Raw genomic sequence first — 72089 nt, 5'->3', positions numbered from 1 at the left:
GAAAGTAAATTCTTAATGATGCTGGCTAATGAGATCAAATTCCTGGCGAAAAACTCCGCCCTCAAGTCCACAATGGTGGACATGCAGCATCACGACAATGAAGACACTGTCTACCAAGACCACTCCTGAGGAGGCCACACCATAGTTGGATCAGAGCCATTATCACGAGACACCGAAGACTCACCACCAAGCATATCGGTGAAGCAATTAGGGACTATGTCATAGCTAAGATCATGTGTAGATATTGAGATCAGCTACAACCTATAGTCTCTAAAAGGTGAGAAGGATCGAAGCTTGCTTGGAAGAGCTATGGTGGGAGAGCAAGAGCAAGAAAGAGAGAGAGACCAAATGGGAACTCCAACAGTCACAATGTGTGACCAAGCCTTCCTTTATTCAAATTGTCACTAAAAGAATAAAGAATAAAGTGATGATGACGAGCGCCCGCCACCTACAGTGTGCAGTGGTGGCGGGTATTATCAGTTTAGTAATACATGGGTAGCTAGGCAAAGGCACCTTTACCCCCAACAACCTCCCATTTTGGGCAAATCTGCCCGAGTGAGGAGTGAAAAGAAAAAGAAAAGACAGTACAATGTAGACATATACAATAGGATAAGAAAAAACGTCATCTAATCCAATGCCCATCAATCTCCTGAGGAAGGCAAAGCGCTTAGTAGTGAGGCTTTTCGTGAGCAGATCTATAGGATTTTTGTCAATTGAGATCTTGACAAGGTCAACAGACTTGTCCTTCACGACCCCATGTATGAAGTGATACCTCACCTCAATGTATTTTGTCTTTGCATGGAAGATCGGATTCTTGACTAGCTAAATAGCACTCATAGAATCTGAATGCAGCGTAGGTTTGTCTTCTCATGGAAGGCCAGATTCTTGGCCAATTGAATGGCACTCATAGAATCCGAATGTAGTGTAGGCATAGCATATGTCATACCAAGGTCTGCAATCAAACGGCCTAACTAGATAGCCTCCTTACAAGCCTCTGTGACTGCAATATACTCGGCCTCTATAGTAGAAAGAGCCGTACACTTCTGCGCCCTAGACATACAAGAGATAGCCCCTCCAGCATAAGTGAACACATAGCCAGAAGTGGACTTCCTACTATCTGCAGGTCCTGCATAATCAGAGTCAGTGTACCCCATGACTCTTGTATCCTAGTTGCCATAGCAAAGGCACATATGAATGTACTCCCTCTACGAGAGGTATTATCCCTAATGCCTGTCGTGCTTAATGCGCATACCAAGAATGTGAGAGGCCTGTCCCAAATCCTTCATCTCAAAGCTCTTCTTCAATTGAGATTTAAGAGCATCCAGCTCATCATGAGCTCTCCCTGCTATCAGCATATCATCCACATAAAGTATCAAAATAATCAATGAGCCATCATGGACTGTCTCCGTGTAAAGACACGTATCCATAGCACTCCTACTGTAGCCCTGTGACTGCATAAAGGCATCAAACTTATGATACCACTCCCTAGGTCCTACTTCAAGCCATAAATACTTTTTTTCAACTTGCACTCTAGGTGCTCCCTACCAGGTTCTGCAAAGCCCTTAGGTTGCTCCATGTAAATCTCATCATGCAAATCCCCATGCAAGAATGTAGTCTTGACATACATTTGATACATGTCCAAGTCAAGCTGCGCGACTAAGGCTAAAAGAAAGCGTAGAGTGGTCAGCTTGACTACAAGAGAAAAGAATTCATCAAAGTCAACTCCATGCTCCTGCTTAAAACCCTTAGCAACAAGTCTTGTCTTATAAGCCGGCTTGGGGTGCTCAAGGGTACTTTTCAGCTTGTACACCCATTTGCATGGCAAAGCCTTCTTGCCGTTAGGCAATGCAACCAAATCCCAAGTCATATTCTTATGCAGGGAGTCCATCTTAAATTGCATAGCCCTCTCCTAGGAGTGATTGTTACCCCTGCACATAGCCTCATCATAGGTGAGAAGCGCTCCTACATCTGTAACCAAGACATAATGCATCGAGGACTCAAATCTATCAAGTGGACGTCTAGCTCTAGTAGACCGTCTCATTGCAAGCTCTACTGCATGTTTAGCATCCTGTCCAAAACCTTGGCCATGTGTACTAACTACTGCTGCAGGCTATCCAATTGGCTATGCAGGAGCACATGGCTCCTCCTAGAATATAACCTTGCGTATCTCTACCACCTTCTCAGACTGTCTATGCATCTTGTCTTCATGGAAGACTACATCATGGGGCTGCGGATGACTTTTTGCACCTGTGGATCCTAGAGGCGGTAACCCATCTCGCCTGCATCTCCATAGCCAAGGAAAATGCATTTGAAACTCTTAGGATCCAACTTAGTCCGCTTGTCCTTAGGCACATGGCAGAATGCCTCGCATCCAAAGACACATAGATGCGCATAAGATGGAGGTTTCCCAATCCATACCTCCTCTACAACCTGAAAATCCAAACCACTAGAAGGTGATCTATTGATGACATGCACAACTGTAATAACTGCCTCAGCCCAAAAGTCCTGTGGTAGGCCTGCATGGCTAAACATACCGCGTACACGCTCTTAGATGTTCTATTCATCTGCTCAGCCAAACCATTCTGGGGTGGGGTATAGGGGGCCGTCAACTAATGCTTAATACCTCTCTCATCACATAGCTGCTCAAAGGCACGTGACACATATTCTCCCCCATTGTCAATCCTAAGGCTTTTCAACCTATGTTTAGTCCGGTTCTCAACCAATGCAAGCTATCTTTGAAACACATGCAAGACATCTAACTTAAGCTGAATGGAATATGCCCAGACTTTACGCAAAAAAATCATCAATGAAAATCACAAAATACTTTGCACCACCCATAGACTGACATGGCATGAACCCATAGACATCCAAATGTACTAATGCCAAGGGCTCACCCGTGCATATCCGACCATACTTCTTATGCGTATTCCTAGTCTGTTTGCCATAAAGACAATGCTAACATGAATCAAAATATGAATAGTCAAGGGACGGTAAGTACTGCAAACCAAAAAGCATTTTCATTCCCTTCAAGGACATATGGCCCAAATGGGTATGCCAAGGAGATACATGTGGGATGGAACCGACTGACAAAACATGATCAACAGAGGACCTATCAACTACTACAGAATAGAGGCTCTCAGCCTTGGCACCTCTAGCAAGCACAAGTTTGCCACAGGTGATCTTCCAGGTAGAATCCCCAGATGAAACATGAAACCCAACATCATCAAGCTGCCCTGTAGACATAAGATTGCGTGTAAGCGCAGGCACATGACGTACATCCTGTAACAGAAAAGTAATGCCAGTAGAGAACTGTAACCGTACATCCCCAATGCCAACAATAGTAAGTGACTTGTCATCACCCAAGTGAACTGAACCAGAGACAATGTGGTAGGAATGGAGCCATTCACGGCATGGTGTAACATGAAACGAAGCACCAGAATCCAAAAGCTAGCACTGCGCATACATGGAGTGAACCTCGGTCAACGGCGTAGCATCACAAGAACTAGTTGCAAGTATGTACTTCCCATCAGAGTCATCAGTCTGCATGACATTTATCTCCTCGAATTCCACAATGAATTTCGCACGAATAATGCTGTGATCAGAGGACTTTTCTTGTACTTTGTCTTTCCCCTTCTCTTTGCGCTTCTCATTGCGTAACTCATGACATTGTGGGCGTATATATCCCTTCTTGCCGTAATGATGACATGTCACATTAGCATTTCTCCCACAAGACTTGCTACGCAACTTACCAAATGACTTAGACCTAGACTTTTGTGAGTCTTTGCCACGTCCATACCCATTGTCATTCTTTCCATTAGCATCTCTATCTCTAACAGTCAAAGCATGTGGCACACAAGAGGCATCCAAGTTCTTACGGTTGATCTCTTCCTAGAAAAGAACACTCTCTACATCAGGCAAGTTCAAAATAGTAGTAGGAGCGCATAAGGCAGTGCTGAGTACATCCCATGACTCACTCAGAGTCCCAAGCAAAAATAATGGAGTAGCCTCATCATTAAAGGTAATGCCCTGTGAAGTCAAGTTCTTAAGAATAGCATGAAACTTGCTCAAATGAGCAAACATTGTCATATTCTCCTTCATGCGTAGATCCATAAGCTGCTTCAGTCAATACATCTGACTTGTCAAACTTTTCTTGTCATAGAGGTTCTTGATCTTATCCCAAAGTTTCCAAGCACTCTGTGCTTCCTCAACCACATTGTAATGCACCTGTTCAGTGAGAGACAAGATGAGGGTGGACTTGCATAACTCATCAAGCTCATCCCATTCGTCATCATCAATCATAGTTTCAAGCTACTCGCCATGCATCCTTAGTTGCTTGATCTGAGATTTCTGCACCAATACTTGTCAAACTTGGCTCTTCTAATAGGCATAATTCATACCATCAAGCTTAGTGATGTTGAAGATAGCACTGTCAATGGAAGAAGATGCCATACTGCAGTCCAAAATGGTGTAGACAATTCGAAACTGCTTGCTGTTTTATGCTATAAACAACCAAAATACCACCAAAACCAAGGCAAAATGATAGCTAATGATGCTACCCACCAAGTACCATCCAAAGTACATAAAATCAAGATGATTCAGCATGAAAATTCCACATCAGTCCATTCATAATTGCTTGCTGTAATAAATTACAGCCAGGTACAATGAGAGCAAACTATAGGCAAAATGAATGCACCAAGTCAACCATTGACTGTCAAAGCATAACCAGCATCAAGCAAGCATAAATCAGCATGTGACAATCATATGGACATCGAGCAAACACCCAAGCATATCAAATAAATTTGTCAGTAAGTCGGCACACCCCCTATGCAATAGGGCAAAGTGTACACAACACTGGCAAGACCTGATACAAAGAGGTGTATGCTTAGGGAGTGCAAAGCCCAAATCAACCCAAGTACATCTGTGAGAACTACAGCATATCAACCATGCAACATCCAAGTGAAGATCCCAGTCTTAAGTATCTAAATGCTCAAGTAGCATAAACCGCCTGTGTCAATCATATCAAGACGCTCCCACTGGCACAAAAGCGGTAAATATCAAGCAAAGAAGCTCAACAAGGGCATATGAAAGTATCAGTGCCTAAAGATCCAAGATCAAGCATCAATAAGACCTCATGAGTATATAGGCCGTGTAGCATCCGTACATAGCATCCATAGACATCAAGTACATCCAAACTGTAACTCTAGTAAGCCAAGAAATAGCCAAAGTAAGCTCCAGGCAATGCCAAAGCAAGGCTCAGTAGCTTCCAACTCCAAACAATGTAACAGGCATGTGGTAGTGGCATAGGCCAAGCATGGCAAGACCGATCAAACATAAGTAAAGTACATGCCATAAGTACATCAGAGATGAAGATCCAAATGCTATGTGAAGCAAGCTCAAACTTAACAAATGATTCGAGAGCAAATCCAAGCTCTATGTGATGCCAGGAGGCATAGTCATAATGGATTCCATGAGATTTTACGATGGATTCTGTAAAATTTATTTGTTGATCGGGGCTCATACATAAGGTGGATTCCTTGTGCGAGAAGTTGATGGGGATGTCTATCCTTCTTGAGCGTTTTATTAATAAATGTGCATGTGGGTGATTCCATAGAATTCATATTAATTATTTAAGCTTTTACGAGTTTAGAGTGTGCACTCGAATTAAATTAAGGTTAAGATAGTGTTCCAATCTATTTTAATTATTTGTAGTAGCTGAAGACTACTAGGTATTCACTATTGTTTGTTTATTTTATTTATAAACAATTGTGAATACTTCACTTGATGTGTAGAGAAGGTAGCGGTGGCTTTAGGTAGCATGGACATTAGTATAAGTCCAAGCATAAATTTCATAATTTATGATTAGTTATCTTAAGTATGATATATAATATTATGTATTTATATGATATTGTATTATTAAAATTATTACTCTGTTTGTAAGTTATAAGTTTAAACTTTTTTAGTAATAATTAGATCATTATCCTTAGTACTATTAACTTATTTGTTTTAATATAGATTATTTTAGAATATGAGATTGAAGATATGCTTTTATTGAAATAAGCTTTCTTTATGGAATACCTTGCTATTTTATTAATGTGGTTAAGTTTTAGAAGGTTTTTTTGCTTTCTTTATGAAAGCAACATGATCGCGCACAAAACAGGAGAATAGGGTGAAATTTGAGTTTTTCGATTTGTTCCTCATTCAGAATCAAAATTCAAAGCTTCAAGAGTTGTTTGGGGGGTTTTTGCACGCTCTGGACGCGATGGTGATTCCAAAATGTCAAGATGTAACACACAAAATTTTCTACGACAACTGCAACATGTTACACAATACTTCTCGACTCTTAAAACTTTGTATTTCAATTGATATTTGTACTTTCTTTGTAATTATATGTAAGATATGAATGCAAAGATCCATGTAAAACTATAATATATAGTTTAGGATGGCAAACCATGGCTTTTGCCTTGGGGGAGGTTGGGCCCAATCATGCGTTTTTCTCTTGTCTTTCTCAATCTATTGAGTTATTCAAATCCTCTTATGTATTATAATGTTGTTTGTATTTAATAGTTGAGATGTTTGATTTGTAAGATTTTTCCACTAAGTTCTATTATGTGTGTCATAAAGTTGTTTATGATTGAGATTTGATTGGATTTGCTAGGGCTTCCGCTTCATAACACTATGTCGATCCTCAAGAATCACTACATCAATGTATACATCCAAGACATAGCCCGAATGCAATAGGCATATCCAAACATAAGTAAAAGAGCTTTAGCCCAGAATATTCCAGCAGCAAATAAACATCCAAAACTGAGCAAACATCCAAGCTCAAAACCATAGACAAACCATAGGCATACTTTTCCATATGTATAGTGCATAATCAGGCATCAAATGACTATGTAGCATGAGCATAAAGTATAATGACAGAGGGCTACCCTGTTTTGGGCTGCATATGGACTGTGTAAAACAGCCAATGACTGAGTAAATTCAGCCCCAAAAGCATCTCACATCATATGTATAGATTCCCCTAGCATTCAGGGCGCATTCGAGACGAACTGAGTAACCAATGTTAGTGCCAACCAAGCATAAACATAAAGTGCTAATGTAACACTGTTTGTGGCTGCCTGTGGACTATGGAAAATAGTCATGGAATGAGGTAAATGATTCCTCAAATCAATACCAATGATAACCACCAATGTTGACCATCAAGGAGGTATTTCCAAGTGCCAAATGAAGTGTTTTCAAGCTGCCAATGAGTTCCAAGGGAGGGCTGAAGTAAAAAAACGAATTTTTTTGCAGGTCTTCAAACTAGCCCAAATTGATCTAGGGTCTATGGAAGGGTTGGGCAAGGTCAAGGCAAGGTTGGGGGAGTAGTCAAGGACCCCGAAGAGCTCCCTCTTGAAGAGCAAAGTCACCGATAGAGAGTAGGCATCGCAAGAAGTAAGAGGACATGGCTGCCTTGCTTCACAAAACCTATGGATTGAAGTAAAATAACAAAAGAGAGCTTCAATACCTCTAAAGGAATCCCCTGAGGGTGCCCAAATGGGCTGGATAGGTGCTCGGCAAGACGGGTAGGTGCGAGAGCTCGGGAGAGTCAGCTATGGCTACCGAGAAGGAGACCCAATGAGTGTAGGTAATCAATAGGAAGCTGACGTCACGAACCAAGCTCGAGTAGTCATGAATCCATGCTCTGATATGAGTTGAAAGGTGAGAAGGATCGAAGCTTGCTTGGAAGAGCTATGGCAGGAGAGCAAGAGCAAGAAAGAGAGAGAGAGACCAAATGGGAACTCCTACAGTCACAATGTGTGGCCGGGTCTTCCTTTATTCAAAATTTCACTAAAAGAATAAAGAATAAAGTGACGGTGAGACGGGCGCTCGCCACCTGCAGTGTGTAGTGGCAGGTAGTGTCAGTGTAGTAATACACGGGCTGCTAGGCAAAGGCGCCTTTATCCCCAACAGTCTCCACCCAATTTTTGTACATGGTTCTATCGAATCTGGCTCTCTTTTTCTATTCTATTCTATTCTTTTCTAGCGATGGGACAACATAACACATGTTTCAACCCTAGTATAGTCCCATTGTATAGTTATTCTCAACATGGTTTCATAGGCCACCCACTTATTTTTAATATTATCTTTACCTTATTGATGAGATGATATTAGACATGGATGTACTTTGGATTTTGTCTCATAGGCTACATTGGCCTTATGTAGATGTTAATCTCTCTCTCTCTCTCTCTCTCTCTCTCTCTCTCTCTCTCTCTCTCTCTCTCATGTATCAATGTGTGTCTCTAATTTGTGCTACATGCAAAAGTGGCATACATTCTCATGTCTTTTTGTGGAGAATCTGATTTGTGGAGCCCCAAAGGCGATAATTGTGTAAAAGTTGTCAAGACAATTGTAAACATGTGAGTATAGAGGTGCATGTATATATGTATGTACATATAACACATTAAGACTGAGGGGGAGAGGGGTATGGCTAGTGTATGAAGTGTATAAGAGAGATGTCGTGATGCAAATTCTGCAAGAAAGTTGTGAGCAAAGCAAGTAGATCATTAAAGAAGGCATCTAGGTGTGTGTGTGTATGTGATGTTGTCAAATGAAGTACCATACCATGGTGTGCAAAGGGTGCAATCTATGTCCAATGGTTACACTTTGATGTGTTTGAAGTGTGATGCCATATTGTGTGAAGCACACCCCCTCATTTTTGGTGAGCAATGGGAACTAGGCGCATGGTAGTAAGGCTACTTACCTTTGCTCACAAAAAATTGTAAACTTTGCAATGATGCCCATCGTGCAAAGCACGGTTAGCAAGTTTGGGCAGAAACATTGGCCAAGCTAGGTGATTATAAGTCTTTTGGTAATGTCAAGTAGCTTGAAGATAGAGTGTAGGTAAAGAGTATTGACATGTTTGGTGGCCAAGAATAGAAATTGCCAAAGTAGAGATCACCATCAAGCTACTTGAAGTATTATAGAGATTTCCACTATTATATGACTATGGGCTACAAGCAATGAGCTTATGGAAAGCCACTTGGGAGACAAATGATCATCACTAAATTTTTATCAGTAAGCTATATTTTCATCAAGAGGATGGTGTAAGGGATGTGACTAGACTACCTAAAGTATGATAGAGATTGCTACAACTATTTTTAGACTATGAGTTGTAGGTAATGAGCTTATGGAAAGCCACTTATGATACAAATTACCATCACTAATTTTTTGTCACAAAGCTAGAATATGTGGCACTATAGGGTGGATCAAATAGCATGAACTACAAGGTGACTTTGTTTTCTCTACCATAACTCATGTGGTTGTTTCTCTTGCTAGGAAAAACTTGCTCAAACTAAAAAATGCCACTTCCTTTGCGTCAAAACATTCATCCCTTGCATTATGAGACCTCTTTTAAAGAATTGACTAAACATCCACTCATCATGAATTGAACAAGGCCAGATCTCTAGCACATTGACCTATTCAAACAAAAGGAAAAAGCAAGGGCATGAAATGAGTTGCAAAGGCAACATGTATATTTTGAATGAGGTCAGTGATTTTGTGGCTTTATTTGGGGCTAGAGGTTGATGACGCCATGGAACAAGATCTTGAAGCATCATGGCCGTAACTCCATTGCCCTTTTGCCACATTAACTACTTAGCAAGCAATGTGATGTATTGGCTAGTTGGCTACCAGACTATTATGATTGCTAGAAATTGTCCAAAATCTCTATAAGGAAGAAGAAGCCAAAGAATTATAGCTCATTGCTAGATCTTCTAATGATCCCTGTAACAATTGAGCTAGGAGTGTGCATACTCTTTACAAGCCTTACCTAATTTATGCTATATGCATTAAACTATGTGAATGACATACATGATATATGTTGGTGCAAAAACCATAATAACTATTTCAATCCCATGTATGTTGTAGAGTTGGTGCAAAGCCATAAATATAGGGAGCGTGCCTTTTCCCATTGATCATATGGAGAAATAATGCTCTATGAAAATTTCCCTAATAGTTGAATAGTAATCGATGCAACCTCGGGTAAGAACTCTAGCTTTTGAAGGATATTATGATAAGCATTTATTAGATTAAATATGTTGAACAAGGTATATATTTGTCTACCATTTTGTTCTACTCACAACAATAGCCAAACATGTTCATGCCAAGATTATCCTAAGGCAAGACCTCTTAGGTGCAAGCACCTACAACTAATAAGAAAAGTTGTAAGAGCAAGGATGACTCAAAAACTAAAGCATCTTAAAAAAGTAACTGGTAGTTTAAAAAGAAAAAAACATAGCCAAAGTAAAAAGCATACTTGTTTCTTCCATTGAAATATATATAAGTGCTTCACACCCAAGCCATGCTTTGTGTGGCACTACTTAATGATCACATCTCACACACTCATTCTCAAACTTGTACACACCCTTCAATACTCTCGATAGGTCATGGTATTTGTCTTTGCTTATGTTGAATGTATGAATCTTATGATATTTAATCTTTCCTATATATTAATAGAAGCTTTGGGGGAGTGGACATATGTTAGCTCCTCCAAAGCTTCAAGGAAGATGCGAGCACTCCATGTGGCAAGATGTGGTGAGCAAGTATATTCTCTTCCCCTCGTAAAGATCTCTCTCTCTCTCTCTCTCTCTCTCTCTCTCTCTCTCTCTCTCTCTCTCTCTCTCTCTCTCTCTCTCTCTCGGTAATCGATTCTCCGTCCCCCAAACATTAATATGTAGTATAATAATACTAATACTAATAATAATAATAATAATAATATTGTTTGTGTGTGTAGTGTTATATTTTAATAATAACAAATATTATAATATATAATATACATATGCCCCCCAAGACCCAAACAAGCCATTGGTTCCATATTCCCCAAACTTAATAATAATAATAATAATAATAATAATAATAATCACACACACACACCCACACACGCCCCTACACGTAGACACCTGTGTGTGTGTGAGTATATATAAATATATACATATTATAATAATGATGCTATACTATTATAATTATATTATATATTGTATTACACTAGATTATAATAATCATATAAATTTCTAATGATTACATTATATTATAATTAATATACACATACATAATTACATATGTGTGTGTGATATTAAAATTGTGTGTGTGTGTGTAATTAATATACACATACACACACACATACGCCAATTGTGTGTGTGTGTGTATGCACATGCGCACACTCACACATGTATGCATGTATCTGTGGGCTTTAGCCTTTTCTTTGAGAGAGAAAATATAAGCTTACTTTGTTTCATTCAACTTGTCCTAGGGTTACATATTTGTATGTCTTAAAAATAAACCTTCAAAAGTGACTTATATATCAATGTGTATTGTATATCGAGGCTATGGAAAGACCATAAGCATTAGGCAAGACATGAACAAAGCCATAATTGGATTAGATCAAGTAGGTAGTCAAGTTTTAATGGAGGCTATTGTTGGGTTGTTGGACAATCAAGCATGCACACTAAGGGTGGCATATTCTCTGCGTGTGTGTGTGTGTGTGTGTGTGTCTGTGAAAGCTCTCCAATGGTTGCCATGTGGTGCACCCTTAGAGCCCATGCCCATGCTCGCTTTGTGGCTCGCTCTCCTTGTGTCATCTAATTGTGCTCCTTTTGTCATCTGCCTATGCCTGCGGCCATTGAGCCTTGTGTTGTCCACTGTCCTTGTCATCCAATTGTGTCCCTTTTGTCATCTGCTCGTGCTTGCGACCATTGAGCCCTATGCCATGTGGTTTTTCACCCTCGCTCGCCTTAAACAACATAGGGAAGGATTGCCACCCAAGAAAATTATGATCAAACTTCGTGAGTGAGGCTGTGGCTTCAACTTTTTAAGAGTGGTGGTACATGTAACCTTCTTTCCCACACTTTGGCATTGTAGGTATGTAGGCACATGATCTCTCTCTCTCTCTCTCTCTCTCTCTCTCATTGTGATATCTTATTTCCTTATGTAAGTATAGCATTGGTTCAAAGCACCAATAGAATTTAGGCATAGGAGCATCTAGTCATAGATATCCACCATTTTTGTCATGTGTATCCCTTGTCCTTTTTGTGTACCTAGAGAAAACCTAGATAATAGATTTACACCCAAAAGTAATCTTCAACATGCACATGCGCGTGCACACACACACACACACGAAGGCTTTAAACTACTAGGAATAATCTAGAGATGCCTTAAAAGACATATTCTAGAGCATGAGAGAGAGAGAGAGAGAGAGAGAGAGAGAGAGAGAGAGAGAGAGAGAGAGAGAGAGAGAGAGACTTTAAAGTGCTAGGAATAATCTAAAGAGGCCTTAAAACTACATATTCCATGACATATTCCACATCATATTTTAGTACTTGAGAGAGAGAGAGATATATATGCTTTAAAGTGGTAGGAATAATTTAAAGATACCTTACAAGACACATTCCACATCAAGTTTTAATACTTGGACTCAATGAGAGAGAGAGAGAGAAGAGAGAGAGAGAGAGAGAGGCTTTAAAGTGGTAATAGTAATAAAGATGCCTTTAAGAAAAGGATGCCTTAAAAGACATATTCACATCTAAAGATGCCTTAAAAGATACATTTACATTAAGTTTTAAAGATGCCTTAAAAAACATTCACATCAAGTTTTAAAGTCTCACACTCCAACTTTTGAAAGAGAGAGAGAGAGAGAGTGTGTGTGTTTATGTATGTGCGTGCTCGTTTTTAAGTGGTAAAGTCTCGGACTCAAACTTTTGAGAGAGAGAGAGAGAGAGAGAGGGTCTGCGCGCATGTTTGTATGTATGTGTGTGTGTGTGTCTTTTAAGTGGTAGGACTAATCGAAAGATGCCTTGAAAGACTTTCCACATTCAGTTTTGTAACTCTTCACGTTGAAGGTTTGCGAGACGCTTCCACTAACCATGAAAATATTCATCTCCGTTTGTTAGACGAGAGAGAGAGAGAGAGAGATCGATCGATCATGGTGAAAGCAGTGCCCCGTAATGTGGCAGAGATCATAGTAGTGAGGCATGGAGAGACCACATGGAATGCATCAGGCACCTTGCAAGTAAACCATCTCGTCAGCCATGCCAGTCTCATGCTTTCTAATATAATCATACAAATGAGATGATTACTCTTTTCTTGCCATCCCAGGGGCAGGCACAGTCAAAGCTCAATGACAAAGGAAGGGATCAGGCCCGTGCGGTACGCCAGCACAGTCTTCAAAACTGGGACTGTCTCTCATGCCCTTGTTTTGATTGCAGTGAAAGTTACTCTTCTCTATTTTGATTGCAGATAGCAGAAAGGCTTGCTGCCGAAAGGTTTCCGGTAGCAGCGGTTTATTCCTCAGATTTGGATCGTGCGGTTGAAACTGCAGAAATTATTGCAAGCAAGTGTCCGACCCTGAAGGTGCTCTCAGCCTGCTCAAAAAACTCCTTTCTGAAGTCTGTATGGCAATCTGCCGGGGGAGGGGGGGGCCCGGGGTGGGCGGCACGCGCAGGAGTGTGTGTGTGTGTGCGCGCGTTATATTAACGCCTTGTGGAGACCATAATTGACCCAAAGGGCAAAATCACATGCATCAATCCTCATTTGTACATTCCACTTCGGATCCCAAAAAACATAATCAGTCTAGAGACTAAAAAGTATACTCTAAGATTATCCTATCATCATAGGATAGGGGGTATCATGTATCAAATTACACGATCCACCTAGACATTCTCAGATGATCATTTCTTTCTGCTTTTAGTTTCCAGAACTTTGCAAAGATGGCTCTACCTTGTCACTAGACTGCTCCCTTTCCCTATTTTTGTGCTTCCTGTACTTTAGCTAGTTCTTGTTTCTTGTTCTTGAGCTGGTACAGAGAGAGATAGAGAGAGGGGGAGAGAGGGACATCTAACAAAACCAAAACAACCTATGAGACCACAATGCTCATTGGTGATTACAACAAATCCATGGTATGCCTCATCATTTGTAAACCAAAATAAACAAGAAGAAAACAAAGTCCTACATTTGTTCAAGGGCTCCATATCTAGAAGACTACATAGGGTTACTATCAAAGGGATCTCAATCTACATAGGGTTACTAACAAGGGATCTCTACATCTGTGTTAGAAGTGGTGCAGCAATGGAAGCATACACAAGTGCTGAAATAAACTCTTGAACACAAGACAGAAGAGAAAGAAAATAGAACACTGCAAAAGAAGAGAACTCAAAGATGTGCTTGGGAAACGGAATCCATATGCCAAACACGAGACAATCACATACAACAGTGAGTCATTGGGTGCATGGGCACTGTCATTGGCTCGTCTCTCCAACAGAAAGTCCACCCAAGGAATGATTGTGGTTGAAGAGGAGGAGGATTCTCACAATAAATATACATAAAATAGGCCTAAAATAGCAACTAGTTTAATGTTGGCCGGTTGGCATAAAATGCCACACAAATAAATCACAATAAAGTGCCTAAATTAAGAACATATGTATCCATTCCTAGCTAACATGCATCTAAGCACACATGAGTTGATAGTCTTGCTAACACCCTCTCTTAGATCATGGGTGATTTGATAGAATACAATGATACAATGATAAGGATCTATCACAGTCCATACAACATAGAACCACCAGAGTAGAACCATGGATACAACTCACAGCTGTAGATGATATTTGCGTCCTCAAAGCATTCACCACTCCTTCAAACTCTGGTGGGGGAAGCTTGTAGAGTACCGTTCCCATGAGATGTGCCTCTAGAAGGGCAGATTGCATGTGCCAAAGGTGGTCTTGGACTTGTGTAACACGGAAAAAAAAATGATTGAATAGTGTCCTAAGACTCAAACTTCATTTGCTGAAGTGGGCTATAAAGGGTCATTGCACACATGGTAGAAGGTACCTCATACAAGATCTGAAGTTTCGACCATACTTTTGGAGATGTTCTATAGGAGGTAACTGCTAGTAGAACTTCTTTAGAAATACATCGAAAAAGAGCATAATAGGTACGCACATAATTTGAAATCCATATAAGCACAATTGCCTCATGGTTATTCTCATCAAAGTCTTCAGGAATTGGAAAGGGATGTTGAGGATGTGGAATAGCTCCACAAATAATATACCAAAGGCTTTCATCATAGCACGCCATGTAAGATAGTTAGGTCTATGTAACTTATCATATATAGAAGTGAACGGAAGAGCCATATGGAGAGGATAAGAAGAGAAAATAAAAGGTAGATAGAGAGAAAAGATAGCCAATCAAATAGAAAAGACTGCACAATAAGAGAGTTCACATGTAGTACTCAGGCTAATCACAAAAACACAATGGATAATAGCGATATGTATGGTTTAGCTAGGTGCATTAATGTTGCATTGGATGGTGGCTAGTTATGCGGTGACGGCACTTTGTGATGCCAATTAGTCATGGGACCTCAAATATGATCCTAGGTTGACTGCATGGAGGTAGCGATGACTTGTGGTACCATCATCAGCAACATCCTTGATCTATTGGGATAGTTGGAGGCTCCACCCAAGCTCAGTATATATGTTAAGCCCCATCACTTATGTGGTAATGGGGCCCTCTACTCTCACATCTCCATCCTCTTATTCTATTCGAGAAGGCTCTAAAAGCCATTGTCCTAGTGGTAATTTGCCCAGCTTGATAGACATCAACCATGTCAAAAACATGGATTTAGAGCATGGCAACTATGGAGGATAGAAGATGAAGACACTACTCATGATGACATGGACTTAGATAGATTAACCGTTACACAAGTGAATTAGGTTCCAAGATGGAAGCTTGGACTCATAAAGACATTCTTGTGTAAGATGGATAATGATACTAACAATGACTCATTGATAGTTCCATTACATTGAAATGAGTATCAAGTACATGCTTATATAGCATTTGGATAGTACCACTCTACCTCACTGTGCTTATGGGATTCTGTCATCTCTTCCTAGAGCATATATCATATGTCTATCTTCCATACAAAGCCACTTATGGGCAAGCCTTTTTTGGGCACATATATCAAGCATCATTTGTTATTCTCAATACACCCCCTCAAATGATGAGTTTCTACCTTTGCTGGCTTTTCCCACCCTACCTAATGACATGGCTTGGGAGACTAGCTCATAGGTAGTCTAGTCAAGTTAAAGCTTGAAACTTTACATCTTTGGTGAGGGCTTTTACATTCACTATGGGAAACAAGATCCACTACGAGAAATAAAAATCCACTATGGAAAAACATGATCCACTTATGGGAAATTTTTTGTTGTCAGCGGCGGAATGTATCTTCTTCATCTTCTTTGTTCATCCTTTGTTTTTCTTGATCTTCTTGGTCTTCTTAGTTTTCTTTGTCTTCATGCTCTTTTCCTTTATTGTGCTCTTTATCCCATTTGTTGATGTGTGGTACATGTCTTTTTCTCTAGTATTCTTGATGCAATCTTTTTGCTTAATGCTTTTGTGATGCATATAAACAGGTACATTGCTTTGACTTGATAGGACTTGTTGAACCACTACATAGATCTTGGGATACATAGATTTTGGAGTTTCATTTGGCTTTGAGGTCATTACATTTCTTTGGGCATACGAGATGGATACATTTTTCTTTTGGCTTCATGACTTGATAGCACATTACTACATTAGCTTTGGATACATAGAATTTTGGGATTTCATATAGCTCTGACTCATGGCTTGACATTACATTGGATTTTCTCCTGAGATCATACAACATCTTGTCCTTCATTTTAAGTACCAAAATCTACAAGAAAACAGTTAGAAGATGTCGCTCAGCAGTGGAGAAGTGTTAGAGGCTGAAAACACAGAGAATCTGGGTGAAAAACAGCAAGTGACAGCAACACAAGATCCGCTAGATGAAGCCAGAGGGTCACAACCTGAAAACATAGATATTTGGAGGGCTGATGTTGGCTAATGCTATAGAAAATGCAACAAACGCAAAAGAATTAGAGGGAAATGTGCATGATGGACAGCAACAAACAATCGCCTGATCAACAAATGAAGGGGAAGGCTTGAAATCAGTAGAGAAATTGTAGCATAAACCTAGATTGTGCAATCTGATACAATGTCAGAAGTGGTGCAGCAATGGAAGCGTACACAAGTGCTGAAATAAGCTGTTGAACACAAGACAGAAGAGAAAGAAAACAGAAGAACACTGCAAAAGAAGAGAACTCAAAGATATGCTTGGGAAGTGGAATCTGTATACCAAACACGAGATGATCACGTACAACAGTGAGTCATTGGGTATGTGGGCGTTGGCACTGACACCGACTCCTCTCTCCAACAGAAAGTCCAGCTAACAAATGATGATGACTATTATGACAGGTATGACGAGTCAGATAATATGACGGGTAGTAGCCAAACTCCTGACGACGGTCAATCCGTCCGTGAACCAAATGGCACGAGTGATTCTTTCTTTCACCTCCCAACCTCACCTAGATGAGCTCTCCATTTCCTTTGCCAGCCGTCCGCTTGAGGTGAGTCCTACTATTCTTGGACTCTCTTACTCTCTAGGCTCCCCTTGACCCCGTTCGGGTGCCCAAGGCCCCCGGACGGTCATCCCTCGCGCCTGTCTCCCATAAGTTACATTTAGTAATGTAACATTTCCTTCCTCTTAAGAATCGGTTTCGTCCTCGAAAACGATACTTGGAATGTCCAACTGTAAATCGGGAAACCTTTTCCTTAAAGTACTTACTCGCTCCCATGTTGAGCTTTCTTTTGAACAGTCTTTCCATTTGACCAAACATTCTTGATAAATAGTATTCCTTGTTTGTCTGATACGAACATTTAATATTCTTTTTGGTTTATGTGGATTAGATTGGTCATCTAATAGCTCCTCAATGTTATCATTAAAGATTAGATTATCCAAATCACCCAGCTTCTTCCTTAGCTTATTTACATGAAAAACTAGATGTGTTTTACTACCAGCAGGTAGTTGGAGCTTGTAAGCCTGTTCTCCCATCCTTTTAACTATTGTGAAAGGACCACAATACCTGGGTGAAAGCTTTGGATATCGTCCCATTTTCATGGTTTTAGTTTGTTCAGGCACTTTAAGATAGACCAATTCTCCTTCTTCAAAGGAGATGTCTCTTCGGTGAGGATTTGCATAAGCTCTAGCTCGATTTTGAGCTTTCTTAATATTTTCTTGATCAAAATTTAACATACTAATTATATCCTCCAAAAAGTCCTTGGTTGCCTGAATCTTTTATACCTCACAAGCTTCCTTCTTTATCAGCTTCTGAACTTCAGTGGAACACAACAAAGGGTTATCAGATACTTCATGTTCACCTTGAATCACAAAAGTCTTACCATTCCTTTTAAATTCCAGTGTATTATGATGATAACTACGTTTTAAGGATGGTTCCAATCCCCATAGCCACTCCCTTCCTAAAGCAATATCGGCTCTTTCCATATTCATAATTTGGAAATCAAGTTTATCTTTATATCCTTGGATCTCAATTTTCAAATTGGATACCATTGTATCCCATATTTTATTATCCTGACCTTGCATCATACGAACAATATATTGATGCCCACTCTTTTGTTGGGGAAGTTTCAATTTTTTGACAAGTGTATAATTTATAAAATTGTGGGTAGCAGAGTCATCAATCATGACTCTAACCCTTTTTCCAGCTATCAATCCATGCACTCTAACTAAATCATGTGGCCCAAAGGTAGGCTGCCACATAGAAGTTGACATACAACACCTGTGTTGTACATCCTTGTGCAAAACCTCTAAAGATTTATACTTTTCATGCCCCTTTAATTCCAGGGTTTGCACTACATGGATTTGTTTTTCTTTTCCCTTGTCCTTACCCTTATCCTTTCCTTTATTTTCCCTCTTTTTCCTTTGAGGGCAATTCTAGGCAGCATGGTTAGGGGATAGGCAATTGAAACACAGCCTTTCTTTTTTGGCCTTGTCAAAGTCATCTTGACTTAACTTTGGCCTTACATATTGTTTCTTTTCAAAGGGTTGTTTCTTGCCCTTAAGAAATGGCATTTTCCTTTTAAATTTGCCTACAAATTTTGAGGTTTTCAATTCCTTAGTCTTGGGCTCCGTATCAGTGAGACTAGTGAGTGTACCTGGATGCGTACTATCTTCATTGATTAATGCAAATTTAATTGCCTCTTCAAGCGTCTTAGGTGAACTCCTTTTCACTTCCTTTTTACAGGCCTTATCTAGTCCCCTAATGAATCCTCGTCTTTTGAAATTCATCTATTCCTTCCAATTTGAGGATTATCTCACGATATTCCTCCAGATATGTCAGCAGGGGTCTTCCCTTTTGTCTGACATAATCCCAATCTTCCCAATTTCTTTCCATTTCATTTTCAGGAAGGAATTCTTTCAAAAAGACCGATTCAAATTGAGCCAAAGTTTCAGGTATTTTATTTGCCTCCTTTAAAGTTCGCCACCATTTATATGCCTTTGGTCCCAAAGTTAAACTGGCCTCCAGTGCTTGGAGATGCGGTGGAGTATTTTTTAAGTTTGTGCAAATCCTTCAATTTTTGGAGAAAATTAAAGATAGTGTCTTTATTTTTGTCTTTTTCCTCCCCGTGAAACTGAGGGGGTTTCATATCTTTTAACACTGGGTTATCCCTTAGCTTTTGGTGGGGTTCTCTAGGATCTCGCATAGTCACATCTAAATCTTTCGATGAAGATGGAATATCCGAGATTTTTAGCTTATTTTTATCCCTTTCTAGTAATAAGGTTAATTGAGATTAAATTTCAGCGAGTGTTTGAGTTAGAAATTCCATTTGAACCCCTTATGCTTGCACACGAGCAGTTAGATCATCAAATTATTCTCGTGTGGCAAAAAATTCTTCCCATTGTTCTTCTTGTATCTCCTTTTCATGGGGATCTACCATAGGGTGGTCCCTAGAACTAGAGCCCTCGATTACCCCCTCTCTCCCTTTCCCCTCCATTAATACACTGGAATTGGAAAGCAAATATAAGAAATTTGTGTACAAAGTTGGGGTACTTCCCTGATTACAATAAAACAGAAGTCAATGATCTCTGTAAAGTAGAGATGGCGGGAAGAACGAGGCAACTGGGAACACGGCCTGTCGGTAGGAGCGCTGGGTATGGGTGTAATTAATCACCCCCTGTCAGGTCACGTGGGAACACAAGCTGTGAACCCAAAAAATTAAAGACTAAAGGGGGACTTAGTCCCATCGTAATCGCCCGCAAGACTGTTGATGATAACGTAATCCGTTTTGCCTCCGTCCATCGTGGTCGCCTTTGTTAACACACAAAAAAAAAAGACGACTGACGTGTCCCGGTGAAGATAAGACGTGACGGCTTCGTGAGGACCTGGCGGCTCTTCGTGAGGACCCGGTGGCTTTGATACCAGTATGACAGGTATGACGAGTCAGATAATATGACGGGTAGTAGCCAAACTCCTGACGACTGTCAATCTGTCCGTGAATCAAATGGCACGAGTGATTCTTTCTTTCACCTCCCAACCCTGCCTAGATGAGTGCTGGCTCCTCTCTCCTCGTTTCCTCTGCCAGCCGTCCGCTTGAGGTGAGTCCTACTATTCTTGGACTCTCTTACTCTCTAGGCTCCCCTTGACCCTGTTCGGGTGCCCAAGGCCCTCGGACGGTCATCCCTCGCGCCTGTCTCCCATAAGTTACATTTAGTAATGTAACAACTATGCTGGCCGATTGGCATAAATGGCCACAAATGCCACACAAATAAATCACAATAAAATGCCTAAAATAAGAACAAGTGTGCCCATCCCTAGCTGTCATGCACTGACTCATACATGAGCTAACAATCGTGCTAACACTATGATACCTTCCCTTGAGGTGGGGCTTTCTTAAGAAAGTTTGATGTTTATGGGGTATGATAGCCCGAATCCTCAAATAATATTGTGGTTGATGCGTAGCACTTGGAAGACAATGCTACTTAGCTCTACATAGCTCTATGGAGCCCGAGTGGTTCTCTACTTGGTGGTGTAAGTGCAATGGGTGGAGCCATATTGGTTGTAATGGGGCCCTAATGAAGAAGTCTATGATCATTTGTTGTTTGTTGTATTGTGCATCTACTATTGCTTGAGGTTCGATTAATGAATCTTATTGTTTGTAGATAGAAAAGTCCTAGGCATTTCGGTAGGGAAGGCCACAATACTATGGAGGGGGCTAAATTTCTCATGGAAAGGTAGTGCTAGAATCCCTGTATCTCATAGTAAGAAAGGAATTTGCATATGTAGTGCTCCTTTATTCCACTTTTTGCTGATCCCTTTGACATATCCTATCCTTTTGTGCCTCTTTAGAACATCTACTTGTCTCAATTGAAAGCATGTGTGTGAAGGTTTGCATCTCGCTCATGGTATACTGTATTTCAAATGACATGTGCATAATCATGTATCTTGGTTTGATGATGAAACCATGCTCGGAAAGTTGTAGAAAGAAGGCCATCTTTTTGCCAAGTGTCGTGCTTTGGGAAATGCACATCCTTTCAATGTCTATCCCAATGATGTCCATCTTGATGACACGGTTCAGCTCCATATGGCTGAGCTACACATCATGTGCATCTAGATTATATTAGAACAGTGGTAGGGCATCTATGAGGCCATGGTTCTTCATCCATGTGCAAATCTTTGCAAATCAACATCATGTGTCTTGTTTTGCGAGCTACTATGAGGAGGGTGTGCCAACTAGGAGTATTTGTCTAGAGTTAGTTCATATAGTCTATGGATGTATGTGACTACTTGGAAGAGAGGCTCAACCACCATGAGGGCAACAACTTGTAACTCCACTTGATGATATCAAGTGTTATTGATGGCTTACTTTGTATCATCCTAGAAATCATAAACATGAGTAGCCTCTCGAGTCTCCACCCTTTGTCATCCGCCATGAAGATTTGGGACTCCAAAAAGTAGTTGCGCACATGAGCATTGGGTTTGTCAGTGCCAGTGTATCAAAAAGCTATAAATTCAAGTACATTAGCTTTCATTCTAGGCCAGTAATAGCTTTTTCTTATAGCATTCATTGTTTTAGCATAGTTGGGATGTTTAACTACTGAGCTATCATGCGCTTTCTATAGGATTCTCTTTTTAAGAGCCCAATTGTTGGATATGCATAGTTTATGCTGATCATATAAAAGCTCTCCTTCTATATGGTAATCTTTGTGCTTGGCCTTTTCCCGTAGGTTCTCTTCTCTTGCTTGTGCGGTCCTCCTTATCTTAAGGTAGTTAGGATCATTAGGAATTTTAGCAACTACTAGCTCTAGAATGGGGTTGCGAGGCATGGAGATTAAGCTTGCAAGAAAAGCTCTATTTATGGTTTCTTCTAGTAGCAAGGAATTAAAAAAGGCTTTTCTACTAAGAGCATTAGCTACAACAATTGTCCTTCCTAGGACAAAATTTGATTTCAAAATCAAATTCTTGAAGAACTTCAATCCATCTCCTTTGCCTCATATTGAGCTTTCGTTGGGTGAAAATCCATTTCTCCCAAGCAAAGAGTAATGTCAAAGTTTTAGTGCATGAATTACTGCTAAGAGTTCTAGATCATGTGTGGCATAATTCTTCTCATAAGGTTATAAGAACGTACCCAAGTGCTATAGTATTGGCATCGATGATGACCTATATTCTTTTGAGAAGTTTGGCAATTTCAGGATAGGGGCAGTAGTAAGGCATTCCTTTAACTTGTCAAAGCTTTTTGCTTTCACGTTGTCCACATTATCTTTGTTTGTTTCTTGAACAACTCAGTGAGAGATGCAACTATCAAAGAATAATCCTTGATAAAGATCTTGTATCATCTTGTAAGTCCTAGAAACCCAGAGATTTCTTTGATGCTTTGGGGTGGTGGCTAGTCTTGGACATCCTTGTGTTAAGAAAAGTGACAAGACAATATGCACTCGTACTATATTAGAGAAATAGTAGGGTTTGAACTTTGTAGGGAGAAACACACAATGTACGGCAAACAAACAGACAGGCGACAGGCAGGTGAGTCTGCAGGCAGGTCCAGCAAACGACACGCACAGTTCTGGTGACTGACGAGGCCTGGTCAACGTCACGACAGGCACTCTTTTTTTCCTCTTTCTTATTATTCTGCAGTTTTCTCTTTTATTTTCTTTATTGGGTGTTTGTGTGTGCAAGCACAGGGTTCAGATTTGGTGCTGGACACGCATAACAGTGATTGATGACCCAGAAATTGCAGACATTGGATGCACATGCCTTGGAAATTTTTGGACTTTTAATGTAAAAGTAAAATTTGCTTAGTTGAGCCAATTTCATTGAAGTTTGTGCACAGTTGGACCCCGAAATTTGGGGTTTTTGCAGAATTCATGAAATTTCTGCAACATTTGTCCGTATTTGATGCTTGGGAGGATGTATTGATGCAATTGGGGTAGATTCACTGCAAAAATTTTGGGGCTTTTCGCATTAGTGATGCATTTTGAGCCGATTTGAGCTTTGACAGTGAAATTACAGCAAATTCACTGTTGAGTGGGAGAAATTTGAACTTGGGATATTTCAAATGTTGTAAAAGGGCAGTTTCTCTTGGTACATGTATTGCTGAATGCTCATTATGCAGTGAAATAGTGGTACATATATCACTTGGGTTATTGCATTTGGGCACTATGCTCATGTATTATTGAAGTGGGAGTTTGCAAATGTATCAGATTTGGTTTATGTACATGTTGTAATTGGCTCTTGGGACTGAAATTGCAGAAAAAATATTTGCTTCTTGGACAACTTTGGAAACAAGTGTGTGTACTTGTTACATTTAGCAACCTTGCTATTGGTTGAAAGTATTCAGCATTTTATTGTGGTCTTTCATTGCTGAAGATGGCTGGCAATGCATTTGCATTTGACACAAAGAATCTCTTTGAGATTCGTAAATTTGTTGGTAATGGCTTTGATATTTGGAAAGATTGTATGTAGGGTATACTCTTTTTGAAGGATTGTAATGATGCCTTGGCAGAACATAAGCCTATTGCTTTGACAGATGAGGATTGGGCTAAAATGAATAAAAAGGCTATTACTTACATTAAAATTGCTGTCACAGATGATATCTTGGTTAATATTAAGGGACTTGCCATTGCCTATGCTGTTTGGGAGAAACTCAAGGCTAGGTATGAGAATACAACTTGTGTCAATCAAGTACATCTCATGCGAAAGTTGGTCAACTTGAAGCTTGATGAGTCTAAGCCTGCCTCAAAACATTTGAATGATTTCATTGGTATTTTGAGTTAGTTTATAGGATGCAGGCTTGCTAGCTTTTGATCCTAAATTGAGGGCTATCTTCTTGCTCATGACTTTGCCCGATTCATGGGAAGCATTGGTTGTATCATTGAGCAACAACCCCAACTTGACATTTGATGGTGTGCGTGGTTCTATTCTCAATGAAGAGATTAGACACAAGGCAAGTGGGAAAAATAATGGATCAGCCTACAATGTAAGAGGAAGAACTGAAAAAAGGTCAAATGTTGCAAATAAGAATAAAAATTGCAGCAAAAGCAAGGAAAAACAATAAGATGTCACTTGTTATCAGTGTGGTCGTAAAGGGCATAAAAAGCCTGATTGCAGGTACTTTAAAAAGGAACAAGAATGCAAGAAGCAGGCTAATGCAAAATGCAAAAAGAATGAAAAGGATGGTTGCTCTATCCCTAAAGAAACAAAAAAAACAAATGTGGGTTCTAATGTTGTTATTGAGGAGATAGAAGAAAAAAAAGATGCAGATTTGTTGGTTGCGTCTTCAGATCCACTTGCTATGACAGTGGAGGACATGTATATCACTAAAAGGGATGTGATAGATGCTTTGTTGTCAGCTTATGATGGTTTATTACAATCGTGGATTATTGACAATGGTGCTTCATTTCATGTAACTTCATCCTTGGAGTGCTTTTCTTCTTATGTAAAAGCTAACCTTGGGAAAGTCTACCTAGGTAACAACCATGCATGTGATATTGAAGGAATGGGCACTATACATGTGGCTCTTGAAAATGGTTAGGAATTGATCCTTCATGATGTTAGGTATGTACCTAGCATTAAGAAGAGTTTACTTTTTGTTGGATAGCTAGACAATAGGGGTTATTTCACTACTTTTGGTGGTGGAATGTGGAAGATATAGAAAGGGTCTATGCTAGTCATCAGAGGTGGTAAAAAAGAAACTCTATATTATCTCTACTACAAGGCACTTCTTAGAAAGTTTGTTGCAGTTGTTGAAGTGTAGTCACACATAGAGTTATGGCATAAGCGTCTTGTACACATGAGCCAAAAAGGTTTTCCGGCACTTTTTTCACTTGAAAGAGTTGATGTGAAAAACTCAAAGCTTGACTTTTGTGATGACTGTGTTTTGAAAAAACATGTAAAGAGTTCATATTCTCATGGAGCCTATAGGAAGGCATGTATCTTAGATTTAATCCATTTTGATGTATGCACCATGTCAATAAAAACTCATAGTGGTTTCCGTTGCTTTGTGTCTTTTATTGATGACCATTCTAGAAAGCTATGGGTTTACTTGCTTAAGTAGAAAAGCGAGGCATTGGACGCTTTTGAAAAGTTTTATGCATTTGTTAGTACTTAAAAGGATTTAAAATTAAAATGCATAAGAACAAACAATGAGGGAGAGTATGTATCTAAAGAATTCAATAAGCTTTGTGATGTCAATGGGATTAAACGGAAGCTTACAGCTCCTTATAATTCGTCATCTAATGGTGTGGTTGAGTGAATGAATTGTACGTTATGTGAAAAGATTCGGTGCATACTATCCACAGCTAATCTACCGCAACCATTTTGGGGAGAGGCACTTAAAACCACGGTGCATATTTACAACCGATCTCCACATCATGCACTTAAAAGTGGCATCCCTAAAGAGGTTTGGTTTGGCAAACCTACTTCATATGACTAATTAAGGGTTTTTGGTTGCGAATGCTATGTACATGCACCTATTGATAGCAGAACCAAACTTGACATGAAATCTCATAGAGGCATCTTCATGGGTTGTGGAGATGAAGGTGAAATGGGCTATAGAGTTTGGGTTCCAAGCATGAAAAATGTGCTATGCAGTTGGGATGTGGTATTCAATGAGTCAAAGCTGCTGAAAAATGTCACATCTAATGACTTAGACAAAAAGAAAGTGAAATTTCAGTATGATTAGTCACTTGAATAGCCATCATCCACTGATAATTCAGCTCCATTTGATGCTGGTTATGATAACCAATGTATCATCATTGAGCCTGATGAAAATGGGGAGCAAAGGGATGCTGAAAACTAGCTTGGGCAACAAATCAGCATGTTGAGAATGAATTATAGCAGCCTGAAAATGTATTACAACAACCTGAATATGCAGTTTAGCAGCCAAATAACGAGGTCATTGACATTCCTTTGGATGTGGATCCATTGCCTGATAACATAGATCATTTAGGTAAGAAGATCTACTCGTGTCAAGAGACCTATACAAAGGTTTGATCCCTCTTTGGACTGCATTTTGCTCACAAACAAAGGTGAGCCTCTTACATATAAAGAGGCACTATCATGTGAGTTAAAGAAAAGGTGGGAGCTAGCTATACAGGAAGAAATTAGGTCATTGTATCAGAATGATACTTGGGATTTGGTTCCATTACCCAAAGATAGGAAAGCTATTCCTAACAAATGGGTTTAGAAAATCAAGTGTGTGGATGGCAAACCCAAATACAAAGCCAGGCTTGTGGGTAAGGGCTATACACAAAAAGAGGGCATTGACTTTCAGGAAGTCTTTCCACTTGTTGTCAAAATGACTACTCTTCGGGTATTGTTTGCTATCGTAGCATCTATGGATCTTGAACTTGATCAGATGGATGTTAGAACTGCATTCTTGCATGGTGATTTAGAAGAAGAGCTGTACATGAAACAACCAGAAGGCTTTGTTATGCTAGAAAAGGAGCACTTGGTGTGTAAGCTTAAGAGAAGCTCATATGGTTTGAAACAGGCTCCTAGATAGTGATATAAAAAGTTTGATGCCTTCATACTCTCACATGGGTTTAAAAGAAGTAATGTAGATTACTGCTTATATATCAAGAAGGCTAATGATGGAAGCCTTATTATATTTGTGCTTTATGTGGATGATATGCTTATTGCTGGTAAGTATAAAAGCTAGGTTAATGCATTGAAAAAACAGCTGGATTCAGCCTTTTCCATGAAGGACTTGGGTGCAGTTGAACACATTTTGGGCATGCATGTGACGAGAGATAGAGAGCAGCAGCTCTTGTTTCTTTCACAAGAAAAGTACATCAGAAAAGTACTTGATCGTTTTTCTATGGCTGATACTAAGCCACTTGGTGTTCCTTTACCACCATATCTTAAGCTTAGCAAAGTAGATTGCCCAAGAGATGATAAGGCAGCCAGCTCTATGAAGGGTGTTCCGTATGCTTTAGCTTGTGGTTCACTCATGTATGCTATGGTTGCCACTAGACGTGACATTGCTAATGCAATGTGAGTTGTGAGCATGTTTATGCCAAATCTTGTCAAAGCACATTGGGAAGCAGTGAAATGCATCTTACGGTACCCTAAGGGCACACAAAGAAAATGTATTTGTTATGGAAAGGGTACGTTAGATCTATAGGGGTATTGTGATGCAAACATGGCAGGTGACTTGGATACTCGCAAGTCTACTAGCGGGTACATATTTATTGATGTGCGGTATCATTTTATCGGACAGGTTCTTGATGATGGTCTAGTCACACTGACTAAGATCAAATCATAGGATAACCTTGTAGATGTTCTCACTAAAAGTCTTGCAAAGGCTCAACATGAGCATTGCATTCAACTAGTGGGAGTTGGTTAAAGGTTCACTTAGGACCTTTAAGTGGGAGGTTGTTGGGTGTAAAGGGCCTTACGTTGTCCCGAGTGTATATTACTTTACACAAATGAACACACCCTTGTTGGTGTAAGTGTACCGTACCCCAAGTATAAATACGTTCTTTTTTTCTTTGTGTGTACCACATTGGTGCACACCTATCTGTCGACCCTCACTCTCACTCTCACTAACTGTTCACTCAACTACTGCTGCACCTCGATTGATGCGCACTCTGTTTTGCTTCTGCTCGCACTCTTCAGTGGTCACCAGCCAACATGGGAAGCATGGATAGCTGGGTGACCTGATCTGCCCCAAAACACAACCTGAAGTGTATTTTGTAAGTTTGTCTATGCAATATAAACCCTATTATTTGGCTTCTATAATAGCTGGTTTGATTCTAGTCAATGCTGGTTATCAGTGTCCAATTGCCGTAAATTCACATCTTTGAGAAGTGTTAGGGCACACTTCTGGCACATGTGGTGCTGCTCTGCACTGCATGCACTCATGCTCTTGTTACCGGCTCCTTGTCTGAACTGCCCAAGTTTAGTAGCATAATGCCACGAGGTGCATGATTTTGTTACTGGTTCCTTGTCCAAGGTGCTCAAATTTAGTAGCATAATGCTCTGAGGCTTAATTATGCATCTTGCGAATTGGGTGTCATGTAGATGTTAAAACTATGAATCCCTAGGCTATTTCAGTGAATGTGGCGGCTAGTTTTCCAAGCTGTCAATTTTGATGAACAATATGCATGACATTGAAATTTTTTCGTTGTTGTCTGCATAAATTACCTCTACAATATGCCGTGTGTGCATTGGGTATGAGTATTGATGCAAGCAAGAAGGTTTAAGGTTATCCCATAATTGCCACTATTGTCTTTGGAAGACGGCATAAAGAAGTATGGGAAGAATGTAGCACACTGGTGCTTGGCTCATCCTGACATGCTCATCTCTAGGCCTTCCCATACTGTATCAACTGGGATCATTTTATGGTCACAGTGTGAACCTTCACATTCTCCCATTTATTGGGACTAGAAATTTGGCTGAAATGTTTCTGTGCCACCTTGATCAGTGTTCTCTAACAGGGCAGTGATTGAGTGATGAACTAAAAACTGGTCGTGTGAGGATTTCACAATTCAACATGTTTGGGCAGCAACTAGAATCAGGACATTTTATTTTGTTGATTTGTCTTACTGCATTCAGGTGGAAAGCCTGGTAACACATATCTGGAACCCTGTGGGTTATAGTCTAAAGTGAGGAAAATCCAATTTCTTGATTGTTCTTGTATTGGGTGTAGTTTATAGGATGTTCTTCTTTCTGGTGAAGTTATGATTGTGTAAGCATGAATGTTCTGTTCATGCACATATTGCAAGTATATCTAGAAGTTAATCAGATTGAACTTGAAGAAGGCCATTGTTAAACTTCCTGTTTGTTGAAGTTTGGATACAAGTGTGATGGGCCATGTTAACGTCTTGACTGGCTGCAATCAGTTTGGTGGTGCTGACTTTGTTATAGTGATGGACAGGTTGTGCTAATTCCAGAATTACGAGAGCGCAACCTTGGTAAGCTTGAAGGTCTTTCAAGAAAAGAAGCACGTGAGCTGGAGCCAGAGGCTTATCAAGTTTTTTGCTCTAAAGAAGCTGGAGCTCGAATCCCCGTATGTGTCCAAACATTGACCTGAACAATGACTGTTGTTGCACTCTTAGTTTTGTTCTCTCCTTGGTTATCTTTTACAAAAGAAGCAGGTGTTATTTCTTTCATATTCAGCAGTTATTGACTGTTGAAAATATGCTGCTTTGATATAATTTTAAAAAACGCTGTAAGAGCAATTGCTAGTTAAAATCACAGCCTGCTCTTTACCAAAACCTCTTACGTAGTATCTGACTGCTTCACCAGTACAAATGGGTTTTGCATGATATTGGTTCTAAAACTGTTGTGTATGGCACTGATGAAGCAAATCAACACGATTTTCATTGGGCTAAAATAATGCAAAGTGCTCTGCAATTCCATCGTTGGAAAAACTCTCAGAAGCTAATCATTAGTCTGTGTTGTCAGTCCGGTGTGTGCTTTGGACCATAGTGTTTATCTCCCAAGAAAATTAGAAACTGTCAGAGGGGTACAAACTTTTAAGAACCATTATACTGTAGCAAATGTATAATGCTACTGGTGAGAGCATAATATACGTGAAACTTGAGCTTTTACTTTTTCTCCTTGAGTTTTGAAAGTATGAGCTGAAGTGAAACTTGAACATTTATTTTTTGCTCTTGGAGCACATAAAATGGAGCTGAACATATTTTATGCAAAACTTACTTTCCCTGTTCAAGTCGGGAGAGGTCTGGCACACTGGCTGATGTATTTGCACCAATCAACAGCTGAGTTTATCACTTGTGAAACTTAAAGGATATTGGTAAGTGAAAAATTAGAAAACGATACTCACTCATGTCCCAAATGAGCTAACATTATAACATGCTCAAGGGAAAACATAGAGCTTTTTTGTTTACAACTATTTGGGCGTTATTTTATAGTTCCAAGGACATTGCTTAGAATTTTCCTTTTCTTTGTTTAGTATAAGAATAGTTTTGTAAAAACACATCGGGTTAAGTGCCCCAATGATGTTTGTGCTATTTTTGTATTTCACTAATGCATTGGATATTGGTTTGTAGGGTGGTGGTGAGAGCTATAATGAGTTGTTTCAACGCTCTAAGGCGGCATTGGAGAACATTGCACAAAAGCACCTTGGTACTTTCATACCTTTATAATTTTGCTCTTTTAGAGTCAAAATTGTTGAGTTTTGTACGTTTGTATTTTAGCTTGAGATTTGTACTTGTTTAGGTAAAAGATACAGTTGTAGACTTAATTCGGGCCAACTAAATAGCGATTGCAACTTATGTACATCTGCTCTATTAAAGCCCAACACAAGCTCTCTCCTTCCCTCAAAAGAGTTAAAGAATAATCAGATGCACAATAGGCTGTTTGGCCAACATGCCAACAACATCAGAGGAGGCCTAGCACAAGGGTGGGATAAGGTTGAAGTCTTGGAGGAAGAGGAGATAGAGAATGATGTTTACATTCTAGAAGGGGAAATTATACATAGGCAAGTATGTCAAGCTATCTCATTCATCGATATTGGAGATCCTTATATTGTGATAAAAGGAAAGCAACTAGTCTTGAGATACACAACTATGCAAGAAAATATTAATGTGATGGAAGAGATCTGGTCATTACAAGGCACTAAACCATGGATAGTGGATGAGCTCACACCACACATCTCAGGATTGGGAATCATGCTTTAGCCAAATTACATGAAGCAAAGAAGCAAGGAAAATGGGCAATCTACTTACGAGGTAGAGCCATCATTGCAGAGTCCCGGGCAATCAAAGTAGAAAAGAATTGAGCTATGTTAGAGCTTCTAGGTGAAAATCATAACTTTCTTTTCATATGTCACTCAATGTATCAATGAGAGGCAATGAAAATGACCTCACTTGACCTGAAGTAAGATGTTCCTCCTACGTGAGGTTAAGTGAGGCAATTTTGAATGATAGTGTGGCTTCAAATGGAAGATTTGGATCATGCAAAGTTCACAAGCTTCTCTAGACAAAGGTTCAAAGTAGTGTCATACTGTGAGAGAAAATGGTACATTGACCTGGACCCAATTGCTTGCTGGATTGATGGATGGAGATACATAGCCTATTAGAGGAGGACCTACAATGACCTATTGTGGGATTTAAGACAACAGGTTTGAAGAGACCCAGTCCTTGACAGCCATGAAATGTGGCTTTCTTTAGTAGATACTAGCTACCTGCAACACTACTTTGGGGAAGGGGATCTAAAAGAGCAAGATCAGATTAGAGTCAACAATCACTCCTTAGTGTTACAAATAGGAGATCATAAATTACTAGACATTTGGAGAAGGCTAGATGAGAGCTTTAGGCATAGGAAGATTTCTCTCTTCCTATGGCTAGTAGCTCATAGGAGTTTGGCGGTTGGTACATGGCTTGATTATGGCAAGGCCATGTGCAAGATGTGGAGAGGTAGAGAGGCACTATGTATGGGATTTTTCTAGAGCTCAAGATGTGTGGAGAAGAGCCCTCAGGATGGTCTTTCACAACACAATAGAGACTATGGTTGCGACTTCAAGGGCAACAGCTTGGGTCGCTAGAAGATGCCCAATTGGACTACAAGTTATTGCCATTCATTGCATACACTTTATGGGATTGGATAGAGATAAACCATACTCTATTGGAGATGGGAGAGGTTACAGGGTGGTTTTGAGAGGATTAGGAGGAGGAGAGATGATTCTATGCCCGCATGGGATTCTAGCACCTTCTTTCACCTAGCCTCTCATATGGTTTGGCACTATAGCCATTAGATTGGTTATTCATGCAATCATTGTACTCATGATGTGCTTAGTTGCTCTATATAAGGCTGCCTTTCTACTTTGTTTTTCTGCTTTAGGAGGATTTTCTCTGAGGTGTCATTAATGGAATTTGCTTTTCTTTGAAGAAAAACTGCCTCACTTTTCAAGAGTCACTAGAATGCTTATTGGAGGAGTAGATGCGGAAGAACATTGCTTCATGTTCTTGTGGTGAGGAGTATACTTTTCCTGCCAAGATGAAATGCAAAAAGAAATTTCAGCCTAGAGTTGATGCTAGTAATGGCTCTTGTTGTGGTTTTAGTGATGTATATGTAGGTTGGAAGGACAAAGAGAGTTTGGTACCTATGAGGTAACAAGTCCCTAAAGGGGGGCTTGGGACTCAAAGACTCTGTGAGTAGGTTAGAATGAGGGAGAAGACTAGGCTTAGATGGCACGACCTTAGGAAATGTAGGTTGCCTTAGCTTCAGAAAAGTAGCCTATGAAAATCAAGAGCTTTGCTTTGGGCACGAGCTTACCGACTTGTCATCAAGAGCATGTATATGTGCACTACTCTCAAAAACTTGAAGGTGAGAAATGGTAGGTTGAAAGTGTTGGAGATTGTCATCCCTTGGACATGCATTTTTCTTAGTTAGGCTGTGTACATATGCAGTATTCCAGCCAGGCAGTCATTCGAGAGTGGTTCGGAGCGCAAAGCAGTGTTTCCATCTGTTAGTGCCATGTCAGCAGCGAGACACGCAGGTTGCAGTTGGACTGCCACATGGCAGTCCAGTCGGCCAGATTTCAGCACAGTCGACCTGACAGTTTTTTTTGCTTTTTTCTTCAGGCTATAAATAGCCTGCCATCAGCACACTCTTTCATTCTTGCAATTGCAGATTTCAGGGCAGAGATCGGGCAGATTGCAGCAAACTTTGTGGTGTCCAATAGGGTGACATTGTCGAGGTCGAGATACGCAGACTTACGGACTGCGCCTGTGTACATATCTGCATTCCTTTGTATTCAGCATACTTTATACAGCAGATCTTCATGTTCTTTTGTCTCTTTCTCTCTCTCTCTCTCTCTCTCTTCTCTTTGTGTTCACCCTACTCTCTCAGTCTTGGTCCCATGCTTCCGCACCGCTGCACTTTGACATGGTATTAGAGTAGTGAAGACGGACTGGCTGAGTGAAGAATCCATTTGAAGAGGAGATTTTAGCATGACACAAGACTACGTTTCCAACATTCGAGGGTGAGCGAGAGGGCTACGTGTCGGAACAAGGCTGAAGTGAGCGTGGGCGTGCGGGAAAGGATCAAAGTTGGTGAAGTAGCTGCTGTTTGCTGTTGTTCCAAGAGGAAGAAAGCTAAGTTTTTGGCCTTCAAGTGCATAAAGCGAGTGTGGCCGTGCGGGAAAGGATCAAAGTTGGTGAAGTAGCTCTTGTTTGCTGCTGTTCCAAGAGGAAGAAGGCTGAGTTTTTGGCCTTCAAGTGCAGATTTTACCTTTTCATCGCCTCTGGCGGGTGAAGGAGCGGGACGAGCGAACCATAGTCCTAGCAAGCTGTATTTTCACAGTCAGAGGTGGTTGTTTTTGTGTTTTGTGCAGGCATTGTAGGTGAAGATGTCTTTTGAGGCCAAGACAGAGTTTCAGGCGATCATGGACCGGAAGATGCCCATCCTATCGGCTCTTCCTTCAGATCAAAAGCTTGATGGTGAGAACTACCACATGTGGCAGGTCATGATGCTTGCCATATTGGAGTCCTATGATTTCGCAGAGCTTGTTATAGAGGCTATCCATCGTTCTTCTTTGCGCGATGAGTCTAGACTCTCTTCCAGTGAGAAGGTGGAGTTGGCAAAGTCTCAGGCACATTGGGATAAACTCAATGCTCGCATTCACTTATTTTTATTTCTCTCCTATACTACAGTTGTTATCTCTCATATAGAGTATTTGATGGTGGCTTAGGAGATATGGCTAGAGTTGGATCAGATGTATAATCGAATGACCGTCATGAAGTGAGTCTCTTTGGAAGTTCAGATGCGGACCATGAGTGTCAACAAGTCATCTTCTATGTGGGAGCATATCAACAAGCTAAGGTAGCTTTAGATGCAGGTTTAAAACGTAGGGAAGGTGATCACTTTTGAAGACATGGCGACAACCCTCCTTTCATAGTTACCGCCTCGCTTTAGTGGTTTTTATTCTGCCTTGATTGCTTCAGGGCGCTCTGAGACTTTTCGCTGGGAAGAGTTGGTTCTTATGGTCTTGGGCCAAGAGGAGCAACTGAAAGGAACCAATGCTTCGAAATTTGAGGCCTTGGTTAGTCCTTCCTCGCAAAAGAAGGGGAAGGACCAAAAGAAGGAGGATAAATCTAAGGACGACAAAGATAAGGAATCTACTTATTACATTTGTGGAAAAAGAGGTCAGTGGAAGAAGGATTGCCTCGACAAGGAGGAGGAGAAAATCTTCAAAGGATTCCGGAGTGGTGATTGCTCCCTCATCAGCTGCTTTCCTTCATTTGGAGGTGGTTGAGGATTTGACCCTGATGGCTTCTGATGATGCGTCGATGGCCACATTCACTCGGGAGTGGATTATTGACAGTGGTGCCTCCTAGCACATGACTCCTTTAGTAGGTGTTGCTCATTTGTGTCCTTTCCATGGTCAGATTCTCATTGTTGATAGTTCGTCTATTCCTATTCAGGGATGGGGCAATATGCATCTTATTCTAGATGGACGTGGTGGTGCCCGTTCATCTGAGGCACTTTATGTGCCGGCTTTGGGGTATATCTTCTCTCGATGCACAAGATTTGTGCCCTCGGCCTTTTGGTCGAATTCGATGTGGATTCTTTTCGGATTCTTGATTAAGGTTCGAGACAGGTTCTTTCTTGAGGTTACGAGGAGAATGGAGTCTACAAGTTGCTGTCTTCTTCTGTCTTGACTTCTCTTCTTCTTACCCCTCAAATTCTGTTCGAGCGTGGAGAATTTGTTTCTAATGAGTTTGCTTGTTTTTGTGTAGATCATGGTATTGACCAGGAGTTTGCTAATGCAAACACCTCTCAGGAGAATGGCATCTTGGAGCGGAAAAATTGCAGTGTGATCGAGATGGCCCGTACCATGATGGAGGATCGTGAGACACCTCAATGTCTATGGGCTGAGGCTCTGGCTACTGCAGTTCACATCCTTGATTGTTCGCCTCCTTCTGTTGTTGTTGATGTGACTCCCCATGAGGCGTACTTTGGGTCTAAGTTAGATGTTTCTTATTTCAGGGTTTTTGGGTGTGATGCCTATGTTCACATCTTGAAGACATAGGGTGATAAATTTGAAGCGGCTTCCAAAAGATAGGTGTTTGTGGGCTATAGCTCGCAGTCTCAAGGCTACCTACCGATTGTATGATCCTGTTAAGCGGGATGTCTATAGGAGTTGTAACATTCGGTTCGTGGAGGTTCCAGGCCCAGAGGGGATTGAGGACCACCCTGTTCTTGGAGATCTCGGTGATAGCTAGGCCCTAGCAATTGTTTCTCTCGAGCCTATGTCTCTTGAGGACTCTTTTTTGGATGAGGAGCCTAGTTCTCAGCCATGGGATTCACCGATCGGCCCTTCGCTGTTAGTGGACCTTCCAGAAACTTCAGCAGATGGAGAGCATCAAGGCAAGATCCAGTCTCCTCCTTGTTGGGCATGTGACACGCTCCGAGATTTAGGGATCGAGGGGGTCTCTGAGGAGTGGTAACCGCAGGATGGTCCGTGGAGGTCACGGAGGCAGCGGGCACATTCTATGGGGCTTGTTTGGTCTAACTAATGTTTGATGTCCCTTGTTATACAGGATAGCGAGTCTACCTCCGTGAAGGAGGCTTTACAGTCTGATCATTGGTGGAAAGCGATGGAAGCCGAGTTGGAGGCTATCGAGCGGAATGGCACTTGGTACCTTGTGCCTTGTCCCTCTCATAAGAAGGTGATTGGTGTCAAATGGGTCTTCAAGACCAAGTACCATAGTGATGGCTCTTTGGACAAGCACAAGGCTCGCCTTGTTGCTAGGGGTTTTGCTTAGCGTCCAGGTATTGATTTCCATGATACTTTTGCCCCCATTGCTCGTATGGCGACGATCCGTGCCGTTCTTGCCCTAGCTGGTCATAGCTTATTAGTGCCAGTTGGTTTTTATCATGCTTGTTTATGAATCCTGGGTGAAGACACACCAAAATTAGCTAGAAATAATGTCACTTAATATGTATGAAACCCTTAATTGTGGGGGTGAAGACTCACCAAATTTAGTTAGAAACAAGGTCATTTAGATGTAATATATATAAAAGCATTAAGTAAGAGCACATAGTGCTACCATATTCACAATACTCTACGATTGGTAAGCTCCTTATCACATAGACACTTTGTGAATGTAGGAGCTAATGGGAGTGTATTAATCTAGGCACAACAAGGGTAAGGATGATCTATATCCATATCCAACTCCAATCCATCTCTACAGATTGCTTGTAATTACATGCACAATTCTAAATAAAGCACACACTAATGTTAGCCTCTACATGTATCTTTACCCTTCATCTTTTGATAGTCTCCAAATACATGTTTAAACTCTAGTACTTCCAAAAGTTGAAGATAGGAATGAGGTTTTGGACTCCATTAAGTGTGGTACATAATTAGTTGTTACACAATGGCTGAAAATTGCTTTTGCTATATTCTTTGATTTAGAAAATATAGAACAAAAAGTTGCAAGCTATGAAGGTAGCCAAGAGCAATTTGAAGCACAATTGCTTCATCGAGTGACATGAGCTCCAAGCTAACAAGCACGATGCCAACACAATATTTGAACGTATAAAAAGTTTGATTTAACAAGGATAAGTGGTCAATGTTATTTTGATTCTCTTGTCTATACAAGTACATATATTGTTTTATAGATAGGGATGGCTTGTCTTTCAGTTGGATGTGAAGTCAGCGTTCTTGAATGGTGATTTGAAGAAGGAGATCTATGTAGAGCAGCCTCTTGGCTTTGGTTCCTTAGATGGGAAGGTTTACAGGTTGAAGGCGGCCTTGTATGGCCTGAAGCAGACTCCGTGTGCTTGAAACAAGAAGATTGACTCGTTTCTCCAAGCAAAGTTGGGATATCAGCTCTCTAGAGTCAAATCTGCAGCTTTATGTGCACACTTCCGAGGGTGGTCGTGTGTTGTTTGTTTTGTGTGTTGATGACTTGATTGTTACAGGTGACCATGCTCAGAAGGTCGAAGAGATGAAGACAGCCTTACATCAGAAGTTCGAGATGACATATTTAAGACTTCTCCATTTCTTTTTGGGCTACAAGATTTATCAGACTCAAAGGGGGATTTTCATCTCTCAACAAACTGCCCGCTACCATCAGTTGATTGGATCGTTGATTTGGCTCCTCAACACACGGGTTGATCTATGTTTTGTTGTAGGTCTCTTGGCTGGGTTCATGAGTGCACCTCAACAAGTGTATTGGTAGGCTGCCCAGAGGATACTACAGTTGCTGAGGGGGACCTCCGACCTAGGGATTTACTATCCAGCAGGTACAGGTGCTTCCGAACTTGTCCTTGCAGGTTGGAGTGATTCGGATTGGGTTGGCAATGTGGACCATAGGCGGTCTACTACAGGCTATTGTTTTACCTTGGGTGCAGGTGTTATCTTTTGGAGTAGCAAGAAGCAGCCCATGGTAGCCCTATCTTCGACTGAGGCGGAGTATCGGGCCGTATCTTCTACCACATGTGAGATTGTGTGGCTTCGGAGATTGTTGGAGGAGCTTGGCTGCCCCCAGACTCGTCCTACTATATTGTGGTGTGACAATGAGAGTTGCATTGCCTTGGCACATAATTTTGTATTCCATGCCCGGACGAAGCACATAGAGATCAAGTACCACTGCATCAAGGAGAAGCTTTTGGATGGGACCATAAATGTGGAGTACTATAAGGTCGAGGACAATCTTGCAGATCTGTTTATGAAGGCGCTTCCCTAGGCTCTACTTCGCTGACATTCTAGATCCTCGGCCTTATGCCTCATCCAAGATTTGAGAGGGGGTGTTACAGATTGTCATCCCTTGGACATGCATTTTTCTCAGTTAGGCTATGTATATATGCAATTTTCCAGCCAGGCAGTCATTCGAGAGTGGTTTGTTGTGCGAAGCAGTGTTTCCATTTGTCAGTGCCATGTCAGTAGTGCCATATCAGCAGCCAGACACCACAGGTTGAGTCAGACTGCCACGTGGCAGTCTAGTTGGACTGTGCAGTCCAATCGGCCAGATTTCAACACAGTCGACAGCATTTAATGTAGCCGACCTGACAGTTTTTTTAACTTTTTTCTTCAGGCTATAAATAGCCTGCCACCAACACACTTTCATTTTTGCAGTAGTAGATTTCAGGACACAGATCGGGCAGATTGCAGCAGACTTCGAGGTGTCCAGCAGGGTGACATTGTCGAGGTTGAGATACATAGACATACGGACTGCACCTGTGTACATATCTGCATTCCTTTGTATTCAGCATACTTTATACAGTAGATCTTCATGTTATTTTGTCTCTTTCTCTCTCTCTCTCTCTCCTCTTCGTGTTCACCCTACTCTCTTAGTCTTGGTCCCACGCTTCCGCACTGCTGCACTTTGACAGAAAGTTGTGCAAAGTCTCGAAGAGGGTCTTATGAGGGAGCACCACAGTTGGGTACTAGTTGAGGATATACATGGAAGTGTTAATAGCCTTAGACCATAGGCACTCAGGGAGCTTTGTTACGATCAACATAAGCGAGCCATGTGCATCACAACCCAATTCCTATCCTCTATGACTTCGTTTAGAGAGGGGGATTTGGTAGAGGTGAGCTAGCACTGAATACCATGCTCTCGTGGGAGACCAACGCACCACCATAATTACCTCTTAGTGTCCCAATATGGGCACCTATCAGATTTTGCACTCATTGCACCCATGTAGAGAAATATGAGAAGCCTTTAGATTTATCCTTTAGGAAGTACACCCACATATATCTCAAGTAATCATCCACCAATAGGAAGAAGTTATTACATGCCATTGAAAGTTGCAGTGGATATCAGCCACTAAGGTGAACATAAATCAGCCAAATAGGTCCCTTGGCTCTATGTGTGGTTTATAGGGCATCATGTGCGATGTTGTTTTCCTAGAGGGCACCCTTTATATCTTTGAATAGTTTTAGGCATGGAAGGCCCTCAACCATCTAATGGTGTGACAACTCATATAGACAACATATGTAAGGTGTCCTAAGCGGAAGTGCCAAAGATGCTTCTCATTTGTAGGATTCCTAGTAGCAACTAGATCATGAACTCTATGGAATTTAGAGCCCTTAGCTTGTCAGCTGGGATAGAAACTATGATATCATTTAGGCCATTATGCTATACCTTGCTATGTGCAATCACCAAACCATTTTTGGCATCAAGAACCTCAACTTTGATTGTTGTAAAGAAAACTACTCTCCCCAGACAAAAAAGTTGATGGATGGATGAAAGATTCACCCCAAGTTGGGGGATATTATAAATATTGTGGAACACAACAAGATTTGGGCCTTTGTTATGATCAAACTTTTTGTGAATCTTAGCAAAGGATTTTTTATTGCATCAAATATTCCCACCTATAGGATTGTGAGAGAGGAATATGTTACCGCCGTGGTCACGTGATATGCAGCTCTATTGTCCACAATCCAAATGGCTGTATGGCCACAAGATCGTATCCGATGGGCCTTTGTAGTAGCCTCATCTATGAGTAACTCGCGTACGTGGACCAACCTCTCAATCTCGGATGTCTCTAAAGAGATGAGGTGGACATGAGGATGAAAGTCCATCATCAAGATGGAGAAAATGGGTCTTATCCTGAGCCACATGATGGTCAGTAAAGTGTTTCCACTGCTTAGATGCTAGGTCAAAGTATTGTAGTTATGAGTGAATTTTAGGTAATAGACCTTGCATCAACTTCACAATGGCTGAAGCATTCCTTGTTTTCCAAGAGTGGACAACCTTTGGAGGAGCGCAATGAGGGGGTGATTAGGGTTCTAGCCCTTGAACAAGGTCCCTTAAGCTCTGTGAATCTAAGACATGTCTCATGATATTAGACCAAGTAGTGTAGTTAGACCCGTTAAAATGAGTCTTACCAATGAATGCATTCTTGGTTGAGGCTGAGGTGGAATGCAAACTTTGAGGTGTTGCATAAGATGTGTATTGTGGGAAGACACGAATAGAGCCCAAAGGAGGAGGTAATGGAACCCATGACCCTTGACCAACTATAGGTTGAGGCATTGGAACATATCTAGATGGTCCAATTGACTAGAAGTAGCAAGAGCTAGAGAAGATATAATTGATTTTTTTATTTCAATCATCTGTTTTGGAGTCTATGTACTAATAAGGACCTTTTTGATGACTTACCTAGTATCATGCAATATAGACCTAGTATCATGCAATATAGAAGGAGCAATGGAAGGAGTAGCAAAAAACTTGTTTACTTTTCACCCATTGAGATGGAGTTGAACTATAGAGTTGTATGTATTCGGTGTGTCCTCCAATCGGGGGATATGGCCCAATGTGATGCTCCAATGGTCTTGCAAGTTCCTCCTATGTGTACACATATTCAAAAGGAGTTTGCCATAGTTCTCTTCAAAGACTTTCTTGGTCCAATGCATAATAATAATCTCATATTCATGTTGGGTGATCTCATATGTCTTGTACTGACCGTAGTACTTTGTCATACCTTTGTTTGTCCTAGCCTCGGTAGGAGATAGTTGGGAGCACCACTCCTATCTAGTTCTTGACATAAGTTGTCATGGACATTGCTTTGATGATGAAGTGGATGGCAACATCATCCTTTCTTGTCAAAGTGCAGCGAATGTGGAAGTGTATGGACAAGACTGAAAGAAAATGAACGTGAGAGAAAGGGAGAGAGAAAAGAGATAGAAGAACGCAGAAATTTGTAGTCGATGAATGCTTAAGTGAAGAGGGCAGATATAGAAGGGTTGTAAACATATCTCCTTAAGCTGTATCTCTCTTACCAGCACCTGGAAATGAGTAAGGAGGGTAGGCTGCCAACGAGAGAAAGGGAGAGAAAAATGAGACAGAAGAACGTAGAAATCTGCAGTCAATGAATGCTGATATAAAGAGGGCATATATACAGGGGCCGTAGATGTATCTCCTTGAGCTGTATCTTTCCCACTAGCACTTGGGAAACAAGTAAGGAGGGCAGGCTTCCAACCGGGCCAAAATAGTAGGAATAATGCAATCGGCCTGCAAAAACTGGCCGACTTGATAAAAAAACTGCCGACTACAACATAAATGAATAACATAATCAGCGATCAGTCCTCCAGCTGCTACATGGCATTGTTGCTTGCTTGACAAACTACTTGTACATTGTCTTTTGCTGAAAATGCCCATTGACTTATAGGAATAATGAATAATGCTCTCCGAGAGTACCTCCGAGAGAAGTGACTGCACCAATGGTAACTTGAGAAATGCTAGTCTAGAGGATGACTAATCTCTAACACTTTTGCATTCTCACTTTTTTTTGATGTCAAGCTTTCAGGTCAAGGCTTGGGTACATTTAGAGTGAACCTAGCTCCGATACAATGTAAAGAAACACTCGAAGAAAGAAGATAAACTCAAAGTGTATGACAATAACACAATGAAAACAATAGAATTGTCATAACACAATGAAAACAATAGAGAGGGTGGTATCTGCAAAAAAGATGACCAGTGGCTATGCATCCACCTAATTATAGATGAGGAACCAACCAAAGTTTATGGGTTTGCTTACATTACATAGAAACTTTGTAGCATTTTGAGTTTTGGGGCTGTTTAAAATGAGCTAATTAAGGTTTAAATGTATACTTAGTGCAACCAGACATGCACTCAAAATATGACTACTTTTAATCTATTTGCACTTTTCTCTTAATGATTACCTACTTTGCATATGATCACTTTACTTGTGGTTGTTCCTTCAGATCCATATCTAATGGTAACTGTAAACTATGAAGCAATGAAAATACTTGACACATCTAAAACACACATTACTGAAATCAGGATGAAATGTTTGCACTTGAGCAAGCACAAACTTAGGCACAAACACAACAAATCCCCATCCACACTTGCCCCCCCACGCCCCCCTATGTTGTGAAGATATGTCAAGGTTTGCATAGAGAAAACACAGAATGTACGAACATAGCTGCAGCATAATAACTCAGACAGTAACGCAATAAACACAAATCCTAAACGCAAAAACAAAGAAGAAAGAGAACTTTGAAGTACATGAATTATTGCTGAAAATGAATGAGAGAATGTATAGAATGCTCACGGGCAGAGTTGTGTGTTAGCCCGTGGCTCTTATGGGAGTGGGTTGAGGGAGGTGTTAATGCGTGTCGTCCACTGGAGATAGATCTCAAGTGCAATAACCACCAATTGGAGTAGAGGCTGATGAAGAAAAGTGTTGAAAACACAAAAGCGACTTGTTGTAGATGCAAATGCAAATCAGCCCAATGCTGGAAATGGAAGGGTAGCAGGTCGGAAACCAAAACACAGTAGTCTTTGGGGCTAGTATTGGTAAATGCAACTATGTAACCGCTTGAAGAATGATAATAGCTGATCATTGGCAGCAGTGGGAGGTAAGGATGGGCTGAATGGTGGACAGCTTGTCTATTTATAAATACAAAAGGATCCTCCCAAATTAGGGTTTTGCTCATAGAACATAGAAACTCTCTAGGACCATGCAACATTTAATGAAACTTTTGGTAATTTACATGTTTTGGGGTTGTTTTAAAGAGCTAATCAGTTTGTAATGCATTTTTAACTGGGTGCATGTTGTCTGCCTAGTAGCCTACCAAGACTATAGAGATGATGGTTTTTTGGATTTTGTAAATCCTGCATCTCTTCAAACCATACAACATGGCTGATCATATGATTAGATGCACCTGAATCAATGTTGATCAAGTGGTGTAGGCAAGTATGAATCTCAACCTCGGGAGATGGCTCTGTGCTAGTTGAAAAAACCATGAGGATAGTAGTCCACCATGTAAATAGATCGAATGTGTTTGGTTGTAAACATACCCTTACACTTTGTACTTTATATATATTCAAAACCTAAAATGTGGTACACTAGTCGTTGTACCGTATACCCATTGTGTTGTGCTACTCCAAACTCTCTGCCTCCTTTGCACTCTCATCTCAGCTCGTGACCATACTTCACAACACGATCTCGGGAGATGGCTCCATTCTTGACTAAGTGTCATAGGCACGTTTGAAACTCAACCTTCGGAGATGGATCCTATGTCAGTCAAGAATATGAAGGCACAACCACCAAGGTAGGTCTTGCCAATGATGTACTAGGGTGTAGAGTGGTATACTTCTGAGTGTCTAGTGATGGTCTAAAACCTTGATGTGCATCAAAGATAAGGTGTGGTAAGGCTGGATAACCTATTGTAGGTCTAAAGTAAGGATCTATATTAAAAGAAGAGAAATGTAAATATGAAGTGAATGTGGCAAAGAAGGTTGGAAAATGTGAAGGTGAATGGAAAGCACCAAACTCTTAACTAAATGAAACAGAGAGAATGATTACCTTGTGGAATATCTCTAAACATAGAGTTTTTTAAAAAACCATATTGGTACCAATCAAGGTCTCCATGGTGACTTATAGTCGGTTCTTGCACAATTGAAGGAGCATTATAGACAAAACCAAACTCACATTAAAATGGATTGTACGAACTTGCTGCTGGGTTTGATTATGAAGAGTTTGAACTTTAGGTTGTGTCTCGAATGGATAGTCTTTCCTCAATTGAGAGTGTTAGAATTGGTTAATTATGGGCAGTGCCCAATGTTTTAGTTTGTGGAGTGGACACAAGTAAGTTAATAAGTTGTGTCACTACTTCTAGAGTTAGTTTACCTCTAGTTGAGATAGGTCTAAGACCTATTGGACTTTCATTCTATCATTCTAGTACTTGCATCTTTTGAGTGTGGGATTGTTGTTTACTCTTGCTCACCATCTTGTGTTCACACACACACACACACACACACTCTCTCTCTCTCTCCCCCCATTTCCAACAATTGGTATTAGAGCTAGACATGTGGGTTCCTTCTGACTAGCGCTAAGCTAGTCCCACCTATGTGGAGTCCACTCAGGTGACGAAGGAAGAGGAGCTATTGTTTTGGAGGGAGGAGTTGTTGTTTTGAAAGAGAAGCTGCTATTGTTTTCCACTTGCATACAGTCGCGTATGTTGTCTTGCACACAGCCTTGCACATGCAACCTCTCTCAGCCTTGTCATGATATTCTTAGCCTTGCCCACCATTTCTGTAGATCTTTAAAAAAACATAGAAACCCAAGGGGTTTTTTAACATTTGTGCAAGTTCTAGTCCATCTAGCCCATCTCTGCCATTTTCAGCTGTGTAGAAATATTTAGAAATCCTAAAAGTGCAGAAATCCTCATTTTAGAATTTGGGTCTTTTTGGAAAATTTTGTGATCTTGCTTGTCTCATCCCCATTTCAAAGAAATTTTCAATTTCTCACACTCTGAGCCAAGAAATTTGGGGGTTTTCAATTGACTTGTCCAATTTTTGAAATTTCTTGAAATTTCCACGAGAAAATTGAGGCTATTGTGATCATTGGGTCTGGCACGCATCCGAGGTGCAGTGAAGTTGCTAGTTGCAGTCAATCTGCATCCCGAGGCGACATTTCATCAAATTGTAAGGCTGTCAGTATAAAACTTCCTCAAATTCTCAAAATTTCTTTAAGGAAATTTAGGGCTTTTGTGGTTTATGCATCCCAAGGCACCAAAATAGGTGCAAGTACAATATTTATTTGTTGGTTGATACAGATTGGGCACAAAAATTTGTGAAGTTTGGGGCTTTACAACATTAAATTGCTGAAATTGATTTTTTGGGCACGCATTTTCAGGGTTTAGTAGTGTATTGCTGTTCCAAGCAATATTGGCACTTACAAAGCATTTAAGGCAGATTTTGCTTTGAGACAGTTCTGGGACAGTTTTATGATTGCATTATCAATCCCTTGTTGGGATTTCGGTACTCGTATATGTACATTTTGCACTTCATATTGGAAGTGTTTGGTTGTAGTTTATGCATTTTATTGCAGCACAAGTGAAAAATCAGCCCAAGGCTAATGTGGGACAGCCATTTGGCAAGGCTGTTGATGACTACTCTAGGTACACTTGGGTGTATGGTTTGAAGGCCAAATCGGATATATTTATGTACTTCAAACATTTGGTTGCCAAATTGGAAATTGAAACTAGTTTGAAAGTGTAGACTCTTTGCATAGATAGAGGGGGAGAGTACATGTCTAAATCCTCTTATGCAAAAGACTAGATGCATGTTGAAGAGCAAAGGGCTGCCTCATAGATTTTGGCTTGAAGGCATTTATGTGTACACATCACATTTTGAATCATGCTCTACAAAAAGCATTGAAGACCATTATACCATGTGTGGTATGGTATAGTAAGAAGCCTAGTGTGGATTACTTTTGTGTTCTTGGTTGTGTTGCATATACACACGTGCCCAAAGAGCTTCATGGAGAGCTTGATGACAAGGCAGTAAAATGCATGGAAAGCAAAGGGTCTAGGATGTAACCCTTCCACATGTAAGGCTTTTGTGAGTAGAGTTATCATATTCTCTGAAAATTCAGCACATATGCATGCTGAATTTGAAATGCCAGCCACATCACACTCTTTGGATATATTTGAGCATTACAGCATGCTGAACCTAGCCCACTTGCCCAAAATCAGCCCCTAGTTGGTCTAGTTTTTCATATGACAATGGATAATGCGGTTGTGCAAGAAAGGGCTGCTATACATGCAGCCAAAACAGTCCCTAGATGGTTGTTATAGACACTTTAAGAGTCATATGGATGCTTCTTTGTCTCAACGCACACATTCCAATGCTAGAAATGCAAGAGGGGCACATTTTGCTAATACATACTATCTTATTGATGATGAGGAAGCATATGCTTTTGCTAGTAGTCTTTTGGATAAAGGTGAGCCTATCTGTTTTGAGGATGCACAATAGGATCTGTATTGGTTGCAAGCCATCAGTGATGAGATGTGCTCTATTGAGCATAATAACACTTGGAGTCTTGTTGACTTGCCTTTTGGTAAAAAGGCCACTGGCACATGTTGGGTATACAAGTTGAAAAGCAAATCTGATGGATTTATTGATAGATACAAGGCAAGGTTGGTTGTGAAGGGATGTGCTCAGAAAAAGGTAATTGACTATGAGGAGACATTTGCTCCTACATCTAGGATGACCATCATTAGATGTGTGATTGTTATGGTTGCACATTTCAGTTGGGATGCACATCAATTGGATATAAAGACAACATTTTTGAATGGAGATTTGGAAGAGGATGTATATGTTGCACAACCTCCATGCTTTGTTGTGCAAGGCCAAGAGCACAAGGTTTGCAAGCTGAATAAAGCCTTGCATGTCTTAAAACAGGCTCCACGTGCTTGGAACTCCAAGATAGATGCTTTTTTTACTGCACATGGGTTCCAAAACAGCCCAATTGAAATCACCTCTATGTCAAAAGGGGGGGGGGGGGGATTTTATCATCATCATTCTTTATGTAGATCATATGTTGCTCATTGGACCAAACGAGAGAAAAATTGTAGATTTCAAGGCTGAATTGTAGTCTACTTTTGATTTGTGAGATATGGGGCCGATTCACTATTTTTTGGGGATTCAATTTACCCAAAATGAGTATGGTATTGTTATGTTTTTGTCATAGTATGTTTAGAAGTTGATAGTAAGGTTTAATTGTAAGATTGTAAACCTATGATCACACCTATGGAAACATGGTTGAAGCTTTCAATGCATGATGGCAGTGATCTATCAGATGTTGCTGCTTTAAGCAAGGTTATTGGTTGTCTCATCTATTTGTGCAACACCTGTCTTGACATACAATATGTAGTATCACAATTGAGTAGAGCTGTTAAGCGCATTTTTTGCTATTTGCAAAGAACACAGTCATATGGTTTGCTATTTTCCAAGGGGGGAGAATGGCAAATGTATGCTTATAGTGATTTAGATTGGGTTGATGATCATGACACAAGGTAGTCTACTAGTGGACATTGTTTCTTTCTAGGCCAATCATATGTTTCTTGGCTAAGCAAGTAGCCTACCGTGGTTACCTCATCTTGTGAAGCTGAGTAGAGGGCAGCTTTCACAGCAACAATTTAATGTGTTTGGTTGCTTTGTGTATTGACTAATCTTCATGTTTATTTGGAGGGACCCACTTCTATCCTTTCTAACAATTAGAGTGCTATTGCAATAGCACAAAATCCAGTGTTTCATACTCGTACGAAACACATTGAGATAAATTATAATTTAGCACTATGTTAGAGAGAGATCACATGGAGGGGAGATTAGCATGATCTACATCCCCACACAGGAGAATGTTGCAAATATTTTCACCAAGGCATGTTGCACTATCTTGTGAAATGTTTGAAGAATTTAAAAAATCCTCGAATTTACTATTTTTTGGTGATTGATTCACTCCTTGTACATCATCACATTGGGAATGCAGGGGGGTGTTAGAAGTTATCATTTATTGGTAGTGCCCAATGTTTTAGTTTGTGGAGTGGACACAACTAAGTTAATAAGTTGTGTCACTACTTCTAGGCATCTTTTGAGTGTGGAACTACTGTCCACTCTTGCTCATTGTCTTGTGTTCACACACACACACACACACACACACACACACACACCTCTCTCTCTCTCTCTCTCTCTCTCTCTCTCTCTCTCTCTCTCTCTCCCCCCCCCCCTCCAATATTTTCAATAGAGGTCATTGGTCTCATCAATAGAGTGCTCCAACTGAGATGTACCTTGTTTAGGAGTATAAGACAAAGAAGAGTTGGGTCTCAATGAGTGATCGCTACAAGAAAGGTTGGTAGGAGTGTTGTCCTCCAAATCAAGACCATAATGCCTTCTCAAGGTCTCCATTGAAGGGGTAGCTAGAGAAATCATTAGGGGATTTGAAGATGGAGTTGTTTGAGCTATTGTGAATTAGTTACATGTTAGAATTTGTCATTTATTGGCAATGCCCAATGTTTTAGTTTGTGGAGTGGACACCACTAAGTTAATAAGTTGTGTCATTACTTCTAGGCATCTTTTGAGTGTGGAACTATTGTCCTCTCTTGTTCACTGTCTTGTGTTCACACACACACACACACACACACACACACTCTCTCTCTCTCTCTCTCTCTCTCCCACAACCCACCCCATATTTTCAACAGAGGTCATTAGTCTCATCAGTAGAGTGCTCCAATTGAGATGTACCTTGTGAAGGAGTATAAGACGAAGAAGAGTTGGGTCTCAATGAGTGATCCCTACAAGAAAGGTTGGTAGGAGTATTGTCTTTCAAATCAAGACCATAATGTCTCCTTAGGGCCTCCATTGAAGGAGTAGCTGGAGAAATCATTAGGGGATTTGAAGATGGAGTTGTTTAAGCTATCGTGAATTAGTTACATGTTGTTTGTGTATCTTGCACAAAACCAAGCTCTCCATGAGAGCCATAGAATACTCTTTAAAAGAGCATCGGCTTTGATACCATGTGAAGATATGCCAGGGTTTGCATAGAGAAAACATAGAATGTATAAACACGGCTGAAACACAATAACTTAAGACACTAAGGTAATAAACACAAACCCTAAATGCCAAATGCAAAATGCAAAAACACAAACACAAACAAAGAAGAAATAGAACTTTGAAGTGAATGAATCAATGCTGTAAATGAATGAGAGAATGCCTAGAATGCTCAAGGATAGAGTTGTCCACTAGCCAATGGCTCTTGTGGGAGTGAGCTGAGGGAGGTTTCGATGTGTGGTCCATACAGTAACCACCACTTGGAGCAGAGGCCAATGAACAAAAGTGCTGAAAACACAAAAACGACTTGTTGTAGATGCATACGCAAATCAGCTCAATGTTGGAAATGGAAGTGAACAGGCTGGAAACCAGAATGTAGCATTCTCCAGGGCTGCAATTGGTAAATGCAGCAATGTAACCACTTGAAGATGATAGTAGTTGATCACCGGTAGCAGTGGGAGGCTAGGCAACAGTTGTAGACCATGTAGCAACAGCTGTTGGGGGACCGGACAACTAGTGGAAGAGGGTTGATGGCTGAAACTTGTAAGACAAGGATGGGCTGAATGGTGGGCAGCTTCTTTATTTATAGATATAGAAGGATCCTCCCGAATTAGGGTTTTGCTTATGGGACATAGAAATTCTCTAGGATTGCACACTATTTAACGTAGTTTACATGTTTTGGGGCTGTTTTAAAGTGCTAATCAGTTTGTAGTGCATTTTTAGCAAAATCCAAAAAAGAAAGTTAGTGTAGTGAATGTGGAAGTGTACGACCGGACCGAAAGAAAATGAACACGAGAGAGGAGGGAGAGAAAAAAGAGACAGTAGAATGCAGAAATATGTAGTAGATGAATGTTGAAATGGAGAAGGCAAATGTGTACACTACCACACAGGGCATGGAATGTATTTCCGCAAGTTGATCTCTCTCTCCACCTAAAAACTAAGTGAATGATGACTGGGGCAGCCGGCCTATAAATAGGCAAGAAAAATACAGGTAAAATAATCAGATGCAATAAATGTGGCTGCCATGTGGCATCTTGCACAGCTTGTCTAGCCAGACAGCCAGTCTGGAAATGCTGGAAATGACTTTTAGACTTTAGACATGTCCTGCAGCGTGGCACTGCCCTGGCCCTCTTTTTTTCTTTTGAGAAAGTTGGGGATGTCTTGGCAACCAAACCTTGAAAGTAGCCTTAAGAAACCCAAAGGCTAGTCAGTAATCACAAACTTAAGTTGCAAAACACTAGCCTTAATCCTGAAATTGACAATAAAACAACTAGCGTGCTTAACATAGGGGAGCTAGAATGCTCCTGTTTAGAGACCAAAAAATAGATTTGCCCTAGAGCTTGGCCAATCAACTGGGAATAGTACTGAGAATTGTTCCAACTGGATATAAAGAACTTGATTTGCTGTAAGACCAATAATTTTTGCCACGAGCAATCGCTAACCAATTTAGTATGTGCTCTCACTAATCAACCTTGCACTGCTTAATCACCTGGCCACAAGTTGCTTTCGTCAACCATGACTCTTAATTTTCAATTCTGACCAGATCTGCCATGCAAGCATGCAATTTCTGCACAAAAGTAGAAAAGCACATTACATGCATGCAGTCCAAGACAAACTAACAACTTATTCTTTAGTATTTGCATCATAGATCACTCTTGCACTGCTTGACCACTTGGCCACAAGCTGCTCTCACCAACCACGACTCTTAGGCTTCAATTCTGACCAGATCTACCATAAAACCATGCAATTTCTGCACAAAACTGGAAGAAGCACTTGTAGGCAACCTAGATAGCAAGTCTATATTGTCCAAAGCAGCCCTCAATTGTTACTAGCACAACACAATGTCCAGTTGTGCACACTATTGTTCACAACTCTGGCCCATGCTTGGGAAAGATGGCAAAACAGCTTGTCCTTGCATGCACATTGCAGAGAAGAGAGAGAAAATTGTCCATGATACTCAAAGAATAGTCACGATCCTCTCTGATCAGCACAACTACTAGCTTTCATGCTGTGACTGCATTTAAAATGGCAAGTTCACCGCAAAACCGGCACACTCACTTATGTTCTTTCAGCTTTTTTGTTAACATTTTTATATTAAAAACATATTTTAGTCTACAAATGTTACATTCCAGTGTCCTGGCCCAAAACTTGGCCCTACTGTGGCACTGCCTGAATTAAATATTTTAATTTGAAACTTTGGTACTAAGGTTCATAACACCCGAGATTATTGCAGCGTGCATGTAAAACTTGCATATTAAATAACTATAGGTTTTGGCTTCTTTACAGTAAACTTTTGCCATTGATGGACCTGTCCATGTGGTGCCAATGTAATTTTTTTGTGCAAAATTTCACAAATTTGGCTATAAATGAGGTACAAAATGTAAAAATTTGGCTGTAATTCATGAAAGACATCACCCCTTATGAAATATGGTTATATACTAAGTGGTATCTTATTGCTGAAAGGCACCTAGATTGCAAGGTGAAGAGGGAAAATAAATGTGCAAATTTTATATTTTCATATATATTCTGCTCAAAGTGTACACTCAATATGTTATGGGGCATTAGATGAGTACATAAGTGCATAAGTACATGTGTATGTGTCTCATGTGTATGAATATAGGTCTTCACAAGTTTAGTAGGATAAGTCAACGTTGATTGCCAAATCTTCGAGCATATATTTTAATAGGGGCTCCAAGAAAAACATTCATATCTTGCATAACTTATGCAATGTCTTGCCCACCCGAAGAGCTAGGAGTTAATTACATGTTAATCTGAAAGTTGGAAAAACACATCCTGGTGATGCTTGGAGCTAAAGCCTCTTCAAAAGGTTGGGATTTTGTTGTCAAATTTCAACCCTATTGGTTTCTCCAAACATCACTCTTTGCTGCAAGAAACAAACAGCAGAATGAGATACTTGATCGTGTAAAGCTGAAGCTCATGTTGGACCTCTTCCCCATTGTAAGTTTGAATCTTGAACCAAGCAACTGATTGACACCTCTAAATCCATTTTGCCAATTCAATGATCTAGTCAACCAAATTCATGTAAGCCCTATGTTTAGGATAAGAGTACAAGGATCTCCTAGTCTCAACCCTTCCCCTCGTTAATCAGCCATTGAGAGGAAAATGGCAATCTAATAGATCCTTACAACCTCAAGAGTTGATACCCAAAATGTGAAACTTTCTTTGCAACTTATTGACAAGATAAATCGATATGCAGGTTTAGAGCTCAATCAAGGTACCTATTTTCCATTTCATGTACGCCAGTGACCATAAAAAATTCAAGGTTAGGAAGAAGGTAATGAGAGTGAGAGCATTAATACCAAGGAATCATTCATGAATATGCATAAGTATGTCCAACACGGTAGTTATCATTACAGGGTCTCCAAATAAGAACTCGTTAGCAATATGACATCACAGATTGCGATGAATGATTTTAGAAGGATGAGTCCCCAAAGCCAGGCCAGTATATATGCGATCTTTGGCAAAGTACAAAGAGTGGGTGTCTTAGCAGTCTTGAAAATAACGGAGGGAGCGAGGGAGGGAGGGAGGGCATGCAAAGAGAGAGAGACGGAGGGAATGGTAATCAATCTCAAAATTTTGTTCAACAGGAGATCGTGTAATAGTTGTCACGCATGGAGGTGTTTTATATGCTTTACACCATTATGCAAAGGGTGTTCCCCCAGCACACAGGGCTTTGAATACATCATTAAATATTTTTAAGATTAACGATCAAAATTGCTGGAGCTTAAACATCTGGGGAGATGTAACTCATTTGAAAGGTAATAGTTCAGCTAGAACAGATGGGGCACAGGATGTTGCTTGACCATCACATCTGATTCATGATGCAAAATATTTTTTTTTTGATCTTTCACATGTTTACAAATAAGGCACTTTTAATTTCTCAAGCACATGGCAACATCTTGTGAAAATCATTTGAATGGTGATCGTTTAATAGAACAGAAGGGGTTGGGATGTTGTTTGACCATACCATCTGATTCATGGAGCTGTGGTAAACCTGTCTGTGCCTCTTGTTACATTTAGATTCAGCTGTTGCAAACATGGTACATACCTCTTGAAGAATTTACTAAGCCTAGTTATATAGCACAGTGATAATGTTATCTGATACTTTTGTATTTAATGGACCACCCCCCACATTGTCCTTGGGCTTGGCACATCCTCAGATCTTGTGGCTTTCGCAAGTGGCTATAAGTATCAGCAAAGAACACACGTCCCAGGTCAGTTTATAAACTTGACACTGTAATCCCTAGTGACATTGTGGGGGTTGAAGTTGGTAGTTTGTTGGACTGAGGAGGATGTGCCAAGCCCAAATGTGGGTTATATGCTCAAATTTTATACATGTTGGTACAAATCAAAATCATGAGATGATGCCTGCTAATGGTGGTGGAAAAACCATGGGTAATACCAACATTTACTCTTTAGACGTGGGTAACATGAAGATTCACTCTTTTAACTATGGATACATAACAAAAGTCCGAGGGTCACTCAATGGACTTGCTTAATAGGGGCTCACACAATGGTAACTAAACTTCTCTAGAGATTATATGAACAAGTAGTTGAACAAGTCCATGTGAAGCCTGTCAATAATGAATTAAGCCTCCCTTTTTCACTCATTGGTGATCTCTGGGCATGTAAGTATTCGTAGACATACAATTTGGTCCTTACAACCCTTTTAAACAACTTACGCATTTTCATGTGTATGTGCCTTCAATTTTGTGTTCTAGAATCTTTCTAATTTAGGACACATGAAATATTCTCATATTTGTCATTGGTCAAAATGGAATTTCATTAGAATGCATCCAAAGGGTGTTTCAATATTTCTTAAATTTGTGTTTGGCTTTACTATTTTTGACATTGATTTGTGTCTTCTTGTAAGGATGTCTTTGTATTACAATGGTTGGATTTGCATTGCATGTGCAAAGGGCTGGTTCTAACACAATTGAAGAAGTGATATTTTTGTATAGCTTTCGGATGCAAATTCCAATTTTAAGTTATTCTACAGTATATAAGGCCCATACATGATCGATTCAAAGAGATCAAATAGTATGGACTTCCTATACATTTAAAATGTGTGATTAGGGTCAAACATATGCTACAAGCATATACTTGGTGTGCACAAAATTATGCACTTTGCTTTTACAAAACTATGCTTTTATTGTGTAGTGGTTAGATCTTGATTTAATTCATTGTTTGATTACTTTAAATGGAAGGATTGGTCATTTCAAAAATGTTAGGATATACTCTCTAGTTTGATTATGCAAATGAGTTTGTGACATTTTCATTGATATGGGTGGTCTTATATTGTTTCCATATTTGTTTTACCATGTGTTTCCTCCTATGTGCCAATGCAATTGTTATGCAAAGTACACATAAAAAGGGGTTTCCTCGCCTTAGAAAGAGATCAAAGTTTACATACTACGGGTTATGACATGTTAATCCTTATCAATTTGAAATCTCAACCTTGTCAAATATTTGTAGTGTGTAAATAGATAGGTATTTTTTCTAGCTAATGTACGCAAACCATCGAATAGATGGACAAAGCTACACAAGAATGTAAGAACAACTACTTTGCAATATATCCCTTTAAGTTCCTAACAAAACTCCTAAAAAGAAACAACAAATTAAGGTGGATAAAAATGGACAATCAAAGGTAAGATGGACTTTGAATATGCAAAAGTTGTAGTGGTCTTTTTAGTTGTTTTGGCAAATTGGTTGAATTGATAAATGAATAGATGCTAGTTCATGTTATCATGATTGTAATAATAGGAGAGTTGTACAAGAGGGAACTTAGGTGTAGGAAACCTCTACTATTGAAGCCATCTTGATTGTTAGTATTCTAGATAACAAGTAAGAGGTTCCTAGTTTGCATATTCCATAATAATTAGATAATAACACCATGGTTGTGTGCAAATGTGAAACTTTGTAATTGGTTGGTAATTGTAGAAACAAGTGTTATATGGGTCTTCCTCATGTATCAAAGATGATTGCATACTTCACCACATGTTATCTCAATACATGCATGTTATATGGACCTTCCTCATGTATCAAAGATGATTGCATACTTCACCACATGTTATCTCAATACATACATGTTATATGGATCTTCCTCATATATCAAAGATGATTGCATACTTCACCACATGTTATCTCAATACATATGTCAACTACAATCAATTATGACATTGGTATAAGCTTCTATTGGAGGGTTTGTGTTATCATGATTGTAATGATTGATAAGAAATAACATGTAAATTGTATAAGAGGAAACTTAGGTGTAGGGGATCTCCACAATTGGAGCCATCTCGATTGTTAGTATTCTAGATTGCAAGTGAGAGGTTCTTAGTTTGCATGTTCCATGACAATTAGATAATAACATCATGATTATGTGCAAATGTGAAACCTTTTTAATTGGTTGGTAGTTGTAGAAACAAGTGTTGTATGGACCTTCCTCATGTGTCAAAGATTGCATACTCCACATTATCTCAATACATGCATCAACAATCATTAATTATGACATTGGTATAAGCTTCTATATGAAGATTAATCACACCCACCTTGTTGAAACAGATCAATATTGTGCAAGTGTTTGATATGTATGAAATTATTAGCATAATTTTAATGTGGAAAACCTTTTTTTAATTTCCTACTTAAATGTTTAGGTCTTTTTGCTAATATTCTCTCAATTTCTTCCTATAATCACATATAGTTCTAATCATTATTGTCTTAAACGACACCCTTTTAACTTTTCATTTGTGCTACGGCAAAAGATTAAAGCTTTTTTGTTGAAATTGAATTCATGATATGTCTTATCTTCACTAAGTATTGTCTATTGTGCTTGCATATAGTAACATTTATATGGATTCTGTGTGTTATGATTGTTTGGTTTTATTTCACATATAAGTATTAATCAACAATTCCTTTCTATTGGAATTTAGTATGGTTAACCTTTATTGAGGCTTGTACTAAGCATCTATAAATATGAATTACATACAAAAGAATATCATCCCAACCTTGTTGTAAAGGTAAACATACATAGAATCATTTTCTTTATAGTTTCATTTAGCAGTTCCATCATTGAGGGTGATACAATGAGCCCAACATTTAAGTAATTCCTAGCCATTTACAAGCATTTCATCAATGAAGGTGATACAATGAGCCTAATGTTTGAGTGTTTCCTAGCCATTTACATGTTACTTTTATGGCTTGAGATTCAGGGTTTTTACCTTGATTGGATAGGGCAATTTGAGGATAATCATACCTATTGATTATTTTTTCAAAAAGAAATTAGGCATCATGTTACTTGTTGCATCTTTTATTGCCATGGCTTTACACCATCTTGTGGGATCGTATGCCAAAATGATGGTGTATCTATTTATGTCTAAACATTGATGAGTCAGAGGTGTCCAAAAAGTAGATGAGCTTAGAAATATCTTAGAAAATATAGTTGTAAAGGCATGAGACCAACTCTATGATGATTAGAATGATATCTTACTAGAGTGCATTACTTTGCATATAGTAACTTCTTTAGATTTGAATTGTTTTGACTTGGTTTATAATCATTTGTTTAACGTTATCCTTGTAATTTACCATGGAAATAGTTTAATTAAATTTAGATAAGGAGCATTAAAAAATTTCCTACATTTTGTAACAACATTTTGTAAAGTAGCCAAAATAATATACATTTTTAAATTACTCTCACCCTCTTTTTTTCTTCCAACTAACTAAATTATTGAGTATTGCTCACCTTTTCTCAATCACTTCTCTTATATCTTCATCATTGAAGAAATGATTTTTTTGTAAAGGCTTCAAAAATCCACACAAGTGGTTTTTCTCCTACAGAAATTGACATGAATATTTTTCTTGTTGCTACAAGCTAAGAATTTGTAGGAACATGCTCTAAAGGTACATTTTATTTGTGAGAAATCTTAGATAGTGCATCAACTACATCATCATTTGATCATGTTCTAACGAGAGGATTCCATACAAGAAATTAGTGTAGATTTTTTAGCATTAATATGAAGCCTCGAAACTAAACTAAACAAACTCTAAATAGCCACCACTCAATTCATATTGATCCAACTAGCCTTAAGAAACATAATGGAATAATTTGCCAAAGATTGACCCAAAAGTTGAGCACCTTTAGAAAGAGATAAACCAATGAACTTCCCATCCTCAACTAGCCTATCCAAGAAAGAGAGCATTGGGTGAGTGACCAATGCGAATAGTAAAGGACTAAGAGGGCATCCTTGATGAACAGAATAGGACAAAGCAATATCTTAATGTTTATTAAATTTTGATTAACTTAGAATAGTATGTTTGGATACTAAATTTTTTAGTTGCTCAAATGCATCCATGTAATTATGTGTCCATTCAATTGTTTCTTTTTGCTTTTAGAACTATCTTTAGGGGGAAAAAGTGTGATCTAGGCAAGAAACAATTAGAAAGGCTCATCTTCCCTAAAAAATCTCGAACATGCTTAAGGTTAATTTAAAGAATGTTTAAATTATTATAATCTTAATGGGATTAGTTTAAAAATTTTGAAGTTCTTAGGTTCCAAGAATGCTTATTTATTGCAATCTTAGTGGGATTAATTGGCATCCCTTACAAGAATATGAATCCTAAAAATATCCTTTAGTCTAACTCCTTTACATTTCTTAAGGTGTAACCTTGTTTAATATTCCTTTGATCTTTTAAATAATTATTATATGATTTTTTTAATGTTTTATCTATGTTTTTTTGTGTATTAAGATATTTTCTAGGGAAACCATGAGTACTTTCTTAACAATTAAATGTGTAAATACATTATTTAGTACAGAGGAAGAAGTTGGCATGTTGGAAAATTCAAAAGCCGTTATGTTTAAGCCATGGAAAGCTTTGGCCATGTGAAAATTAATTTTTATTTATTGACTTTATCTTTAGTATTTCTTGCTTGAAGCTATATTTAATTATGCAAACTATTTGAATTGTCCTAGCTCATCCAATAAAGCATCAATTCTATGCATAGAATACATCATGTTGAGATATCTTTATAAGGTTATGTTATCTACGTAAAAAAATAAAATCCATGTGAAATTTAATTTATGAGGTGAAATTCAACTTTGATTTTAGATAGTTGAGTACCCTACTTTGAGCACAATTGGATTCATTGTTCTATTGTTTTTTCCCCCCTTGAGAGATCTTGTATCATTTGAGCTAGAGTATGACTAAGAGGTATTAATTTGATGTGTGGCAACAACAAAAGTGTTGGATTTAGGGGCCATAAGAATGCACACATATAGCTTGGAAAAGAAGCTTTAGCACACAAAGTGTATTGAAAAGTATCATAATATAAGATTTGCAAGACCATCTTTGCCCTAAAGTGAATGTGCATATATGCAATTTTTTGATTTTTTTATCTTTTGGGAGGAGGGACCTCTTAGTGAGGGAAAAATATGTTCTGATTTGTAAGTGTGTTTTCATGCATTAATACCAAAATATGGTTACAAATTCTCTTGGAAGTGATATGCTGAACAATAATTGGCACTCATGTATGCGGAAGTGTCAAAATTGGTGGGGATTGTCATCAATCCATAAAGTACTATAAGCCAAATGCTTTATGAAAAGCTTTCAAACTTCTCACGAGGCAAAGCTTCTAGGAAAAGATCTATAAGTGTTGTATTGTGTTGGCACATAGGCCAAGCTAATCTCTCCTACAAAGAGTCTCTCTCCCTAACATAATGATAATGTGCTTTAATGTGCTTAATGTGAGCATGATACATTGGGTTTCATGTAATTGTTAATACACTTTGACTATTAGTGAAGATGGTGCCAGCATCAGATGGTTATTCAAGACCCAAAAATTTGGCATATGTTTAACACAATCAATGATACTTGTGAAAGTTGACTTCTGTTACTCAACTTCACAACTAGAAGGAGCCATAGTGGGCTACTTCTTACTTAACCATGATATATATTGGGTTGCCATGAATCTAGCCCATTCAGAATCCAAAAAAACATGTAGTGTAGCAAAAATGGTATTTTCCTTTGGGTAAAACAACTCAAGGTGAGTACCACATTAATAGTGAAAATATGCTCTATGTCTGCCACCATTGCCTCTAGTGCTTGGTTTCTTCATATACCCACTTATCTAGGAAGCCTATGATTGAAGATTAGGCCTTGTAATGTGCACACTTATCAAGCATCCAACAATTTGTTGATAGTGAAATACATCAAAGTAATGTCCAACATCATGGATGTTCAACCTTTAACCCTTTTCATAGTAGTAGCAATAGGAGGACCAAATCTTTACAATAACATCTCAATATTATTTGATTTAATAGAAAGAAATACTTTTAGTAGCATTACATGAACTGAATACCCAAATAATAATGAAGTAAGCCTAAAACTAAGATGTTAAAAGATAAATTTAAGCTAGCCTTTAAATCAACAATGCACATCTCATTAAGACTAGTGAAAAGCATGTTATTGACATAGGCCATAATGATTCAAGATACATCAGCCTTATGTCTAACATACAAGTTTCTCTCAATCAGAAGATTTTGAAAATCACATGGAGTTAAGTATGCATGTAATTTCTCGTACCAAAAATGAATTACTCACTTTAGACCATAAAATGCTTTCTTCAATCTACATAGTTTGCTTTTCTATCCATTCTAAACAAAACTAAGAGATCAAAATACATATACTTCCCCATGAGATCCAAACTTAAAACATATTTTTAATGTCCAACTATTGTATATTGAGCTATTAATCCAAAAATGTCAACTTTTTGTCATTCAATAAGTGTAAGAAAATATCTCATTGAAGTCAATACACCTTTGCTAATCATAACCCTTTGCCATAGGTCTAGCTTTATAGTGATCTACACTACCATCTAACTTGCATTTCAACTTGTAAATTTACTTAGTTTTGATGGTCTTTTTGCCAATATATAAATCACACAAGAGCCAAGGGCTATTCTTAACAATAGCATCATACTCAGATTGCATTGCATAGTAGTCATCCAACATTTTTATTCTATGCTTCTTAGAAAGTACAAGCTCATCCTCATCACACATTGGAAATACCTAGTGCATAACAATCTTATGCATACAACATACTATGAGAGCTAGAACAAGTATGACTATACAAATATACATAATTTACTATCATGTAACACATGCACCAACCATTTTGGCATAGTTCTAGAATCCTTAGTCTTTTCTCTCTCATAAGGAAGTGCATTATTTATATTTACAGTAAAAATATATTGATCTATTGACTCCTTGGAAACTTGCATAGTCTAAAAGTTAATCTCATTTGGTGCTACACTTGATTTTCCACCAATAAAAAGAGATAAAAAACTATAATGTATATTTTGTGAGGATATATAAGTCTCCTTGATACATGAAAGTAAACGTTGCAATAGATTCACAAAGAGAATGCCATTATTGACCAAACTACACTTTGTTTATGGATCATATAAATTATATATTTGCTTTCAAAAATGTAAACCAAAAAGATATTTTTCTCAACCTTGTCATTGATTTTTTGGTGATTTTGCATATATACTAATGTGTAAGACAAGCAATGAAAAATATGCAAGTAGTAAATGGTTTTTTTCCATGACAAGCCTCATATGGAATGACAGACTGCAATGCTTTGGTGGGACATAAGCTAGACATATAGTAGCCTCAAGCCAAAATGTGGTAAAGCTTAACCTTTGATTGTACATCATGCCATCTCTATGAGAGATCTATTCTTTATCTCAACTTCACCATTTTGTTGAGATGTGTATGGTATTGTACATTGGTGTTTTTCCTGTGTTTAGCTAGATTTGCATTAAACACTTTAGATATATCCCCCCTAATGAAGATGGAGAGTACCTACTTTAGATCTTGATAAATTTTCAACCATCCATACAAACTACTTAAATCACAAAGCACTAGAATAGTTTAGACTTAGTTTTCAAAGGATGCAACCATGGATGCCTAAAGTGATCATCAAGAAAAGTCATAAGGTATAAATAATTATCAAAATATTATATTTACATCAATCCAAAACGTCATTATGTACAAGCCACAATTTTCCAATAGCTCTCGATGAACCCTCTTTTGAAAAGGAAACATGTTATATTTGATCGAATATGTAAGTCCTCACATATATGTTCTATAGGATCCTTGAGAGTAGGTTGAGTTTATTCAGCCCACGACATAGTGAATTAGATGTAATACTTTTATTATCACATGACATATTATGAAGTAAACATTTGACATTCAAAAATTTGATAATCAAGGCAATCTTCGATACAAAAAGTGACAATAAATTTTTATAGACCTTTGGCACATATGAAGCACTTGGAAGTGTTAAAATACCACTATTAATAGCACTCAGTATAATTTTACCAACTCTTTTAATAGGATAAGAGAGGTTATTAATATATGTGGCAATACTTAGGTGTGAACAAATTGTGCAACAAATTAATGTGCTTAGTGGCATCATTGTCAAAGTACCTCACATTTGAATATACAATAGACATGCATAGGGTCATAACTACATGATACATTGAATTCCCATTCGACATCTTGCACTTTGTAAAACATTAATCCGTAGAATCACCTTCATCCATGTGTTCACTCTTTAATCACTTATGCAATAAGCAAGATGGGCCTCATTTGCTCATCATATATGTGTATGTGTGTGCCAATCAACTTTAACTAGCTTGCATGAGCTCATAGTAAGTATTAGTATTCTAGCTTTAATTGTAATGACACCTAGAACAAGCAAAATCCTCAATACTAAAGGGGGAGCTCACGTGTAAGCATGAGCAAGCAGAAGCAAGAGAGGTGTGAGCTATGGCAGATGGAGCAAGAGAGAGACTCAAGATATGGAAACTCCAACAGTCACAATGTGTTACCGGCCTTCCCTTTATTTAAATGTCACTGAAAGAATAAAGAATGAAGTGACAGTGATGGGCATGCATCGCTTGCAATGTGTAGGTGTGGATACTATCAGTGTAGTAACACACGAGCAGCTAGGCACAAGCACCTTTACCCCCACTAACCTCCCACTTAAAGGAAAATGTGCCTCGAGTGAAGAGGGAATAAGAAAAAAAAGTGACAAATTACAATTTGTACATAGAGTACAACAAGATGAGGAATAGAGGTTATCTCATCCAACGCCTATCAACTTCCTAAGGAAGGAAAAACACTCTGATGAGAAACTTTTCGTGAGCAGGTCTGCAAGATTTTGGTCAGTTGAGATCTTGACAAGGTCAACACACTTGTCCTCAATGACATCTCTGATAAAGTGGTACCGCACCTCAATGTGCTTCGTCTTTGCATGGAAGTCTAGATTCTTGGCTAATTGGATAGCACTCATAGAATTTGAATGCAATGTAGGAACCATCTCAATCATACCAAGGTTTGCCACTAGACGCCCTAACCAGAGAGCCTTCTTGCAAGAAGCATGAGGGGCTACAACATAGTCAACCTCTGTAGTAGAAAGTGCCATGCATTTTTGCACCCTGGATATCCAAGAAGTAGCACCCTGAGCAAAGGTAAACACATAGCTAGAGGTGGATTTTCTACTATCTGCATGTTTTACATAATCAAAGTCAGTGTAACCCATGACTCTTGTATCTTGGCCACCATAACATATGCACATATTTGCTGTGCCCTTCAGGTATCTCGTGATACCCTTGATTGCATTCCAATGGTGCATGCCAAATGTAGCCATATAGCATGCCACAACTCCCATTGCAAAAGCTATGTCAAGACGAGTGACTATCATGGCATACATCAAATTGCCACTACAGATGCAGAAGGGATCTTTGCCATCTCGGTTGTCTACTCATCACCGCTGACAATTGGCTTGGCTCACCTTCACATGAGAAGGCAAAGGACAACCAATAGGCTTAACATCCTACATATGAAACCGATCAATGACCTTCTAGATATACTTATTTTGTGACAAGTAAAGAAGCCCCCAAGACCAGTCACACGTAATGTGCATCCCAAGAATATGTGAGGCATGTCCCATATGCCTTTCATCTCAAAGCTCTTCTTGAGCTGACTTTTTAGAGCATCCAACTCATCAAAGTCCTCTTAGCAATCAATATGTCATCCACATAGAGTGCCAAAATCAAAAGGTTGCCATCATGAGTCTTCTTTTGTATAAACACGGATCCATATCACTACATGTATAGCCCTGAATGCGCAAAAGAATCAAATTTGTGATACCATTCCTTGGGTGCTTGCTTAAGGCCATAAAGGTTCTTTCTCAATCTACACGCTAGGTGTTCATTGCCTTTTTCCTCAAAGCCCTTAGGTTTCTGCATATAAATCTCCTCATGCAAGTCCCCATGTAAGAAAGTTGTCTTAACATCAATCTGATAAAGTTCCAAATCTAATTGAGCAACCAATGCTAGTACCAAGTGTAGGGTAGTCATCTTGACTGCAGGAGAAAAGACTTCCTTGAATTCAACACCATGCTCATGTTTGAAACCCTTAGCAACCAATTTGGCCTTATAGGCCAGCTTGGGACTTCCAGGGGTGCTCTTCAACTTGTACACCTACTTGCATGGCAATGTACACTTTCCACTAGGCAAAGGAACCAACTCCCACGTATGATTTTTTTGTAAAGCGTCAAACTCAGATTGCATGGCTCTCTCCCAAGAGTGACTATCACCACGGTGCATGGCCTCATCATAAGTGAGAGGCTCACCTACATCTGTCACCATCACATAATCAACGGAGGGCTCAAACCGCTTAAGAGGACGTCTAGTTCTCTAGTAAAGCATCTCAAGGCAGGTTGAGGAGCTTGCACATTCTGTCTAACATCATGGTCATGGACTACTGGAGCATCAACTACGATTGCAAGCTATCTAGCTGGTTGTATGTGATGCCAGGAGGCATATTCCATGGTGGATTCCGTGAGGTTTTGCGGTGGATTCCGTAAAATTTTATTGCCGGGGCTCATACACAAGGTGGATTCCTTGTGCGAAAAGTCAATGGGGACGCCTGTCCTTTTCGGGCATCTTGTTAATTTAATGTGCAAGTGGGTGATTCCATAGCGGGTGATTTCGCAAAATACATATTTAAATTAATAGAAGTTTATGAGTTTAGAGTGCGCACTCGTAATAAATTAAGGTTAGGATTGAGTTCTAATCAATTTATTTATTTTATAGCTGAAGAGTGCTAGGTATTCACTTTTGTTGGTTTAATTTTATTATTTTCTAACAATTGTGAATGCTTCAGTTGATGTGTAGAACAGGCAGCAGTGGCATTGGGAAGCACTAGAGAATAGCATGTATTCAAATTATTATCATTTTTGATGGGCACGCATCTTAGGCATGGCGCCAATATTTTGACATGCTTATTTATTGAAGCGCTTGACATTTATTTATTATTTTTGTATGCGCATGGGCGCACGATTTAAATATTTGTATTGGACATTGTATTTGGGTACCGCTCGACTCCTTGGGCGCCCAATAGCTTTAATTATTTAGTGGGACAAAAGCAAACACAAAAGCTAAAGCGTGCTAATTGTAAATTGGGCAATTTTTTGGAGCTTGGAGATGAATAATATATCAAATACATGTTTTGTGGAGCGCTCACACAAGGCATGGGGGGAAATTGTACCCAATTAGTCTCTTGCTTCAGGTTGTGCAAGATTTCTTCCTTATTCTTTGTGCAAAAGTAGAGTTCTTTTATTCTTGGGGACCTTCCGGCACTCACTACGCGCGCATATATCGTCCAATTTGTGCACTAGTGGTATCAGAGTGAAGCTGAGATTGAGAGCTTCCAATCGCTTACCATCTTGTGCGAAGGCGGAGCTCCTGGAATGATTGAGCTCTACAGCCAGTCTCGTGGCAAACAGTTGATACCAACGTGTTCTTGGCAGTCAAGAACCCCCTGCTACACACAGATCGCGAAGGACCGGCTTCTGCAGGCGGAGGACAATGTGGGAAGCTTCTACAACAAGTCGATTTTTTTTTCTCTGCTCAGATAAGCAATTTCCATTAAAGTTGGGATTAGAAGCTTGATAAGCTTTAGAAGAAGCTTTTAAAAAGCTTAGAGCCCCCAAATATTTCCATTGACAGCGGTAGTATGTACTGCACGTCGCCGAAACAGTTCAGGACATCTTCTTGTCCCCACAAAAATGACAAATTTTTTAAAACAAACTAAAGCTTTAGAAATTTAAAGCTTCTAAATCTTCAAGTTTCAATTCCAATTCTTTATTATAGCGGCAGTTCCTATCCAGTTAAATACGAACCTGTTTTCAACTCTCTGGAAGCCCCTGTTCACACTTGTGGACTGACAGAACCAGATTCCAGCGAGGAACAGTTTGCAACACGCAGTATACACGCAAAATTTTTTTTTTGGAAAGACGACTGTGATATCAAATTCCGCATCCGTAAAGGAGAAATACTACAAAAAAGCCAATTAAAAAAAAAAAAAGCCTTGTAAACCCGATTTTGAGCTACGCTCATCCCGTTAACAAGATTTCGAGTGTGTGAGGCCTTTTGGAATTTTGTAGGATGTTCGATCAAACCATGGAAGATTTTATGGCTAAAGGTGACCTACCCGAACCAAGGATGAAGCAAAAATTGGGTTTGATTATGATGCAGCTTCAAGAGGAACGAAGAGCACGTCAAACCTTGCAAGCTCAATTGGCCAATCTACAACGATCTACCACCGACCAAGATGGACCGCAACCTAAAGATCTTATACGACGTATGATCGATGCAACACTTGAACCACAATCTATTCGGAAAGAAATAAAGATAAGTAAAAGAAACTTCAAATTTCGTTACGTGATGGAAAGACTGTACTTGCTTTTATAAGTCAATTTGATGATTATTTCCATGAAGAACAGTATGCTGAGAAAGACAAAATTAAGTGTGTCACTAACCATCTAGTTGACCGAGCATCTCTATGGTGGACTATTGTTCGCAAAAGCATTGATTGTCCCACTACTTGGGAGACTTTCCAAAAGAAATTTTTGCACAATTTCCTTCCACCCCAATTCCATGAAAAAGCAATCAAACAATGGGATCTTCTGCAACAAAGGGATCGTGAGCCTATTTCACAATATACCGAGCATTTTTGGAATGCTTTATTGCAACTACGAATGCTTGAAGATGTACCTGAGGCAACCCATAAACGCAAGTTTATGTCTGGCTTACTTGGACATTTTTATGCGGAGGTCAACATGTTCAAGCCAACAACTCTCGAAGATGCAATTTCCTTGGCCCATGACATTGAAGACAAAATTCGAGGACAAGAGAAGCGACCACAACAATTTCAAACTAATGGTAACTTTGATTCAAAACAATTCAATTCAAAATTTCAAAGATTCAATCAAAGTCATTTCCTTCCATCTTCATTCCGTAAATCTTGGACACGATTGCCTGCTTTGCCATCAAACACAAATTCAAACCCTAAGCCATCTCTCCAGTCAAATCCTAACATTCCTAAACTTCTTGCTATTACCAATAATGTATCCAAAGCCAAACCCATAGTCTGTTACAAATGTCATCAACCTGGACATCTAGCGGCCAATTTTGTCAATTCAAAAAGCCAACTGTTCATATCAATTATTTGGGAGCGACAGAAGATGAAGAACATGAAGAGATGCCGGATTTCACGGAAGAAGATGACGACATTGGTACTATTTCAGATACTTTACCAGGTATGCCAAATCCCCATTCCTTATAAACAATGAAATGTCTTGTGCATGGTAAAGAAAAGACTGTTTTACATGATGATGGGAGCACACACGACTTTATTTCTGCAAAATTGGTCAAATAATTGAATTTACATACTGCTTCTATACATTATCGCATCAAGGCTGCATTCCTAGGCACTAGATACAATGGAACACAAGAGGTGCATGATTTAGAAATTAAAATTGGTGACTATACTGAACGAAGAAATTTCTAAGTTGTGCCTTTGCAGTCTAGTGACATTATCTTAGGAATGCCTTGGCGACATCAGTATAATCCTAATATAGATTATTCTATGCATTCAATGAAAATTCATTCTCAGGGAAAACAAATCACATTGCATGGTATGCACACTTTCAATAATTTTTCATTGCTTACTCATACTCAAGCTAAACATGCATTACGAAAAAGTAGCAAATTCTATTTAATATGGGTGAATGAAATCGAAGCTAAAGAAAATCAGATGCATCCTAGGCACGCACAATTTCTTTCCCAATTTCAAGATTGTTTTGTTGCCGATTTACCACCTGAATTACCACCTGTACGTCCTGAAGATCACAAGATAGACCTAATTCCTGGATCACAATCACTATGTAAAGCACCATATAGACATAACCAAATTGAATAGAAAGAAATTCAAGCCCAGATTGAAGAATTGTTAACCTGAGGACTTATTAGACCTAGTAGTTCTCCATTTGGTGCACCTGTCTTATTAGTGAAGAAGAAAAACAATACCTATCGCATGTGCATTGATTATCGTGCCCTAAACAAAATTACTGTTAAGAATAGATATTCAATTCCTAGGGTAGATGATCTTATGGACAAGCTACAAGGATCTGTCATATTCAGCAAGATAGATCTTAAATTTGGATATCATCAAGTAAGATTGGATACATCTGATATATTCAAAACTGCATTTTGAACACAATTTGGACACTATGAATTCCTGGTTATGCCTTTTGGTTTAACTAATGCACCAGCCACATTCAATCGTATGATGAAGCACATATTTTTGAAGCATCAGCATTGTGTCATTGTTTTCTTTGATGACATGTTGGTTTTCAGTAAGAATGAGAATGAGCATTATGAACATTTGTCTTTGGTTTTTAAAGTATTAAAAGAGAATCAATTATATGCCAATCCAGAAAAGAGTGAATTTTTCTAAACAAAAATTGAATGTCTAGGACATATTGTTTCATTTGAAGGTATTAAAGTTGACCCTAAAAAGATAGAAGCAAATTTGAATTGGCTGATACCCAAAAATGTGCATGAATTACGTTCTTTCTTAGGTCTTGCTAGCTTTTACAAAAAATTTGCGAGAAATTTCTCATTGCTTGCATTACCTTTGACAAAACTATTAAAGAAAGGCATTGTGTATCATTGGTCTAACAATCAATAAAAGTCATTTGATTTACTGAAACATGCTTTAACTCATGCTCCTTTATTGCAATTACCTGACTTCAATAGAACATTTTTCTTAGTAGTTATTGATGCTAGTGGATCTGGAATAGGAGTAGTCCTTATGCAAGATTCTCATCCCATAGCCTACTCTAGCTGCAAACTTAAGCCCTCTGAACTTAAGTATTCTACCTATGATAAGGAATTGCTAGCTATAGTACAAGCTTTGCGTCAATGGAAACATTATTTAATGGGATCTGAATTTATGATCAAAATTGACGAACAAAGCATTAGACATCTTCTTAGTCAACCACAAATATTTGACCGACACATTAAATGGGCTACTTTTATTCAAAGTTTTCATCCACTAATACAATATCAACCCGGAAAAGAGAATGTTGTTGCCGATGCTTTAAGTAGAAGACCGACTATTCATAATATTTATGTGATATCATTTGACTCTCTTCTCCCTATGAAAGACACTTATGACCAAGACCCTACTTTTCAAGCTGATTGGAATAAACTAGTTGCAAATAATTGGATTTCTATTGATTCATTGTCTTACACTGATGGATTTATGCTTTATGAAAAAAGATTATGTGTGTCTGTTCCATTTTAATCATTTGTTTTGCATGAAATTCATTGTCCCCCATACCAAGGTCATAGAGGAATTATATCTACTTTGCATACACTCATTGAAGATTTTTATTGGCCACACATGGAAACTGATGTATCTAACTTTGTATCTGAATGCCTAATTTGTCAAAGAGTTAAAAGACACCATGGTAAACAATATGGTTTATTAATGCCTTTACCAATTCCAGAACGACCATGGGAACAAATTTCAATGAATTTTATCACTGGTTTACCTAATACTAAAGCTAATCATGACATGATTTATACTATTTTTGATAGGTTTAGCAAACAAACATATTTCATTCCATGTAAGAAAACATTAACTGCATCTTAAGGTATTCAATTATTCTTGAAAACTGTTTTCACTAGTCATGGTTTGCTAAAAGTTATTATTTCTGATCGTGATTCTAGATTATGCAATAATTTTTGGATTACTTTGTTTGCTAACTTAGGAACAAAGATTGATTTTTCATCTACATTTCATCCTGAAACAAATGGCCAAATAGAAGCTACTAACAGTACTATTTTAGATATTTTGTGTGCATATACAATTTCAAAACCACAAACATGGGATACATATTTACATTTACTTTAGTTTGCATATAATAATACACCACATACAGCTACACAAAAATCACCATTTGAAATTATTTATGGATATAGATTGCCTACACCTATTACATCATTGTCAAACAAAGTTCAAGCTGCTGATGATATTGCTAACATGCATGTTACTATTTTTGATGAAGCTAAGGATATGATTGCCAAAGCCCAGCAATCATACACAAAACAAGCCAACAAGAGAAGAAAAGCTATGAGTTTCAAAGTTGATGATTACGTTTGGTTACGAATTGAAAAGCGAAGATTACAAAGTGTTGACAAACACCCTGTTGTAGAATTAGCCCCTAGATTTTATGGACCTTTCAAGATCATTCACAAAATCAATGACAATGCATTTAAACTAGAATTACCACAACACTGGAAAATCCACAACACCTTTCATATCAGTTTATTACGACCTTTTAGAGGACAGTTACATGTATATCCTGTATATGAAAACCCTCCTTTGTTAGAAGAAGAAACTGAAATCCTTGAGCCTGAAGCTATTTTAGATACTGACTTTATGACCACTAGAACTGGCCGTAGATATTCTAGATATTTGGTTAAGTTTAAAAATCATCATGTTGAAGAGGCCCAATGGATGCACGCTCGAGACCTAAGTGCTTTCCCCACACTGCTGGCTCCACATTGAGCTAATAGCAATTGAGGACAATTGCTATCCCACCCCGGGGATATGATGCCAGGAGGCATATTCCACGGTGGATTCCGTGAGGTTTTGCAGTGGATTCCGTAAAATTTTATTGCCGGGGCTCATACACAAGGTGGATTCCTTGTGCAAAAAATCGATGGGGATGCCTGTCCTTTTCGGGCATCTTGTTAATTTAATGTGCAAGTGGGTGATTCCATAGCGGGTGATTCCGCAAAATACATATTTAAATTAATAGACGTTTATGAGTTTAGAGTGCGCACTCGTAATAAATTAAGGTTAGGATTGAGTTCTAACCAATTTATTTATTTTGTAGCTGAAGACTGCTAGGTATTCACGTTTGTCGGTTTAATTTTATTATTTTCTAACAATTGTGAATGCTTCAGTTGATGTGTAGAGCAGGCAGCAGTGGCATTGGGAAGCACTGGAGGATAGTGTGTATTCAAATTATTATCATTTTTGATGGGCACGCATCTTAGGCATGGTCCCAATATGTTCAATATTCAGGGCTGAAAATACAAACACGTTTTTTCATCTATGGCCACCACTTTCAAGCACTTGTACTTACTCAACCACTCCTCGACATTGAACAAAGGCTTTGGCATTGTTAACCACTCCTCTCGGCATTGACCATTAACATTGAGCATTGGTTTTGAGTAATTGAGCTTCAACTATTAACTCTGCAAATAGGAAAACATACTTTCATAAAGCAGGGATAGCCATATCTTCAATGTTTGGAGCTTGTATATGCTTCTCGGGATGCCCGTATACTTATGTTTTTTTGCCAGATACTTGGGGGATCATATGTCATTGGTATGAGATGCTATTGGACTGATTTGAGCACTCTTTTAGCTCATTTTTCTCATAAATATCATTGTTTTCATTACAAGGCTAAATGCTATTTATCTGGGAAATGTCATGCTCTTGGCTTATGTAATGCTCCAGAGATGCTCATTTGATGCTAGTGTGGACACTTGGGGAATGTTTGGCCAATGTATTGGAAAGCTTTTGGACTGATTTGAGCCCATATTTGGCTCAATTTACTATCATTTTTATTATTGTAATAAGCAAGGATGAAGGTTATTTTATCAATGAAAGCATATGCTTATTGCTTGTTGATGCTTCCCGGCTACTTGGGATGATACATTGATGTCTATGGTTGATGCCACATGCTTGGCCATGCTCTCGGAATGCTTTTGGGCTTTGATTGAGCTCACATTTTCTTAGTCTTGACTGTCGTTTTATTGTTGTACATAGAGTGGACAACAAGCTTTTAATAGGGATAGTTTATGCTTAATGCTCTTGTATGCTATTCAGGCATTCTATCGAATGTATTGGTGCATGACATTAAAGCTCTATGCTTGGCTATGCTATTGAATTCATTTGAGCTTTGATTTGAGCTTATGACATTTGACATATGTTGCCAGTTACTTCATTGGATGCTTCAAAGGTCTATGACCTTACGAGCTTGAAGCTTTTATTGGGTCTTATACTCCCAACTATGTACTTGATGTATCTTGGATGCTTGGATGCAACTCACATGAGGATTTGAGCTTTGTTTGCTCATCTAGCACCTGACTTTTGTTCTAGTGTGGGAGCTCCTTACTTGATACTTGGATGTTACATTGAGCTTTGGATTTTATTTGTAGTGAGCTTGAGTATGTTGTAATTGTAGACTACTGTATTATTTATGAAAGCAGTCTCCTCCATTTGATGATGTTTTGGTCATAGTTTGTGGATATCTCATTATTTGGTCCATGCCTCTTGTTTTCAACTTGTTTTGGTAGTGGTTTTGGGGCTATTTGTAGGTATTATAGCAGCCTATTTGGTCTGGTATTGTGCCTCTTTTTTCTTGCAGTATGGCTTGTCATTCAAATGATAGTGCCATCTTCAACATTGAAAAGTTGGATGGCAAAAATTATGGCTATTGGAAGACCCAAATTTGGTTGTTTTTGGTGCAAAAATCTTAGGTTAAGTCTGATCAAGTGTAAAAGCATTAAGCATGAAGGTCACAATCTCTATGATAAGCAACATTGTGCTTCTCAGATGTATTGGCTAAAGCAGCTTATGGACCTTCATACGAAGGAAGATACCAGTGTTTCTCAACTTTTGAGCGAGTTTCATGCTGTCATCGGCCAATTGTCATCGTAGGGTATTGAATTTAAGGACAACCTTCCACCTTTGTTCTTGTTAGTCACACTGCTTGAGTCTTGGGACAGGTTTTGTACTACTATGTACACAAATATACCCGAGAATGGGCTGAAATTGTTTGATGTAGAGGGTGCACTCTTGACATAGGAGATCAATAGAAAGAATGTGGATGCTTCTCATGCTTCTCATGCTTTGAATGTTCGGGGTTGCCATGATGGTAAAAGTGG

General features: G+C 39.1%; 1 protein-coding gene across 2 annotated transcripts; it reads left to right on the top strand.

The window, feature by feature from the left end:
- Positions 1 to 12735: 12735 nt before the first annotated feature.
- On the top strand, positions 12736 to 52737 carry LOC148026868 (metal-independent phosphoserine phosphatase-like). Of its 2 annotated transcripts, none has more exons than XM_087691401.1 (6): positions 12736 to 13045; positions 13132 to 13182; positions 13273 to 13386; positions 29281 to 29412; positions 30419 to 30494; positions 50972 to 52214. In XM_087691401.1, the coding sequence occupies exons 1-6, from the start codon at positions 12959 to 12961 to the stop codon at positions 50986 to 50988; spliced, it is 477 nt and encodes a 158-aa protein (XP_087547527.1). In that variant the 5' UTR covers positions 12736 to 12958; the 3' UTR covers positions 50989 to 52214. The 2 variants fall into 2 exon arrangements, with proteins under 2 accessions (XP_087547527.1, XP_087547526.1); XM_087691400.1 differs by lacking the exon at positions 50972 to 52214 and adding an exon at positions 52294 to 52737 and having other exon boundaries at positions 12737 to 13045.
- Positions 52738 to 72089: the final 19352 nt, after the last annotated feature.

The sequence above is a fragment of the Lygodium microphyllum genome, chromosome 13, assembly GCF_053477565.2.
Source record: "Lygodium microphyllum isolate KBCC chromosome 13, Lygodium_microphyllum_v1.1.10, whole genome shotgun sequence".
In the NCBI taxonomy this organism is placed as follows: Eukaryota; Viridiplantae; Streptophyta; class Polypodiopsida; order Schizaeales; family Lygodiaceae; genus Lygodium; species Lygodium microphyllum.
This window is presented reverse-complemented; position numbering and strand designations above follow the sequence as displayed.

Bases quoted from the DNA above. Each gene is read 5' to 3' on its own strand.
- LOC148026868 (XM_087691400.1), top strand. From the start codon at position 12,959: ATGGTGAAAGCAGTGCCCCGTAATGTGGCAGAGATCATAGTAGTGAGG. The intron at 13,183-13,272 runs GTACGCCAGCAC...TTTTGATTGCAG, and splicing joins GAAGGGATCAGGCCCGTGCG to ATAGCAGAAAGGCTTGCTGC. The intron at 30,495-52,293 runs GTACTTTCATAC...TTTGTTCAACAG, and splicing joins CATTGCACAAAAGCACCTTG to GAGATCGTGTAATAGTTGTC.